Source organism: Ciconia boyciana, chromosome 5 (assembly GCF_034638445.1).
Source record: "Ciconia boyciana chromosome 5, ASM3463844v1, whole genome shotgun sequence".
Lineage (NCBI taxonomy): Eukaryota > Metazoa > Chordata > Aves > Ciconiiformes > Ciconiidae > Ciconia > Ciconia boyciana.
Genome location: NC_132938.1, coordinates 8869946 through 8940507, shown reverse-complemented (window position 1 = coordinate 8940507; position 70562 = coordinate 8869946). Strand labels below are relative to the sequence as shown.

At 41.5% G+C, this 70562-nt stretch overlaps 3 protein-coding genes across 10 annotated transcripts; 2 read left to right on the top strand and 1 right to left on the bottom strand.

Annotated features, from left to right (window-relative positions):
- Positions 1-15661: 15661 nt before the first annotated feature.
- On the bottom strand, positions 15662-35575 carry TACC3 (transforming acidic coiled-coil containing protein 3). Of its 2 annotated transcripts, XM_072862388.1 has the most exons (16): positions 35423-35575; positions 31610-31790; positions 31325-31470; positions 27789-28877; positions 26525-26624; positions 25890-26082; positions 24789-24841; positions 23789-23922; positions 23592-23703; positions 22723-22875; positions 20249-20325; positions 20118-20161; positions 18931-19091; positions 17473-17579; positions 17145-17265; positions 15662-15832 (listed from the first exon to the last, which is right to left on the bottom strand). In XM_072862388.1, exons 2-16 carry the CDS (start codon positions 31787-31789, stop codon positions 15767-15769), a joined length of 2736 nt encoding a protein of 911 aa, XP_072718489.1. In that variant the 5' UTR covers position 31790; positions 35423-35575; the 3' UTR covers positions 15662-15766. The 2 variants fall into 2 exon arrangements, with proteins under 2 accessions (XP_072718489.1, XP_072718490.1); XM_072862389.1 differs by lacking the exons at positions 31325-31470; positions 31610-31790; positions 35423-35575 and adding an exon at positions 29885-29969.
- Positions 35576-37790: 2215 nt separating this feature from the next.
- Positions 37791-49039, top strand: TMEM129 (transmembrane protein 129, E3 ubiquitin ligase). Of its 3 annotated transcripts, XM_072862396.1 has the most exons (5): positions 37791-38167; positions 38845-39319; positions 41773-41932; positions 44688-44947; positions 46837-49039. In XM_072862396.1, the coding sequence occupies exons 1-4, from the start codon at positions 37963-37965 to the stop codon at positions 44934-44936; spliced, it is 1089 nt and encodes a 362-aa protein (XP_072718497.1). In that variant the 5' UTR covers positions 37791-37962; the 3' UTR covers positions 44937-44947; positions 46837-49039. The 3 variants fall into 3 exon arrangements, with proteins under 3 accessions (XP_072718497.1, XP_072718498.1, XP_072718499.1); XM_072862397.1 differs by having other exon boundaries at positions 44688-49039; XM_072862398.1 differs by lacking the exons at positions 44688-44947; positions 46837-49039 and adding an exon at positions 43721-44634.
- Positions 49040-50058: 1019 nt separating this feature from the next.
- LOC140652086 (uncharacterized) lies at positions 50059-67473 on the top strand. Of its 5 annotated transcripts, none has more exons than XM_072862394.1 (12): positions 50059-50190; positions 51992-52108; positions 53908-54012; positions 54747-54878; positions 57370-57519; positions 58335-58469; positions 59141-59257; positions 60254-60439; positions 60874-60987; positions 61289-61402; positions 62167-62350; positions 64221-67473. In XM_072862394.1, exons 1-10 carry the CDS (start codon positions 50126-50128, stop codon positions 61392-61394), a joined length of 1227 nt encoding a protein of 408 aa, XP_072718495.1. In that variant the 5' UTR covers positions 50059-50125; the 3' UTR covers positions 61395-61402; positions 62167-62350; positions 64221-67473. The 5 variants fall into 5 exon arrangements, with proteins under 5 accessions (XP_072718495.1, XP_072718496.1, XP_072718492.1 ...); XM_072862395.1 differs by having other exon boundaries at positions 58332-58469; positions 60332-60439; XM_072862391.1 differs by having other exon boundaries at positions 58332-58469; positions 62184-62350.
- The last annotated feature ends 3089 nt before the right edge of the window (positions 67474-70562 follow it).

Genomic DNA, 70562 nt, shown 5'->3' with positions numbered 1-70562 from the left:
TGATGGTATTGCCTACAGTCACAGGCTGACTGCATCATTGCAGAGCCCTGGAGACCGACCTGCTCAACCACGGGGCTGGATCAGAGCTGGCCACCTCAGTCTGTGCCATGCCTCCTCTGGCTAATAAACCCCAAACCTCAGGAACACGGAGCGACCACACAGAGCCCCCTCCTTTTCTGTCCTGAACAGGATGAGACCAAATGCTGCATCATCAGAGTAAAAATACTGCTCCTAATACAGACAATAAGGAGGAAATTAACACAGGGGCTGTAGCAGGATATAGCAATGGTGACAAAATTTTATAGACCTACTTTTTAAGTTATGTCAAAAAGAGAGGCCAAGGGATGAAGCGTCAAGGAAATGGGTATAGGCAGAGGGAAAAGAAATGAGCTTTCCACCTCCACAGCTAGAAAAGACCACAAAACAGGATCAGGTCATTTTAGGGAGCCTAAGCTACAAAATTAAGGTAAAATCAGAGTGGAGTCTGTCCAGAAACAGAGAGATAAGTACAGCCATTCCCTATTTGCAATAACACAGGTTTATAAGAGTGACGAGCTGATGTGAGTGAGCTCTGCCCTGAGCAGCGTCCTTCCCACTGACTCCCATCTCCATGCTGCAGTGGGACCCCATCTCTTCACAGCTGGACCCCTGAAGCTTGCGCAAGGCTTAGTCCTAACCCACTGGCACCCCAGGGACAGTCCTTAACCTCTGCTTATCACAGAGTCACAGTGCAGCTGTGGTGGGAAGGGACCTCTGGAGACCATCTCGTCCAACCCGTTACTCAAGCTGGGTCAGCTGGAACAGGTTGCTCAGGACCTTGCTGGCACCCCAGTTCGTCTCACCAGCACAAGATGTCCACGTCTGGGGATGAGATCACTCCCTTGCTGTCAGCGGGGAGTTCATCACCCTCAGGGAAGCTCCTGGTGCAAGGACTGATCTGCAGCCCTACACAGAGTGGTCCTACTGGGCCTGGGACACTTGCAGAAAGGTGAAATATAACCCCAATTAAAATCCACATCTTCACTGCAGTTTTTACTCTCTTTCTTTGTGTTTAAAAAGAAAAATCCCCACTGTAAAGCACATAAGTTACATCAGCCTGTGTGTCTGTGAGACGTGTCGACAGAAGTTGAGCCAGAGATGCTCCGGAGCAGCGTGTTAGCAGGCAAACCACGTGGAAATGAAGCAAACCAGTGCCAGGGCTGCTGGGAGTGATGGATTTCTAGAGAAAAAAAAATATCTTCGGACCAATGTGGAAGCAAGCACAGTGTATATAACGGGCTGGTGATGGGATAAAGTGGAGGAAACAAAAACCCAACCAATTTTACTGTCTTACTGTGATGAAAAGCACGTGAATTGAGTGGGGCATTGGAGAATGAAGTCCAAAGGAACGCAAAGGCTGAGGAGTCATTTAATGAGCACTGAGACTCCAGCAACTGGAAGAATGAAAAGGAATACAATTGTTTGGGGGTTGGGTTTGTTTTTTTTTTTCACTTGAAACCAAGGAATGGAGGACAGAGTAGAGACTTCTGCTCCACAGCTGAGAACTTTGGCATCTCCATACAAACCAGGAAGCACAAACGCTTCCTGGCTTGACAGAAAGCCCTTCACGGGACCCAAGATTTTCAGGACGAATTACTGAGGACAGCAGAGCTAAACCTCCAAACAGTAAGGCCAGCAGAACTGTCCAGGGAGAGGATGTGATCAGCAACCACTCGAGCTGAGCAAGTACACAGCTTCAAGCGAAGGGAGGTTGGGAATCAGGAGAGAGAGACGAATGGAGAAATCATCTATCACAGGGCAGTGGAGTGATGTAGAAAAGAAAAAAGTACTTACATTCTGGACAACAGCTCGGGGGGAAAGAGGCTTACTTTGTGTCCCCTGCTAGTCCTTCCTTGCCAGAAGTTAGGCAAGAAAAAAGCAGTTTGGGTGACTGAGGCTTAGGGGCTCTGCAGTGTAATGGCAGGTGTCCAAGGAGGTCTCAAGGCTGGGTGGAATTAGATGGGATTAGAGGATTTCCCCCTCCAGTCCTCTCCCCTCCATGTAAAGATGTTTCTATTCCAGGACAAGTAAAGGGAGAGACAACCCTGAACTGTGGTTCTGAAGCTGTGCTGCCTTCCCCATGGAAGGGAGCAGAGCGGGACAGGCTGACCTGATGTCCCCAGGAACCTGGGCACTGAGGGAAGAGCCTGCACCCTAAAGAAAATGTAAATGTGAAGCATCTGAAGGCTGACAGCTCTCTGAACATATACTCAGAGATAACTCCCGAAGACGTGTCACGGAAACAGTCAGGAACCAGCAAAGGATGTCCTAAGCAAAAGACCAGCCCTAAGCTACTGCAACAGTGCAGAGCAACCAAGGACCAGAGTGGGGAAGAGGCATCAGGATAGCTCAGTGCACAGCCAGCAGCCCCCAGGGCCTCAGGCAAGGATGGGGAACGTCCCCATGAATGGGGCCAATCCGTTGCCTTCATGAACGTGGACCCATGTTAACTCTCCATGACGCCAAACGTGAGACATGAGCCTGGCTGACACAAATAGCCAAATGTCCCAGGCGCTGCTCCTCAGGTACCCACAGATAACCACCTAAGGAGCTGGTGGTGGTTCCCATTGCTCAGCTGGCTGCCTCCTCCCCTTCTCAGACATGCCTGCTCCAGGAGACCTCCCAAACCCCCATGTTTCACAGCACACAAGGGCAAAATAGCAGGTGCTAATTTCCCTAGCATCCCACACTAAATAGCATCACACTGCAGAGGAGCAGTATCATTACTGTGGTCATCCTAAAGCAAGGGTGTGACCATGCCGTTCGCCCATTTGCTCCTCATGGCACATCAGCTGCAGCACATCAGACCGAGGACCATGGTCCCTGGCATCGCTCAGCCACTTGCTGGCAAATCTAAGGCAGCCCCATCACTGGATGGCAGGAAGCATTTTAAAGCATATTCAGCTTTTTTATTTGGCAGTGGCTTGCTACGCATATTATGGTATAAAGCTTTTTATTTGTTCCTGTTGTTGCAATGTTTATTCCCCAAACTCCTTTAACAGTGGGCTTTTGACAAAGTGTTTCCCCAGCAGTGGGAACTACATATACAGCACAAAGCAAACACTTGCAAGATAAACATCCTTCACATCCCATGCTGGTCCTAACCCCTCGGAGCTCACCATTACCTCCCTTGGAGCAGTTCAGCACAACTTAATCAAAGTTAAAAATGATACTGTGTGATTTTATTTTTTGTACTTGCTCAGCGAGCTTTTATTGGCAGCTGCTGCCAGGATCTGGGACTCTGCCAAATTCCCTGGTTATATTGCTCCAGTGTGGACAAACAAAGAAAGCCTATTTCAAGTTTCTTGGATGCAAATAAGGTAAAAACATAACAAAATAAAAAACAATGTGTGGTTATTTGTTTCCTTTATGAAGGGCCTGCTTTGGAGTCCTTTGAAATTAGTTCTGGTTCCCACCTACGAAAGTCACCCAAGTGAATTGTTTAATATTAACAGGCATTCCTGAACCAGAATGTTACAACCAGAGGCACAAAATCCAGGGGAAAAAGGATATCTACCTTTGCCTTTCACATTACACTTCCTGAGCCAAAATAACAACTTTAGCTCCTTGCCTTTCTCAGAAACATTCGTTGCTTCTAATCACAACTCAAAACAATTTTGTATGTAAACTATTTAAGCGTAATAATATTAATTAAGAATTTTATATTAATTAAAGACTAAGGCCCCCGTCAACAATGCCTACCTTTAGGTGCATGCGTTGATCTCCTGACCTTTGGTGTTTCTGCATCAGGGCTGCCACCTTCTCATGCCATTTTGCAGGCAATCATTGCTCATGCGTGACTCTGAGGGCCTTGTCACCTTGTTAAGGTCACTGCCATTACACTGGGTCCTTCGATGGGTAAAAAGTCAGAAACACAAATGGCACTGATGAATGCACAGTCTGAAATTCATCCCTTTGCACAGAGCAGCCTCTCGCCCCATATCCTATATCAGAGGGAGAGAGGTGCAGAAAGGACAGGAGACAGGGAGAAGGAGAGGGAGAAGGGGGACAGAGAGAGATGAGAGAAGGAGAAGGGAAAGGGAGAGGAAAATCTCTCCCTGTTTGACAAGGCTATGTGGTAGTATTTTGGAGCCAAAGTGCCTCCTGTCAACAACACACACAATGTGCTTTTGAAAAAGCAGAAGTGTACATGCAGTTCCTTGGCAATTGGAAATCACAGTCAATATACAGACAAACAGGTTTTGGAGCATATGTTTTTTGAACTCCCAAGAAACTGCAGTTTTTCAGGTTTTTTTCAGGTCGCCTCCAATTTATTATGCAGAGTCAGTCGCTGGTGTGCACAGTCCCAAGTCACAAGAAGCATAAGAAAAAAAACCCACCCTCTGTCCCAGCAGAAAAGTCTGACAGCAAAAAAGAGCTAAAAAAAGGTTCTTGTTTCCTCACCAGTGGCTGCAAAAAGGAGATTAGGGCGGAAATAAAATCTCTCTTTTGCTTCTCCCTCTCACTCAGCAAGCTTTGGTCTGAGAGCACGTCTTAGAACTCATTTAAGAAGTTTGAAAGTTCCAAGTCTAAGTAAAATTCAGGTCATTTACAAGAATTTCTTGGGCTCGGGAAATGTCTGAATTCCCACCTGTAACAGAGAGCAGGAGCTAAGATGTCTGCCTTCCTTGCTAGACCACTTTCCCCACCTTTACTCCACCCTGGCTCAGCAAGTCCAGCTGCCTCAGGACTTGTGTCTGTTACCTGTGGGCAGCAGACATGGCTAGCCAGCCCGGGCTGGCAGCCACCTACCAGAAACTGCCTTTGCCCGTGGACACACCATGCGCTTTGGGCAGCCACAGGGACGTGGCGACACGGGCTGGAGACCACAGTGCCTCGGACCCTTACTGCTGCAATTTGGCTTCCTCCACCCTTGGAGACAAAGATACCCCAGTACCTGTGGTGTTTCTGCAAGGGACGTGCCCCAGGACACGCATGGCTCTGTGGAGCCTTCCTGTGGCTCATAAAGATTCTGTTATATTATTCTAGCAAGGTGGGTTTCTTAACTCCATTTATTTCTGTGCAAGGAGGTGTTGGCTCTTTGTTGTTTTTGTCAGGATGGATGTGACTTGGAATATGACGGAGGGAAAGAATTGGAACTTCACCCCATGGAGCTCACGGCTCACGTGTCAGACCATCAGTCAGGTAGACCATTTGGAGGGAAAAGTCCTGGGTGTGTTCTGCAGACCTTTAACATGGCCCCAGCCTGCCAGTCTTTGAAAGTCAGAGTCCTTAAAACCTACCAATTCCTTCCTGCAATTCATTCTCCCCTCCTGCCATGACCCATCAGCAGCTCTAATCCAAGAGGATTTCTCGTCCCCTCCCTAGTTCTCTTTGTAAAGGAGAGACCATCTCTCCACCGGCCTAGAAAGGAAGCTGAGAGTTGTAAGTTGTCTATCGATCCATCTGCAGAGCTGTGAAGAGGGAGATGAAAAGGAAAGGAAAGGCAATTTGCTGTGACACCAACCTCCCACCCTGGAGAACTGCATTTTGTACTGGGGGAAACAGCTGGGAGGCAGGTTAGCTCTTGGCCAGAGGAAATGCTTGATTCCACTGGAGTGACACCAGCTTGCTTCAGCCATATATTTTTTAAAGATACCTTCAGAATCATAAATTATATTAAAAGGCATTGCAGCAGAAGGAAATTGCAGCACAGTGCAGCTTAGTGGCAGGGGTTCATCACAAGTCTGCCATCTCCCCTTGGGCAAAACACAGTGTGTAGAGGAGGAATAGTGCTTAGGTCTTCGTCATGAGTAGGTGCCTCATTCCCATTGAAATCCATGAGAATGACATATCTAAAACGCTTTGAGGACGTGGCCTTATAGTACTAGGATATTTCTAGCTTCCTATGCATGAGAGTCATACTGAAACATGCCTTGGATCTATTTATCACTATTATTGAGATGATGCTGGTTTCTGCTGGTGCTAACCCAGTCCTGTAAGTTTTGCAGTGGGAATAAAGCAAGTTGAGAGCAGTTTTACAGTCAAGATGAAAACCTAACTCTTTCCTGCACCTTGCTGCAGATGGTGTGGATACACTGCCTTGCAGTTTCATCTGTCTTGTCTTGATTGTTCCAGGGGAGGAGGAAGAAGCAATCTTGGTTTCACCTTTTCTTATTTGCAGACCTCCACCAGCACCCCAAAGCAGGCATGAACTGGTAACTGGAGAATCCAAACCCACTTGCAGCATGTATTTACCTCTTACGGAGCTCCAACCTTTTGCAAACCACAGGCTGAAAATCATGCTGGCTCATTCTGCCCTGTGTCCAACAGACAGCATGCTGCCAATGGCCTTCCCTAAGTTCTGGGGTTTATCACCATCATCTACCATGAATTCATGGGTCAGACCCCTCTTGGCACGCTTGTATAGACCTGGAGGCAGGCTCACTGCTAACACAGGGACCCACAACCCCACCTGAGCCATACCAGAAGACCTGGAACTCAAATTGGCCTACCCAGTTAATTTCTCCTGCAGTCTCTGGGTTACAGCCCTTTCCTTTATATTTTACTCACTATTAATCAAAACTAAAACCCAAGCTGCAGTTCATTTTACTTGCAAGAATCCACAATGTAAATCCCTTTTATCCATTTCTTTAACATCCTCTGGATTTCACAGCCACAAATCACAGCAAAATCCAAGTGAATGAGGCATTCTGAAGTAATTACTTTGCTGGTTGCCAGGAGGATAAAGTTCCTGTAAATAATATTCCTTACAATGCTGAGAAACTGAATATCACTGTGAGCAAAGCGAATAATTAAGCGCACAGCAGTTTCACACCTGGACAGGCAGTAACAGGTAGCCTAATTCCTTGTCTACAGCAATCAAGCTGCTTTGCTCCCTGTCCATCCACACAAATCAGCTGAAAAACACCTGGCAGCCATGCAGAGTGCTTTCCTGCCAGTGGGTCAGGACTCTTGTTTAGCTACAGCAGGACTTCTCCGAGCTGGTAAGCCCCAGGGGGCCCGCAAAGGGCACTCCGCATCCCCAGCAGTGCAGGGCACTGGTAGCTGAGACCAGGCTGCATGACAGGACCACTCCTGTTTTGCAACGGGACCTCTGAGATAAACTGATCATCGCCTGCCTGTGAACTACTCTCTTCTCCACGGTACGTGGCTCAAGGCTGGTAGCTTTCAGCACACGAAGATTTCAGGATATCATCTCTAGGGTCAAGAAGCTTGGCCACCTGTATTGAGAAGACAGTTGGACCCTGACTCTAATTGCAAACCAATAAATGTTGCATGCCTATTTCTCACATATGGCTTTGAAGATCTCTCTTTTGAGTAAGTTATGCTTCTTGTGCAAGGGCAAATAGTCGGTTCTCTGCAGCCAGCCTCATCCTCATCGATTGCCTATAGAACAAGGATGCCAGGGACCACCACCAGCTCCAGCTCTGCATAACACTTGCTGCAACAGGCAGTAGCTTGCCCAGTGAGTGCTGGGATAAAAATGAATAGGTGGATATTAAAAATAATCCTTAGCTCTGCTTCCCAACAGACATATGCTGGCATCATCTATACTGCTGCTGATGTCCTAGGAAGCTTTGATCAGAAAGCAACAAGTGACAATTATAGAGATGTGCATATACATATGGACACATGTATACCTATATATATATAGGTATACATGTAAACAGAAAAAAACAAATATGCTGCCACCATTTCCAATTGCAGTTCTTTTCCTGCTCAGGTTAGTGTGGATGCTCAGATTAGACTTAATCTGGAAATTAGGATTAGGTAACCCTAACTCCAAATGGCACTGAGAGAGCTCATTTCCTTCCAGATGGGACTCCCTCCCTTTCAGGAGCCAGCCAAACACAACCAATGTTTACTCACGTATAGGCAGATACTTCCTAACTTTTTATGTGCAGTCTGGATGGACATAATAGTCTCAGTCACTACAGAAGCAGCCAAGGACATTTCATGGTACATTCACACCTGGTCCAGCTGTTGATCAGTCGCACACATTTCCCAGTCACCTCGTCTCACATCACCAGCTGGTGTCACCACCAGTATCCTCCTTTGGCCGCTGTGCTCTGTTGTCATCTAAGCCGAAAGCACAAGTGCTTTCCCAGGGCTTCTCTGATGGGCTTTATGGTAAAAGATGAGAGCAGCGCTTGGAGGAATGAACTACAGATCCCCGGCAGACAGACTCCAGGCTCCGCCTTGCATAATTGTCACTGGAAGGACCTCAGGCACCAGAAAGAGGTTAATGACACTCAGTGCTTGTGTTGAGCGACTCCAAGGATTGAAATATTGAAATGTCACGAGTTTCAGCAATGGATTTTTCAGTGCCAGCTAAATAAACGGCGTACAATAACACACCAGCTGCTGTGGGCTCTGCCACAGCCAGGCCTCCGGATGCCCACAAGATGCTTCTGCCTCGCTCCCAGCACTGACCGCTCAGGGTCCTAACAGCAGCTGCCACTTACAGACTCCTTAAAAGCCCTCTTTTTACAGAAAACATAGGGCTGTTTCCATTTTTATTTAGAAGCAGCACATTTTTCCTCATTATAAATGGGTGATGCTTACTGTGCTGTCCAGTTTAGAGGTACTATTGCGCTATGAACAGAGACAGCTCCTATATCACTTGTCATGGGTAATGCAAAGAGAGCCAGATCAGTTTTAATCGGGTTTCTGTTTGGAAGGGAAGTTCTTGTACATCACCCACCTTAAAGAGTTAAATCCACAGCAAATCCGCCGGCTCAGATATCCTGGATTCCAGTGAGACTAGATCTCAACTGGAAACTTCAGATTTGGGACCCAGATATAAGCTCCATTGTTTGGAAACAAGTCCTGATCAAAACATTGTTTTGGAAAGGATTTTATTTATTTACAGAAATCTCCATAGAAACTACAGCAGAGATTTTTTGACCAGATGTGATGCTTCATTGTTAATTAGTTCATTTATTGGCACAACAGCTTTTCTATCACGAGATCTGGGCAGCTAAAATTTGAACTACTAGCTCCAGGCTGCCCATCCGATGGAAAATATTAGTTGGCTCGAGTTCCACTCGGCTTTTGGAACTGAAAAATCTCCAAGTGTGTTGTGTAAAAGCAGCAGACATTGTTCATCTCTAGCCACCACTGTGGCAACAGAGGCACAGAGAAACCACCACCAAAGTGCTTTCTCCAAGAGCACGCTGCTACTCAGCACTCAGATCCCAGCACTCATATTCAGCTCCCACCACCTAGACCGTTATACCCTGCAACAGGCTAAACCCCGTCTTTACTGCAAGAGCCAATAAACAACATTATTGATTAATATTACGGATTATATCCAATGACTTTCCACATCTAGGGGGCCATGGTGAATAGCAGCAATAAAATCAGGGTAGCAGCAAATGATACCACAACTGGGAAAACAAAGCAGCTGTCGCACCTCTGTCTCCCTGGCTTTGCTGAGCACAGTTTAGGAGCTAGGCTGAGGATCTATTTTTAGACCAGCTTTTACCTCTCTTCCAACCCAAATATAGTTCTCCCTTGTAATACTGATGATGCTTTCAAATGGAATAGTGAATCATGCCGCCACAATTATAAATAAAATTATCAGCTGTTGGGCATGGGCTCCTGCACATCTCCTCAGTGCAAGCCGGGGTAACACTTGTCTCTTGCCTCCCAAACGCAGTCCTGTTGGGTTTGCTAATGGAAAGAAAGGCAGGGGATGGTGTTTTAAATGCCAAAAGACAGACAAGCAGTGGAACTTTTTGCATGATGAAATGTTGCATAACTAACTTCCCAAAAAGTGTTCAGTTCCTGGGTTTACCATCCAATGGTGGGGTTTTTTCCTTAATGGTACCTGTTCACTTAAACTAGGGACAAATCCCAGACAATAAATTAACGTAAAACATTTGTATTCTCTCACCACGGGGGCCTGACTGGCACCCTCCTGCCCTCTGGAACACACAGTCCATTCACACTGATTAATATATGCTGCTTGGTCCCCAAAGCCAGCATCACCTTTCTGTTAGCTTTGTTCTCTTTTTGGCTGGTGCATTCCCCAGGGTGAATAATAGAGAACCAGCTTGAAGAACTTGTACAAAAGGAAATGGCTTGATTGAATTTGAGAAGCACAACATTTACTTGTGTTGGGAGGGAGCGATGTAGGCTCTTGATTTGGAAAAAAAATAAAAATAAAAGAAATGACATGGCACTGCAGGGAAACTATTTCTTTGAGGATCAAGTTAAAACAAACAATAGAAAGCAATCTTATTTTTAAGACGTTAAAAGAAATGAAAAAGCAAAAAGTAAAGCAGTTAACTGGGCTCCCAGATGCAATCGTGCTCAGGAAGCTTGGTAAACAGAAAGAGAATAAAAAGTTTAAATGATTCATTAGATAGCTCCATGCCATCCTGCCACATTCCCTCCACAAGTGTCTGAAGTCAACCCTGGCATTGTACAAAAGGGCTAGGCAGCAGGTTTGGGACTAAGGCAATATAGAAGTGAGTATTGGAAGGCTCTGAAGATCTTCCCCCCAAGTCTTACGCTGCAAGTCTAAGTCGATTTAAAGAGATGCAGGGAGGAAGATTCACCACATGTTTGTGTCCCCAGTGGCTCTTTCCTCAAGCCTAACAAGCCATATGATACACATGAGCACACTTGGTGCTCTGCTGCAACCCATAACATGTGTTAGCCCCATTAAACTGTCACAGATGCTTCTGGGCCACTAAGACCTATCATACAAACATAGTCAGACAAGCTGGTCCTCAGCTCCATCAACTCCTGTAGTGCTCTGACAGGTGACACTAGCCAAGGGACTGTCCTCTCGCACACCAAGAGCCAGGAGAGACTCCGTGGAGATGGATAAAGTTACACCATAACCCTCTTAAGGAGGGCAGGACTTCACCGCTGGGAAACTATCCCAACAAAGAGAAAAATCAGGGTCTGACGCAGGTCCTGAGTCTACAAACTACTAAAGAGACTTTCAAAGAGCAAGACATCATTGGCAAAAACCCGGCAGCAAGCACTGAAAAGCAAATATCTGATGTAAACTGCAGTTAATTTTACTGGCACTATCATCAAAAATAGGGCAAAACTCGCAAGGAACTTCCTTCCCCTTCGCTCCTGCTTGTCTGCACTTTGGCATACTGGATTGTGCTTGTCTGCACTTTGGCATATTGGAAGGGAAGAGAAATCTGTAAGAAAGTAGATGCTGTGACTGATCTATTTGACAAAGTCAAAATCACACACATTTCAAAACCATAAAAAGATTAGTCATGTCATGATCTAATGACTTCTGAAAAGACTTCTGAAAGCTCCTCATACAGCCAAAGACAGCATGCTGGAGTCAAATGCTTTATAAGTTTGTTTTCTAATGCAAAAACAGTATTAATCTCCCTTTTCTGTTTTAAATGCTCTGTTGTTTTCTGGTTAAAGTAATAAATCCATTCTCCAAACTGAGGAAAAATAGGAGATTGTCCATTATTTTTCTGGTTTTCTTCTGTGCAATTTAAATTTTTACAAGAAGGGGAAAAAAGATGAGTTATACCTGCTTTGGAGGTATAAATTGCAAAAAAGATGTATGTTTAAATGTCCAGCTGCAGTCACAGAGTTTGATTCAGCCCGTGCCTGGTTCCAGTTTCACACCAAGATGACTCTGTTGAAATTCCCTCATGTCAAACTATGGCATTTAATTACTCTGTGCTGTCAGAGCAGTACAAAAGGACTAGAAAGTTGGTCAGAATCCAACTCACTGACTCTAGGATCAATCTGGAGACCTTCCCTGAATCCAGCAGGGTTTAAGCCATAGCTTCTGAACCAAAGTCTTTAACTATGCAAGAGACTACAGTCTGTGCTTGGATCATGACAAGTGTCCTGCTGAAAAGTGGTTTTGGTGGAACAAGAGTGGAAATGGCTGGAAAGAAGGTGACTTTGGACCATGTAGGCAAGGCTACGCAGTTATGTTTGCTTTGTAAGCCTAAGAGAAGAAAAAGGCCCATAACAAGAGAGATTGACCAACCTCAGTGCAGGTATATGGCACAGATTGCCTGCATGGTAGTATGGTCAAGAAGAGTCCAAGGGCAGGTGTGTAGCCTCAAGACTTCCTAGAGAACCCAAGAAATGCCATGGAAAGGTGTTAAAGTCACTGACCTGTGGAAGCCCTTGATATAAACACACCAGTGCTGTTAGTTCACACAAGCAGGTTCAGTACCTTTGATCCACCCCCATCAGCCTGGAAATAAAATACATCCTTCCCTATACTTGAACCAGGAACAGGCTGTCTGGAGCAAGAACCATCATCCTCTGTTTGTACAGCTCCTAGCAATTGTTCATATAAGTAATAAATGGAACCAAGCAAGCAGAGGCACCAAGCAGTATTAGTTTTCCCTCCTATTACCTGCTTGCAGAGAGGTCAATTCACATCAGATGAGGCTCAGTAAGTAAATGGCAATAAGGTAACAAACCAGCCAGCTTGATTCTTATCTCAGTAAGCATACACTAACTCATCCCACTGAAACACACATGTATGTTGCATACAGCTCACACAAGTTCATTAATATGTGCATCTGGCCACCTATATTGTATGCTGTCAAGGTAAATTCTTCTGAAGGGGACTGTCCAGCATTAGAAGGATAGTAACAAGAACGATTCTTTAAAATAAAGAAGGTAACATTTAAACAATACTTTTCAGCTAGGAATTACAAAATACTAAGTTCTTACAGATGGTGTGAGTGTTAAGTTGGAGGTACATACATATTGCACCTGCAGAGAAAAATAAGCCATCCCTTCTGAGCAGTTTAAAAATGCAGAGGGGCCCCCAACCTTTGGCAAGCAAAATATAGTTATCCGAGGTGAAAGCTAGGCAATGTTGAAGTTAAGCCTTGGGGACTCACACATTCAAAAATGGCTCACTCATCCTCTTCAGTGCCCAGGCATTTACAGCAATCTCTGTTCAAACATTGGTTTTCACATACTGTCAGTTTTCTTGTAAGCGCTGACACAATCAGGAAACAGGAGAGCCCCGGGCAGATTTCACAGGCGGTGGTCACCGATTGGTGTGGTGTGCTGTCTTTCCACGTTACACTGAAGTGCAATTTCCATTATCTAATATCAACAGGCATTAACTGGCCACACAAGGTGTGATTCTTAATAACATGGGTGATAACAGACCAAATAAGAATTGTCAAGTGCTGACACTACCACAGCACCTGTATCTGGTATGCTGGTCTCTCCTGCACTTCTTCTGTATCCACCTCCATCAGCAGACCAGGGACAGTGATGTCTGTAAGGCCACTATATTCAAGCAACAGAACAACTAGTTTGGAAGTCTCCCCTCCCATCTCTCCCAGCAGCTCTCCTCCCTTCATCCAGCAAGCTACTAGACCAGAGATATTCTGCATACATAACAGAAAGCCAGAGGGAATAGTAGAAAGCCATTTTACCCTGAAGGAATAAAGGAAGATCCCAGTGCTCCCTCATGCAGCAGTTGGCTAAAGGCACACACAGGGGTATAATACTACTTTGGTAGTCGTAGCACAAAAACTCCAGATCGCATTGTCACTATTTACATGCAGTCCACTGGCATACAATCACTTAGCAGCTCTTCATCCTTTCCAACAGGAGTTTATCAGAACAATTGTCTTATCAGCATTAAGCACAACTAGGGAAAAGAGGGATAATCTCCACCTCCGTGATGTGCTGAAGCACAGCACAGTCCAGTACAGCCAGTATTTCAAAGAGCAGCAGCTACATCTTGTGGAAAGATTTAGCATTGCAGGCTTATTCCTAATAATGAGTTTATGAAGTGAATAATGCAAGTTCAGCTTTATATTAATCTAGCCAGGGATTCTGCTGAAATGCTCTGCCTTTTTCTACCCCTCTTTTTTGTGTAAGACATACCAAGTGAACCTGCACAGCACACTGATCCGTTGCAAAACAGCAGTTTCATCCAGTCAACACCCTTTCCGCTAGACCAGTTTGTCTGGCTCATCACACCACTGAAAAGATCCAACACCAGGGAGGAAAAAGCAGGCCTACCCTTTGTGGCTGTATGCTTAACCTCATCTAACCATAGGCTACATCAGCCTATAACCTCAATATTCACTGAGGACTTTAAGAGAAATCAGTTTCCATAATTAAACACACATGGGCAAGACAGTTCACAAATTAGACCAAGTACACATACAGTTAAGTCTATTACAAATGAACATTCCAAGACACAGCCTTGAGTAATCCCTGCTATCTGAAGTTGAGGCAGGGAGTAAACTTTGTTTTTGTACACTCTGTTTTATGACTAATTTTTTATCTGCTACCATCTGGCACTTTCCTAAGCAATAAGTCAAGGAAAACACACAGCAGAGCAACTTCTGCAGGAGCTAGGTATTCAGTATGAAGTCAGTAGCAACAATATTGACACTCTCAGGTTAGTGCAGAAATCAAAGAAAACATCACATACCCATGAACTTGAAGTGTGTGAATTAACTGTGGACCTGCTCTGCTCTATAGGGTGTTCCTGCTACATATAGTTGCCAATAAACATAACAATACTTATCAGTAGCTACCTAACCAAACAGTAGACCCCAGATCTCCTAAGCACTGCTACTTGTTTTTCCACCTGCCCTAGCAGACTACCCTTATATATAAGGGAAGGGCTCCAAGTAGAGCTAAGAGCACACCCAGCAGCAACAGCCCTTCTGAGAGGAAAATGCAGCTACTAGTCAGACAAGTGAGGGAATGACCTCCCAGTAATACTAGAAATAAAAAGCTGTAGCTTACGATAAGACAATCCTGTTAAGATCTGGTAGGTAATAACAGCTTATCTGAGATGTCTGCTATTGCCCTAATTAAAGCTGATTTCTTCATAACCTGTGACCCACAGCCTACATCTCTCAAGGCTTTCCATTACAGGCAAGTGGCAGGGAGCTCTTGACAGGTGCCTGGAAAGTCAATAGCATCAGACTAATAACATTAAAAAACCACAGAGACGAGAGTATCAAGCAATCTGTCCTGCTATTCAGTACTCTGCTTAGCTTGTCTGCAAAAACAATCACTCCAGCTCCTCTTTAAAAAAAACCCACAAACCTGAAGTTCAATTTTTTTACATCACTAAATTTAAAAATCATCATCCCACCCCTCCCCCCATACTGTTTGCAAATAAAGTACAAGACAACTATGTAAGATATTTTGCTTATTATTCACTTTCAAGATTTATAATTGGCTTGGTTTACTGCAGACATTTAGCAAGTCCTCTGAAGGTTCACACCAATAAGCAAATGTCTCTTACAAAGAGGGACTACAAAGTGGCTGTTGACAGTACATGACATCTAGTCTGCTTAAACTTTCCGTTTTTATTTTATAGCATTTGTAACAGGTCACATTTTATTACAATCTTGTAACTCTGGAATGTTTTGATTTAAGTGAGACAGCAGGAAGGGCAAAATAGAGACATGGCTGATGCTGACCCTCACCAGCAAACCCAGGTCATGAGTACGGAACCTTGGTGTTCTTACACAGGGAAAAGACTGAGGGTGAGACGATTAAAAGTTTTTCCTTTGAGTAACATGTGAAAAATGTTACACAAGACATCATTACCTACTGGAAGCAGCAACTGAACTTAAGTATTCATGAACTTGTCAGTTTATTGACATCTCCTACAAAAGATACAGCCAATAATATGCAAGACAAGTGCAAATCAAGAGTTTTATTTTCCCCACATACATAATTAAAAAAGCAAGTGAACACACAAGACAGGAAGTCAGAGACTAGACATATTTACAAGACAGTTAAGCTATCAAATTTTTTCCATCTTCAAGATCAAGTCATCACAGATTTTTGTTAGTTCATCATTTTCTTTAGCCTGTTGAAGATAAAAACCAGAAGTGAGTCTCAGTTATGCCTAAGCTATGTTACATCCATGTAGTGAGCTAACTTGCAACAAGTAGTGTTTGCCAACACATGGAATACAAAGTCCATTCACATGCTAGTGACTCATGCAAATTTACTCTAAAGGACAGTCTACTTTGTAGAAGATCATATGGCAACCTTAAGAGCCTCAGGAAGCTAGTCAGAATCCACTATACTGTCTCTAGTTCTTCTACAGACTTTCCCATAATATGTGAAGACCAATTGATCTAGGGAAATAAGACTTTTTGGTCTCAAAGTCTTTTTGTTAGATACACTGAAATTCAAGAAAGTAACAGTTTAGATTTTAATCTTCACAAGACAGACAACTCTGTAGGATGATGCTTCAATACTTTTACTGACACGTGGCAGTAATTTCCAGTTTGTAGAATTCCTTATATGGTCAAACTGTTTTAATAAGAGTTCTTAACATAAAATGTTACTGTATTTTAACAGGAACAAAACTAGTTTGTGTTAAATGCCTTGTCTCATCTCTTGAGTTACAAGCCTACTGTTTCCCCAGCTATGCAAACCTTAGCCATAAGCCTGAAGACTACCATAAATATGGGACTTTTCCCTAACAGGAATGTGTCAGCATTATCTATTTTTGAGTCTTCAATGCTAGCAAAGATACAACCATGGTGAAGTAAAACTAATAGCATGCATTTCCAGCAATATGACTTTTAACCCTCAGAAAGCTTTTTCCTTTGAAGGGTTCTAACAAAAGGAAAGTGATGTGCCTTTACAAAACATTAAGACTATCTTGCAATATGAAACACTGCAATCAAATACTAGGATTAATGGCCGAAACATTATTGAAAGAGTTCAGTCAATACAAGAGTCTGTATTAGTGCTAATAGCTTACAAATCTTGTTTATGAACAAGCTGAACCAGACAGTTATTCAAGACTCATCCCCAGATTCTGCTCCGAGACATTTAAGTTTTAGATCACCATCTCCTTCAGTAGTTCAGGTAACCTCAACAGAGTAACCTGGATTGATCACTTCAGTGATCATGGTATCAGAGAACCTACGACCACATGACCTACAGGAACAAACCTTTTGCTCCAGAAAATCTAAACATACAGGTAACTCTTGACATAGTAGAGTTGTGCCTTCAGTTTCAATGCCTATTTCCCAAAGCCTGCCAGTACAGTACATCAAAACCAGCACAGTTAGCCTGACTATTCCTAGCACTGGTACAAGGCAGTTCTTGACCTAGTCTAAGGCAATAGCTTGAAGAGACTCACTCATGGCATTTTGACTAACCTTTTGTTCAAGGCTCCTCTCTAAAGACTGGATCCTCATTTGTTCTTTGCGGAGACTGGCTTGTAATGCTGCAGTCTCTGATTTAGCTTTGCTTCGTACCTGGGCAATTTCCTCATTTGCTCTGAAACGGAAGCAAGATGGTGTTTACATCCCCTTCAGACAGCACAGCAAACTGTTCATAGAATCAGAATAGATACTTGTACTTTGGATTATAATCAAACTAAAAATGTTTTAAGCCAAGTTTTGGCATTAATGAACTACATTTTGCAGCAACTGTGAAAAGTATATATTTCACTCCCAGTACTTAGCTTCTTGACATGCTACTTACTGATGCAGCTTTTCTTCAGCATGTGCCTTCAGTGCCCGATATCTCTGCTCCTCTTTTTTAATTCTAGCCAGGTATTCTTCAGCACATTTTTTCAGAGCTTCTTCATTCTGTCCCAAGAACAAGAAACTTAGTTTACATGCTAGTAGATGGAAGAAGAGTCTCTCCACTTCACAAAGGGGCTATTTGACCACACAGAAGTGGCAGTATTTGCTCATCAGAATAACAGGAACAACTATGAAGTCCCACCAACCTACATAAGGACTAAAACTTCAACTCTCTTAACTTTGCAAACTACTATTTATTGATCCCATTTCCCTCCCAACATACTATGTTTATTTAGTAGCAAACTTTAATAAAAGGGGAAATGTCATTGAAACTAAGGTCACTAATTGGTTTTGTGTTTTGCTGGTTTTTTTAAATCAGCTTTGTCTTAGCTTACAACTGTCCTAAGAACAGCTAGAAATTCAATTACTTCAGAGAATCGATGGAAAGATTCAGGCTTTGGACCCTGATGTAAACAAATCGAACATTAACAACAAGAAAGTTACCTTGGTAGACACAGACAGTATGACACATTTTATTAGCTATTACAGCAAGTTGGAACTGTTTGAAACAAGTGCTAAGACTCCCTACTAATTCCAGCTCTTGAATTTAGCAACTCTGTTTCCACGTGACACTTTAACTCTGTGCTAAGGAAAGGGCTTCTGAATTTAGGGTGGAGAGGTGGAAAGGACACAAGATGAAAAAAGTTTGACATGTGTTAGTAAAGCAGAAACTTAAGTCTAACACTGACATTATGCCTGTTTCTCAAACCTAGACTACCATCAACCTTATAACAGGCCAGTTCTAAGCTTGAGTAAATAGGGGACATTAAAGAATAACCAAAGGAAAAAAATCTGAAGGCACTTTTTTAAACACCAACTGAATCAATTTTTATGCGTTTCATGCAATAAGAAACCATAGCTTATGCTCCTCATTAGCTTCATTCCTCCAGTCTCCAAAGCTGCTGCAGAATGAAGGCCTAACTTTACCAAGTTGGTTCTTTTTAAGCTAAAGAACACCCAATAAAGTATTATCATTTTGACTTGTAATAGCAAATCCTCTTCAGCATCCATTCAACATGACGTAGGGGAAACAAGCTGCCCTTATGCAGCAGTTGCTACGTGAGAGTGTCTCTGATTAACAGAAAAATGATACGCATGCAGCAAGAGACAGTGCATTCTTCCATTTGAAGAAACTTTAGCTTCTAACAGAGAGATTGTTATCATACTTTAAGCCAGCCACTAAATACAATAAACCAGTAATTTTTTAAATCTTTAAATAAACAACAACTTAGCACCTGGTTTTACAGGTAGTGCCTATACTAGCTAATTAATGACTGCTCTAGAAATTAATCTTTTCCTCTCCACTATGTCTCATTTATCTTGGAAGGATAGTATTTGCATTATAGCATCTTACTTTGCGGTAACCCTCCAGCACTTCTTTCTGCTTTTCAAATCGTTTGAAGAGTTCAGAGAAAGATTTCTCCATAGAGTTCAGATCTGAAATAACTTGTTGCTTCTCTTCCACCATCCTCTGCATTTCTTTCTTTGAAAATTCCTTCTGCTTCTGAGCATCCTCTAAAGAAAGTGGAGTTAAACAGGGTTACACTCATGATAGTTTTTGCATTAGCATAAAACTAGTTCCATAGTATGGACAGATAACCCCTACACCTTCAATTCTTCCTCTTAAGCAAAAAAGCGTTTCATAATGTAGCCTCTCCTCTGAAGAGTCACCGTATCTTTGCTTTTAAGGAAGCAGTCATATTCTCTATTTGTTACATACTACCTCACACCAACCCTAACGCTGATTATAAGGTGCTTGCCCAAAGCATTGTTTCTCCTGCAATGTAGGCAATATACTATACCCGAGTTTACCATAACAGGAGCCTCAAATGTTGTGATAGAAGCAAGGAATCAAAAAGTACTTGTTTTCATTAAATATACACAATAGCTGGGAGATCTGGAGTAGACTGGGATAACAAGCCAAACTAGCATAGTGAACTTTCAGGACAAGTTTGTTAGTACACCTGAGCTATGTTTCCCATAGGCTTAAAGAAGCACAAAAAAAGCTGACATAATATTCAGTCTCCTTAAAGAACTAAATTTAAGCAAGGCACAGATTTGGCTATTCAGCTTTGAACTAGGAGAATGTACCTATACAACAGGAGTTTCATTTAATATCTGACTAGCTTTGAAGCCACAAACTTGACTGAAGCAAAGGCCAGGTCTGTCCAGCAAGAACCTCTATTGACATCTTATCATTTAAATGAGGTCAGATAATAAACAGTTAAACACAAGGTGCAGACAAGTGGATCTGCCAGTTTTAATAAACCAACAGCTCACACTCCACTGGAGAACAAGAAAAAGTTGGATGTGTTCACACCTGATTCAGGAAGTCATCATTACCTACCAAGTGATATCACATCTGTATGCATATGCATAAAAGTGTTACTCCAGCTACCTTGTCTGGAACCTTACACTCACCCTGGAAGCACTTGACATATTAATGCCATCAGAAGTGAAAGTACTAACTGAAGTTAGTAACCTTAGGCTAAGCATGCCCCACCCCTCCCAAGCCATTCAAAGTATAAATATGGAACTTACCCATCATCTGTGTTATTGTACCTTCAAACTCAGCAACTATTTTTCTAAAAAACATGAAAAACAATGTTGAACATAAGTTAGAAAAAGCAGCTGGAGTAAATAAATAGATATAAAAATCAAGACATTCATACCCCATTTCCTTGTATTCCATATGAAGCTTATCATACTTCTTTTTCAATTCCTGTGTCTCCAACTCTTTCTCTTGAACCTTTGAGGGAAAAGGTAAACCTTTATTTCTTGCACAGGAAGAGATACAAGATTTGATACTCAGAACAGTCTAAAGGGCAGCTTAGGTATACTCATGACTTGATATGGAGAAAAGTAAGTTCTAGCTGCTTAACAGATTCAAAATTAAGTGTTTCATTACAAAGTTGAGTCAAATAAGATGTAGATTGATATGTAGATTTTGCATACATGGTTTCCAATGTTACCAATAACTCTCAAATGGCAAGATCAGAGCCAACTCAGCCAACCTCCTGGCTACTCTTATATTCATCCTATATGTAGATCATTGTTCCTTGGCCAGTAATGTTCTCTCAAGAAGTAATATTCTCTCAAGTGACATATATTTCCCTTTTATTTACAAGGCAGACAAAATAAGCCACACAAATCTGCTGATCTTAACACAGGAAAGAGCAAATACCAGAAGGCTCTTCTAGCCAAGATCAAGTTGTTGTTGGGAGTCATTTGTATTCAACATTCAATCTTCCTCCTACCATGTTTCCAAATTTAAAGACACCTCAGATTATTTAAGAATAACCATACCTATTTCACATCAGCTGAATTAAAGCAGAACTCACATTAACAGTATTGAGCAGTATAAGCACTCTTTGCTAAATGCTTTGTGAAAACTCCATGAACTTAATTTTGTACTGGGGTTTCTATTAAGAACTGTAACACTGACAGTTGACTGCAGCGTGGGAGGCCTTCAATGACAACAGAGGCCCAAAATACATAGGATAACCTGGAATCTTAAACAAGAGAAAGTGAGAGCACATGATTACCGCTTATTTCCCCTCAAAGTTGCATGATACACTGTAGTACGCTGATTTTCACTATTTGTTTTAGAATAAACTCATTTTAAATTTATTGTAATATCTCAGATGACAAGAAGTGGGTACAAGTGAAAAAATAATGTATCAAAATATAAAGAGAAAGAATTAACAATAGTTAGGCTAAAAACAAATGTTACAAAAGCAAAAGCGTGTGAAGATGGAAACTGGTTAGAAACTTTCATTTGCAAACTCAACAGAAATGGTTCAGTAGACCCAAAAGAGCATGCTTTCACAAAGTGCTGTATTTGCCCTGAAGGAAAACAGGTTTTTTTCCTCTCCTCCCACTCTTGAGTTTTTTTCCAAAAAAAGTACCAAACCAATTACCAAAAAAGTAATATTAAAATTTAGTCTGTCTTCCTTTCAAATTAATATAGTAATTCCAAGCATTTTTATTTAAGTGATACACAGCTGGAGTCATCCAGTCACACCTGTCTTGCTACAACTATGTTTGCATGTTTAAAATAGTTCTTTGAAACAAGAGGTTAGAGCACCAATTTTAAGATATTAAAGCTTTACCCCCTGTTATTATACAAATTCTTCATTTTAGATCAATGCACTAGGAGCCATGCCCTGTCAAAGCTGCACCTGTTTTCCTGTGCTAGACAATATGCTGGGTAAAAGTATCCTCCTAAATGACAGAAAGCAAAAGTTGCTCCTAGAAAAGCTAGTATCTTTGTAGTCTAAAGGGAAAGAATAACTTAAGCAGCAAATAGTCACAGGTCATCTTCGTTTGGTGTCCTTAGTGTCACTGCCTGCAGTATAGCTAGTCAGGAATTTTCAAATGCTCCATTTTGTTCTGAAGTTAATTTTGAAGTGATATGACTAGCTTTAAGGACACTTATGCTTAAGTACTCATCTCACGTTATTTAGTATTTGTAAGGTTACATAACCCAAAAGCCATAACGAATCAAGTACTCAGATTTTTGAAGTGAACTGATACATTTCTTGCATCAGTAAGATGAGGGTTCAAAAGCAATTTCTGTAGTGATATAGTTACAGAATATGCTTGAAAACCCACTGACTACTACTTCCCTCCTCCACTAATGTTATTCTCCAGACTGAGCTCCAGATCTCACTTTTATTAGCTGAAAAATTATTTTTATACTGTTGTGCCTCCCCATCCCACAAAATTGATCACTGCACTGAACTGGCATTACAGTTTTATCTTGTTTTAAAGAAATAATTATATCAGAAGAAGCCTCTCCTTCCCATTGGCAAGAACAGGTATTTCCTGCCTAGTTCAATAAAGAGTATTCAGATCACTGATATTAAGCCTAACCATTCCATCTGATAACAGATGCTTTTTAATACCGACCAGTTCTAAGGCAGAACCTGACTAATAGTGAAGTTTACCATATTTCCTTAGATATTAGTTCTGTAGAGTTCTATACCTGCTGCTCCTATCAAGTGCACAGCAAGCTTTTCAGAACGAGATGCTTATGTCAAGTACAATGGAAAGAATTATCAAGTATAGAGATTCATACCAGATGATCTAAACAAAAAGGGCTTTCAAGGCTATGCAAAGTTCTGCTTTGGAAGGGTCACCATACCTCTCTCTTAACCAGTTCAACAGCCGCATCCATGTCTTTTTGGCTATATTTTAGCACATCTATAATAGCATCGACTGCAGTGCTTGTGGAAGTAGCAAAAGGGAGTGGAGCCACATCACTAGTCAGGGCGTCTGGAATTAGGGGACCTGTGTCCTGTGAGGAGAAAAAAGTAGAGTTTCAACAGATTCTTATTTTCATGCCATTGATTACCTGTATGCAGATTATTCAATGCTAAGTCAACATATTTTACTTAAACACCCAAAATACCTCCATAACTTTGTTACCATAACTTTCCTAGTAGATATCTTTTAGAACTATGTAGTTATCTTTAAGGTGTAACAGAAACTGCTATCCACCAATTATAGCTATCAGAAACAAAGCAGATGACACCACGCTGTTCCCCACCAGTAAAAAAGGCACCATCTCAGGATGATCTGCTGTGTGCAGATCTGTTCATAAAAGGCTATTAAAACTATAAGCCTTAGAGTATCAAGTTTAATCAAAGAAGTGCTTTTCATCCCAGCAGTGCAATTAAAATACAAGCTTGTCTTATTTTTGTGGCTTCAGCTCCTTGAAAGAGTGCTTGATTAAAGCATTCTTAAAAACAACTCAAATTTTTCTCCTAGACCATGTGCACTGCCACCAGTTTCCACAAAAAAGATTTTTAATGCTTAAGAAAATTAAGTCCATCCAGAAGTTTAACTTTGATATAAGTAAGTATCCAACCTGGTTTTTAAGCTAACAGTTTACATAAGTATTAAGTACTCCACAATCCTTAGAATATCTGCATAAGCCTTAAGTCCAGAACCTAGCCCATCCCTTTCCCAAAATATCAACATGAAATCTGATATCATTCCGGACACCCTTACAGAAGTTGTAAATGTTCCCAGAAGATCTAGTCCTTTTGGTTTTTCTTCATTTTGAAGACTTGCTGCAGGCTTTTCAGCTTCTTCAAGCAATTTACTCAAGTCAGCAACAGGACTAAAAATGAACAAACATACACCATTATATTCAAGTGCTGCCTTTCTTTGTAAGGCTATGTACTACAGCCTAAGTCAATACCTACCCACACTGAAGTGGAGCTGTCATGATATTCATATTTGTTTCAACAGTACCAGAAACTGGTTTTCTCGGACTGTCTCTCAATAGAGGGTCAAACTTCAAATACAGCGACTGTTTCCTTAAGGCAGACTCTTTGAACTGAGGGGAAAGAGGCATAAACTGGCAGATATGCTGCTTTCATAGCATAACACACACACACACAAATAATCCTCTGGAGAGAGGGTGAGCCTATTCTTCAGTGGCCAGAGCATTGTTCTCAGGAGAAAAATTACGTAAGAGAATTCAGTGCCCACATGCTTAATTCCTTATGTAATATCAAGTGAACTCAATCTGCTCGCAGAACCAAAAGGGCAAACATTTATGAACTATTAAAAACCAGCAGAAGACACTGAAAGGGAAAGATAGTGTTGTAAGCTGAATGAGCAGTGTATGTCATTCTGTCTTTGCTCCTACAATAAGGACAAATGCAGCGTGATCAAAAAACAGTTTCAATTCAGTGTACTCACTGTATGTTCAGAGCCATTCCTACTCTGGACCAAAGTAGGAGAAGGAATAACTAAGCTGGACTGAAATATGACATGCCCAATTTAGAGGCAGATTTCCTGAAACTGCCCACAAAACAAAAGAGCTTAGGAAAAAAAACCAAACTTTTCAAAACAATGATCCTGCACTTTCAAAGCATTATGTTCTTCAAGTTTTGGCAACCAGAGAGGTGAAACATCATCCGTCTCAGTTTCACCACTATTAAAGAAAAATAGCACCTTTGAAAACTGAAAGCAAAAAGACCTCTGATCCATAGCAGAATTGCTTATAACTACATTTCTTTCCACCAACACCCCCTTCCCAGCCTTGTTGACACATTCCTTTGTAATAGAACCTATATTTCTGTGGACAAGTTCAAAATGAAGTTATTTCACAAAAACATTTAAGGCTAGACCATTTCATTTTCCTTTCTTCTCCCCTCTGCCAGGGAGGCAAACAAAACATTTCCATGTCACACTTACTGATGAAGTTCCAAACTGTTCCAGGTAGTCTATTTCTATGCCCATTCCTAGAACTGGAAAAGAAGGAAATGATACCATGAAGATGCAATATTGTCTTACAGTGAAGCACCCATAGACAGAAACAAATAGGTATGTCTATAAAGCAAATAAATCCCTGCTCCCATCTCATGAGCTCTAGTTTTTCATTTGCTAAAAATATTGTATTTCTATCTGGACCTGAAAAAATAAAATTAAAAAAAACAACAGGCAAAGATTGCTAAGCTAAGCAAACTTACAGCTTCCATTTTTCCCCAAATACCTGTAAGAATATGTAGAATTTAACACACAGTTGAAGAACTTCTGTTATTCTACAGTTAAAGTGGCAAGCACACTCAGATATTCTACTCTTTTATACAGTGCCTCATAAAAGAGTAAGACTGGCAATCTCACTGTTAAAATTAGCACACAGCTCAGATTTGAACAATGAAGTTATAGTCATTTCTCAATACACTGATTCCACTCAAATATTAAGATAAGTGACAGACTGCACTGCAGTCAAATAATTTACTCATCCTTCCACACAATGCTCCTACAAGCAATAACCCTTCCAGGTGGTTAAGTCACAGCTATGTAGTAAGCTTTCAAAACAGGCATGCAAGTGCAGAAAGACCATCCACATTGCAATATGAAATCAGTATTCAAGTAGTGCTAAGGCCTGCAGTAATCTACAAGACTCACAAATACAGGCAGTTGCATAGATCTAGTGCTCTCAATTTAGAAAGTCCTTAATATCAGAAGTGATTTTAAGGGAGCATTTTTTTCAGCACAGAAAGCTGCCACTGAAATTCTAAAAAGATTGTTTCTGTACCAGCCTAAATTTCATCCTTCCAGGCAGCAGAATGCTAACAGTCAGCTTTTTGAATTTAGCTTAATCCAGAGAAAGTTAAAAATACTCTTAGGTGCATTTCCCACCCCTGCTAGTCATTGTAGGTTTTACAGTCCTTTCAGAAGAGGAAAATGAGAGACAAAAACTAGAATCAATGCCAAAACTGAATTAGAGAAATACACACAGAGATTACTGTAACAATATCTTTTCAGTCTGTTCTAAAGAAATGCCCTTACCTTCTGATGACGGTCTGAAGAGCTCTTCAGGTTCAGTGTTAGCTGTCTGCTCATCTGCTGTTATTTCAGTTCTGTGGGAACTAGGTTTAATTTCTTCTGCAGACATTGACTTTTTTGCACTGTCAGCAGAAACCAAATTATCTTGAGAGGGGACATTAGCTGGAGACATTTTAGATGGGCTCATTTGCTTCTCCTGATGAGAAAAAACACAATCCTTTTTACTGTTAAAATAATGATTTAAATGCAATGAAAATCACAATAATGATCAAATTGTTTTGTCATAAACTAGCTGGGCAGCCAGCATAATAAATCAAGAGTTCACAGGCATAGAAACTAAACCACCAGCACTGAGTACAACTCATATTATACAGGAGTCACCTTTTTTAGAGTCCACACCCTTACGTTTGTCCTTATATGTGACTGCTGATCAAAAAAGATACTAAATACCAAGGTACCAATTTGGCTGTCTCTGATATTACCTTCAAAAGACAAGTCTGCACAGTTGATATTCATTCTAGAGCTGCTGAAGTTGCATAAAAACACTAATTCTTAGACAATGTATCAAACATGGGTTTGTCAAAGAACTGTTTCATGGAACAACTTGGTAAGAACTGGCTATCTTTCCTATACCTTACCAGGGCTATCTCTTCTGGAAGTTCAGCTTCTGCTTGAATTCCTGGCTTGTCTTCTTGAGTTCTTGGCTTGTCTTCTACCACAGTCTGTTTGCTGATTTCCCTAAAGAAAAAATAAAAAATCAAAATCCAAGTCACACAGACAGTTCCGAATTCTATATTACCAGATATAACGAAGCACTGAACAAAGTAAGCTGCTTTGAGAGTTTCTACTGCCACAGTACAGGAAGCTTTACAGAGGGTGGGGATGTAAATTAACTGTCTTGCCTGGTGACAACATAAATGACAGAAAGCTCTCCCTCTGTCAGAAGCAGTGTTATCTGGGAAGCAGAAAGTCACAGCAGTATCACTTATTCCTATTAACTTCACACTGTTCTCTTATTTCCATTTGTTATGCTCATTATTATTTTTTTAATTAAAGATAGGGTTTTTGTTTAACTAAGAACAGAATTACAAGCGGCCTGCTACTCTTTGCAAAGTAATGCAGTGATTATTGGTGTAAAGCACAGAACTTCATTAGAGAAGTCCAATACTTGAGTTACTGCTGACAGCACAAACTTAGCTTTTCACCTTAGTAAAGAGTAGCTGATCATGTGACACAGGAATCAAGAGAGCAAACGTTTCTGTCAAATTAACATCTTGTGCCAGTCTAGTTCTGGTAAGCACCTGGCTATATATAGTAATGCTGACATTTTAGTAGTTAGACTTTCTAGGAAAGGCAACACAACATCTCCCATTCTCAAATAAAAAGCTTTATGTGGTGCCAAAAAATGCAACTTTAGTGACAGCCCTTTTTCTTGGAGATAGCATTCAGATACCAAGAACATGCAAGGAAGAAACAGCACCTCAGAGTTCAGCCAGGACACTAAGCGGAGAATAGAATTGCCTAGTCCCTTCACATGCTGCATGATGTGCAACACCACTGCCTACTTAGCTGTTTTTTTGAAAGACAGCAGCAGTCACCTGATTCTCCACATCTTACTCTAATCTTGGAGCAGTGAGGAAAGAGCCACTTGACCAAGGTACTAATGCTCTTTCCCCCCAGTTCCTCCAGATTCAAGAACACCTTTTGCCCAGAGCTAGCCATCTCAGGATAGTTTGCTGTTGCAACGTATTATGTTAAAGGTTACAATGTGCAACAGACTCAGCCAACCTTGGGGGGGAGAAAGTCAAGGAGGTAGGAATCAACTAGTTAGATATAACATCTAACTGTCTTTTCCTCACATGAGTTCAAGGTTCTTCTACATTCAGCTACAGATTTACTTACAGACTTTTGGGTTCTCTTTTCTCAAGAGTTTCACAGATACTTGGTCTGTTATCCTGCTCCACTGGAAGAGGCTCCCTTCTTGATGCCATACCATCCTGCTCCTCTTGCAGGTGAACTTTCTGAGGGCTAGGTTTAGAACACTTGGGTGAGCTGGAAATTTTAGAGCCTCCTCCAAATGGATTAAAGTTTGGATCATCAAGTTTGTCCCAGTCAAACTTGTAAGATGCTTTGGGAACAGGGATTTCATCTTCCACATTACTTTTATTTTGCACTTCAGTATTCTCTGTTTTCGGTTTGGTCATAGGAGTTTTTTTGGAAGGTGGCTTAATTCCAGGTCTTTTACCTAGTTTCTTAGGAGGTGGCTTTCTAGCAGTGGTATTATCAAAGTCAAATTCCAGTTTTACTGGTCCAGCCTTTGTGACAGGCTTTTCCACAGTTTCCCCTTTGGAGATAGCCAGTTCTTCTGCAAGCTTTAACTCTTCTGCAGAGGCTTTTTCTGCTAATGAAACATTCTGAAGCTTTGATTCCCCAGTTTTAGAAGAATTAGTTACGTCAGAAATACTGGGACCTAAGTTACCAGATAACAGTACAGAAGATGTAGGTGCTTCTGCTAATCCCACTGAATTATCAATTTGGCTCACATCTGTGGAAGCAGACTTCACATCCTGCACAGAGTCACTGATTGCTTGCTCAGGGGACGGCTTGGATTTGTTAGACTCCAGCTCTCTCAATACAGATTCTTTTCCAGAGAAAGGAGTCTTCTCTTCACTTGAGTGCTCTGTACTTGCTGTGGTTGAAGCAAAAGAAGCTGTGTCATCCGGAAGAGAATCATTACTTTTTTCAGAAGTTCTCTCAAGGCTGCTAGATGCTCTTACAGGAGACTTCTGCAGATTTCCAGGAGAATGCTGCAACTGCACTGAACTTTGAAAGGGATTGATGTCATCTAAGTTATCAAAATCAAGATTGTAGGAACCTCGACTCTTCACTGGCATCTCATCATCTGGGTAAGGAGCCGCACTGACCTTCTCTGGCATTTGTGTATTTATCACTGTATTATTTGCTTCAGCTTCAGTCTTTTGTTGACATGTGCTGTATTTAAAAAAAAGTCAGATCACACATGCTATAGCTATTGTTTAGACATCACGTGAAATCATCTTTAGAAAGATATTTGCACAAGTAGCTTTTATGCTCAGAGTAATCTGATTTTTTCTGACATAAGGCAGCTGACAGCAAGAGAATATCATAACAGCAAGAATTCAGTTGCCACCTAAACAGTCAGAAGTTACGAGCTCTGGTGCACATGAACTATAGGGAGATCAATCCTTGAAACTAGTCAGTATTCTTAAGCTATCTATTCTGCACAGCTACATTACCTTATGCTAGTCATCACTGGAGACTCACTACAGCATATGGACATTTCCATTTCACTAGACAGTGAAATACACATTGCTTAGGAGGAGATATTAACAGTAAGCAGCTCAAACACAGGCACAACTAGTAGTATATCTTCATGTACATTCATCTATGAGTCATGACAGACTCAGAAGTCTAGGACCAAACTGAGTAATGATTCAGGTTCTCCTGTTCTAGTCATTACTTTGTCTGGTCATTCTGGCAGATATTTTTCCCCTGGAAGTATGCACCAGCATTTCATCTATAAGGGCCTACGTATCAAAACAGAACCTGGACTTCAGGCACTCTAAACTCTGTACAACAGCAGATCTGAAGAGCAAAGCAGTACACAAGAAAAGACTTCTCCAGTAAGAGAAAGATAAGATTATCTAGCAGAAGAAACAGGTTAAAGAAAGAGTTTGTGTACTCACTACTGCTGGGTATTCTACAAGTTACTGCTCTCCACTTTATTTCCCCAAACTCTACTCAACTTTTGAGGCTTAGCCTCAGACTACAGAGAGTTAAGCCATTACTTCCTGAAACAGGATTTCCTCCCATTGTTTTGTCCCTTCGTAAAGTTATTATTTCTATGTGCCGTCCATATCTGCTGTAGAACAGAACATGATTAAAAGCCACTCACTAAAAACACTTTGATAAACCTGAAAGCAAAGGCAGGAGATAGGAGTTCAGGAAGTCCTTCTCACCCGGTTTGAGCGCCTCTTCCCTGCAATAGTTCAGCCCCAGGCTCGTTCAACTACTCAGGCCCCTCCCATCCTCCTTCAGTGTTTAACCTAATAAATGCCAGTCAAGAGCGAGACACCTGCTTGAAACTTGAATCACTTGAGACTAGTCAAAAGTGACAGCCTTCAGCAACAGCCAGTCCTTCAGTTTAGTTGCTACAAACATATCCTTACATTTTAAAAGTAGAAAGGACATGTACAGTAAAAGCAATGTCTTAGCACATAATTATGCCCTAACTAAAACCAATTCGGTGCTAGCTCTTTTAACTCACTTGAACCTTATACATACTAAATCTTCATTTATTGGTGTGAGCAATAATTGCATTTATGCCCCAAACTTAAATCATTTAATTGTGGTGCCTAGCTCAGAAGTACTTTTCTAAACTGGAGTATACACGAAAGTTAACAGTTGAAGCAAATCTATACATGTAAAGAACATTTAGGTGTTCCTATCTTTCTCCCTTCTCCCCTTCCCAAAAAATAAGAATGGGGTCAAATGAAAGTATTGGGTAGTTAAAAAAGCAAAAGAATGTATTTCCTCGCATAAAACAAAGATAAGATCTGAGATTTCTTGCCACTGGGAATTACAGATGTTAGATGTTTATACAAGTTTAAAAAGGGGCTAAAAAAAGTCAGTAACAAAGATATGCATTGAGGCCTGTTAAAAAATATTGTCATAACATTGTATTATTATATCATTATAAGAATATTTCTAGTAAGGAGAGTTGCAAAACCCCAAATTGGATCACTGCTGACTTTATGCTCTTCTCTAGACAGCTACCATAAGCCACTTTGAGACCCAGGCTGCTGGACTATAAAGGCACACTAACTTGTTCATACTGGGGATTGATGTTATATTCACTTTGTGTTGCTAGATTTTCTTTAATCTTAATAGTCGTTAACTCGAGGTGTCAATTCAAGCTAACCCTTCAGAAGACATCTTAAAAAAAATATAAAGAGATAAAACTGTACTTAACATACAAGAGAAGAAATTTTAAGGCTTAGCTTTAAGGGTTAGCTTCAGAATAGTTGTAGTCTCACAAGAAAACCTTACTGTAGGAAACAGTTTTGTATTCTCTGCCTAATGTGTCTCTTTTCTCTTAAAGTATTTATCCATATCATAAGTCATCTCTATGAAATCGGTTACTGAGGAGTTAGTAGAACTCTAGAAATAGAGTTCAGTATTCAATATTACAACCAAGATAATTGTCATTACTTTTAAGAAAATGTTATCTTTGAAAAAGAGTTCGTGCAAAGTCAGCATTAATTTTGGTCCTTTTGCGCAGTGTACATCTTGTTATAAAACAGAAAATCACATTGTAACTATACAGGCTTGTAATGGGGAAAATTAAGTTAAATGTGTCCCACATTGCTAATACTACTAGCAGTGAACACATTACTTACTCAGCATTGACAGGTGCAGATAAAAGATCATCCGCCAAGGCTTCACTGCAATCGTCAAGTGTGAAAGTAGTCTCAAGTTTGTCCGTCATAGTAGGACTTAAGATTTTTCGAGTCTGAGGATCTCTTAGAGGAGTTTGAAAGGTTACCTTTAAGAAAGGGGTGGGGGGGAGGAAAAAGAAAGAACATGAACACCAGTCTATTTTCAAGCTCCAAATAGCATATGCATTCAGTAGCAGAGATCATAAAAGGCAAAAGAATATAATCGACACAAAAGCAAAAGTTTACCTTCATAGCTTTTGCCACACTTTTTGGTGGCAAGTTTTCTTTCTGGGACAGACGTAGAATGGAAGGTCTCCCTGTAGGTTCCGGTGGTGCAAAGAAAAAGCCACAGTCTTCCGCTGTTAGGTCATCATTGATGTTTCCTCCGTTTTCTCCATTTTCTGCATTTAAAATCTGCAGACTCATTCTAGAACATCAACACATACAACATCACAGCATGAATGAGAGGGTGTGGTCAGCCAGATGCACTTTCAGATAATCGAAGAAGTTGGAAGCCTGGCACTGGCTAGCAAAGATTAACAGCTTCAAAAGAAGTTTTAAAAGTCTTGAAAATCTTCATATGAAAAGTCAGATGTCAGAAGACTCTGAAAGCATCTAAATGCAGCACTGCACAGACCCTCTGCTTTTGTTAGGGGTCTAGGAAGTTAATAGTTGATATTACGCTCTTCTCAGTTAACATTATAACCTTACTAATTAAGCCGCCCATCCTTTAAAGGGAGCTCTGTCATTTGCAAGTTTCTTCATTCCCAACCCCTTAAAGCCAGTGGTGACATACAGTCATGTCTCTTGTAATAGGGCATCTAGCTAAGCAAAATTACAGCTTTTGCAAAGGACTGATGACAATCATTTCTCTATTTTATTCACGTGGTCTCATTACTACATTGTACATCAGCAAACAGCAAAAACAAATTTGGTTAGTTAGGATGTGTTTAGGATCAGAGTCCTGAATAAAATTATTTGGCTTTTTCCTGCACTGTCTGAGCACGTGCTGCTTTTGTAAGACACATAGTACTTAAGAGTCCTTTGCAGCATAGACATTGTTGGTATGCAAATCTGAAAAAACCTGTAATTAAAAAGGTAGTTCTTAAATATTGTTCTGACATTGGACATGCACAAGCTTTAGTAGATTATATAGGCTAATCTAATCTTACTAGCATTTCAAGTGTGAAGGACTTGAAACTAAAGCTTGCATCACATCTAAGATTAAGGATGAAAATAAGTTAGAAATGGAGCAAGAACACATTTCAAGTATCCCAGGCAAGCCAGAACATTATAGGTACTTGAACTCCGTCTATCTTTTATTCCCATTGGAGCCTCTGCTGTTCTTAAAGGTTTAACATTAATACTCAGTGATTCTACTGCTATTTCTTTAAAACAGAAACAGATATAAACCAAAAAAGGACCAGAGCACAGAAGGCACATGAAGCAAGATCTAGGCGTAATCAGTGTCCATGAAGGATAACCCCTGAGAAACACAGTTAGTTATCTGTCAAACTGCTAACAAAACAATTTCTTTCATAAGAACTGCTGTGTTATCTTGTACCACCTATGCAAGATAATCAGTATCATGAAGTGGAGGAGATGTTGGCTTTCTGCAATGGATAACCATTCCAAATGATCTCAAATTCTTGATTTGACCAAACAGCTAATCCTTAGCTTATTTTCCCCATCCTCCATCATGCAGTCAAGACTAATCCAGAAAATCAGCTGAGGAAGACTCCAAATGATTGTCTTCATTGTCATAAAGAGATAACAAGAACACTCCCACTGAAAATTTGAAGTCATATTTTCAATCTCATTGCCCTTATGTATTCAAATTTCTGTATTTAAGTCTCTGCACACATTTCATACTCTCCACTGAACTCAGCTGCTTTGTCTGCAAGCCCGACAACAACAATTTTAATCAGCAATGGAATGCAAACAGTGGCTACAGAAGCCATGGCAAGCAAAGCACGTCTGTATTAGCTATTTCTTCATTCCTTCTTTATTCATACTTTAGGCCAAGTTATTTTATACATAAAGTATTTTTACATCAGCAACTTGTAGAACTTGAAGTGAACATCATTGCTTTCCTTCATTCCAAACTAAAACTGAGACAACAGATCAAGTGGATCTTTACAGACTGTAGTCATTTACTGTAATTACTTTAGAAACAAAGCCTAGGACATGAAAAAGTTGGCAACACCTTCTAAAACAAGCTCCATAAGCAGGGGAGGTTTGTTTGGAGTCTTCCTCAGGTTTGACATGGAGCTACTTGTGCACCATTGCTAAACCAGATTCAGCTCATCAAAATACCCAATAAATTGACACCATATACATACACCACATTTGCCCAGCATTTTAGATATTAAATCTAAAAATCAAAGTCATTTCTAGGATTAAATAATTAAAAGTAATTCAGCATTTATTTAAAATATTTGCAACCAAGATTTGGTCTCAACTCTATTTCACAAGTTCATTAGCTAGTAGCTGTGATAAAGTGAAAGGGGAAGGGAGGCTTTATATTAAACACTTCTTTTTGTTTAAAGTGGTCAGTGTCCAGTGCATGCAAGCAAGTATTGCAGAAGGCAGCAAGTTTTCCCACTACAGCCAATCAAATTTCACAAAAATGAAACTGCTCCACATTTTATAAGAATCTTTACCCAGGCACAAGCAGCAGTCTGTCATTCTGTATTTGAGAACGAACTAAATTCAGTGACCTCAGATAATTAAACCTCAGGCACCTATCATTTGTAAATTGAGGGCTTCACAGCAACTACTTGTTATTTAGTGATCACTGGGGCACAACATCCAAAACACCAATGTGATCTCAAATGCCTAAAAAAGCCCCTGCACATGCAGGGCAAAGATGGAATTTTTCTACTTAATTATCCTTCTGAAATCCTCCAGCAGCTAAGGTGCAGAGCGCTTGCTCACAGAGTAACTTAGTATGTGCTGTGAATATTTCCATACAAACTGACACAGAGCTGACTGCTATGTATTTTTTTTTAGTGCAAACATCTCAATTCAGAACAAATAAACACTCTTCTGGTTAACCGACTCCTTCATAATCACGACCTTCCCCTGAGTACAGCAGTCACCCGACTCTCAACAGACCATTTGAGGAAGGGGAATTCGCAGCAGGTTTAGCCAAAAAACCAAGCTCGGGAGGCAGCGGATGCAGAGCCCCAGCCCAGCCGGCCGCGTTAACCCCCGGAGCAGGCACTCGGGGCCCGCAGCTGGCTGCAGGGGAACAAAAGATGGCCTTGGCCTTCAGCGGCTGAGTCAGAGGCAGCCGCCCGGGGCGGGAGCCGGCGATGAAGGGGCTCCTCCGCCCCGGGCTGGGGAGAGAAGGAGCAGCAAGGCCCGGGAAGCACCGTCCCTGCCCGTCATTGCACCTAGCCATGCTTTAAGTAAAAAAAAAAAACCAAACAAAAAAACCCAACCCTCCCCTCCCCCAGCGCCCAATTCACCAGGGTGCCCCCAACGCTCCCGAGTCACCCTAGGCCACAAGAGCCCCACATCACCCACCTCGAAACGCAGCGGGGTGCCCTCAACAACGCCCGGCCCCCCAGGCCGCCAGAGCCTCCCTCAGCCCCATAGAACCCCCAGGCTCACAGAAGTGCCCACTTATACGCCCCCCCGCATACTCAGAGGCGACCCCGAGTCCCCATCAGCCCCATATCACCCTCAAAACGCATAGAGATGCTCCCAAGATCCTCCTGAGCCCCACCTCACCCCCGAATTCATAGGGAAGCCCCTGAGCTCCACCCCCAAGCTCCCAGCTCCGCTTCATCCCCAAACTCTCAGAAGTTCCCCAAGTCTCCTAGTACCGAGCGCACAAAAGCGCCCCTGAGACCCCTCGACAGGAGCTCCCCCCAGCCCCGCACGACCCCCAAGCTCACAGAGGGGTCCCCGAGCCTGTCATCCCCCCCACCACCACCACCACCAGCCCCACACCACCCCCAAGCTCAGAGAAGGGGTCCCCGAGCCCCTCCGCAGCGGGGCAACGCGTAGCTCCGTAGAGAATCGGAGCCGCTCCCTCCCCAGCACCCCTACCTGCCGGCGGGGACGGGTGCAAGCCCGCAGGGCGCTCGGCTGAGGCGATGCTCGGGACCCGGCAGGCGCAAGCTCCCCGCCGCCGCAACCACCAGCGGGCAGCGCCCCCTCCGCCACAGGATTTCAAATTTCAACGGCAGCCCCGGCCCGCGAATGAGGAAGCGGCATTCGGAACGCGTCCGCCAATCAGAAAAGCGCCCTGCAGGGGGCCGGGGACCGCCTCAACCCTTGGCCCATGAGCCCCCGCGAGAGGGCGCTCCCGCGCGAGGCATATTGGGAAGTGTAGTGCGCAGGGGTTCGTCATGGCGCCGCGCTGACGTGAACAGCGATAGAACGGCTCCGCTCGGCAGCAAAGGCCCGCTTCAGACCCGCGCTCGGGGAAGCGCATACGGGCTCTGGAGGAAAACCTGCGTGTTTGGTGTTCTTCGGGAAGAACCGTGTGAAGTGTCTGTGGTGTCACTGCTAGTCCAGGATCGGGCCCCGCAGGGCTTAATTGTCTGTGGCGGCAGGGACTTGTGTCTGCAAATCCTGAGGTAAATAATTCCACTCTTTGGCATGGAATTTTAGAAAAGCAGATTCTCAATACCCAAAACCTGGGCTGAAGGCCCAGAGGGATTTTTATGGACCCCGGTGTACCTCCTGGGCATCAGCCTCTCCATCACATTGCGTTGTGGCCAGGGGAGGGCCAGGCAGGCCCTTGCCCATTCACGCTGCTCTGTGCTACATGCACTTATGATTTTCATGCAAAGCAAAATTGGGCAAGATTTTGAGATGTAGACTCCAGTATTCTTGTAGGTGCCTGCTATGGAGGAATTGGGTCTGGGCCTACACACGCTTCGTAAAAGAGGTCAATATAAGTCAACTTGGAGTGTCTCCTGGGACCCAGTCCTGTGGTGAGTTGACACTGAAATACTGTTTATACCATTAGGACTCTTCAAAGGAAATGAAAGTTGCTGATACAGAAATTAATGCAGGATCAGCTCAGAAGCTGGAAAGCTTCTGGAAGAAGAAGGTCCACATTTAAATTTTGGTTCCATTCAGAGATCCATAATGATAAATAAATCCACGTGAACTTCCATCATCTTCAGGACTTTTGCACAACTGTCCCATATAGCTGTTAGAGTGTTTTGCCTCTCTTCCTCCCTCACAACATAAATCCATCAGCCCTGAGTACATCCACATCTCAGTTATTCTGCTTCAACAATCTGTTGAATAAAACCACAGAAAGAAAACTTGCAGCTTCACAACCTGATTTTTATTATTGAACTTCATAGCCCATTCCACAAATTAAAACAGTCCTTACTGTTGAGTCATTAGACAGCAACAATGAAATTATTTTTAGAACAATAAACTTGACAACAATTATGTCTTTTAGAATGAAATAAATTGCCCGTAATCCAAGCATAATTTTACTGATGCAACTGTTTTATTCGAGAGTCACTGATCCACCCTGAATTCCCGATCTCCATCAACAACAGTAACACATCAGCCATCTGCCAGCATAAGATTTCACATTCTGGGGGCGGCTGTTCCTTTGACTTCGTTCCCCATCAGTAGTAGTGTATAACATTGCACGTTGCTTTCTCTGCCGTGCTTCTCCAATTATGCAATTTCCCCTTTGTCTAAAAGAGACAAATATTGCAGTTTATGGTTGGTACAGGGTGCAAGCAGGGGTTTTGTTGCATTCTAAGAGAAACAGCGATTCTTGTGGCTATTATTTATTATTTGCACTTCAACAGCAACCAGAGATCCCAGTCAGGCCTCTCCCTTTACTGTGGTCAGGAGCGTACAAAGGTATCTTAAAATCTGTCTCCCTTTAAGGCCTTTTAAGATTTTACGTCCTTTTTAAGATTTTACATCCCTTTTAAAATTTTAAGGCCTTTTAAGATTTTATGTCCCTTTTAAGATTTTACCCCAAGACAGGGGTCTTGATCATTCTCCGAAGAAAATACTGCATACAATTCACCAGGAACAAGAAGTTTTTTCAGACCCTGAAGTAAAACCTGCCATTTGCCTGCTCCAGAAGGATGCTACCCTCATCCAGCAGAGCTCTTTTAAGTTTAGAGCTGGGATTAGCTTATTTTGCCAGGCCCGTGAAGCATAACCTTAATAAGGCGTGAGGCCACGGGGAGGGCTGACTACCGGGAGATTTGAGTCCTGGCCGGCTCTGGGCAGCCGGGGTGAGTGAGACGGTCGGTACCAGCAGCTGGAGCGGGGCCGCGCCCTCGGAGGCCCGCCACCGGGCAGGCTGGGATGGAGGGGCTCCGCGCCTCAGCCCACCACCGGCAGGCACCCGCCTCGCACCGGTGCTCCCGGGGCCGTGCGCCCACCCGCGCACCGCCCCAGCGGAACTGCCAGCCCGGCCGCGCTCACGCCGGGCCGGCCCCTCCCGCGGCCACGCCGCGCATCCGGGGCTGCGGCGGGAACTACCGCTCCCAGGGAGCCGCGGGGCGGCGGTGGTCGGCGGGTTGAGTCGGGCCGGGCCGGGCCGGGCCGGGTGGCGTGGCGGCGGGAGCGGGCCGTGCCCGGCGGGGCGCAGCATGGAGAGCCCGGCGGTGACCTTCACGCTGGCCTACCTGGTGTTCGCCGTCTGCTTCGTCTTCCCGCCCGACGAGGTGCGCTCGGCGGGGCTGACGGTGCAGAGCCTGCTGGCCGCCTGGCTGGGCAGCGAGGACGCGGCCTTCGTGCAGTACCACCTGCGGCGCAGCACCGGCACGCTGCTGGCGCACTCCCTCCTGCCCCTGGGTGAGCCCCGGCCGGCGGCGGGCGAGGGCCCGGGGGGGGGGTCCCCACGGGCAAGTCACCGGGGGGAGGCCGTAGCCCTCAGCCCGGCGGGCGTGAAAGGCAAACCCGCTGCCGGGGCGAGGCTCCACGCTGGAACGTGTCGTGCCCGGTGTGACCCCCCGGCCAGGCGGGAGGGAGCGAGGGGGTTCCTCACCAGTGTGGGCATGTCGGGTGCACTCAGGTGCCGGTGAATCAGGTTACACTATACATCTTGGAAATACAGTATTTTAGTATCTCTCAAGCTTATTTGTAATGTATGCCCTAAACTTCATGACTAGTTGGCTGCATCAGAGTACATGCAGTTACAAAGGAATAGTGTTTTATTTAACCAGCGAATTCAGATCAGCTTCCTTTAGCCATATAATTCTGCTAAAAGTAAATGTCATCTTACAGGTAATTTTATTTAACCTGCAAAGTGAAATCAGCTTCATTTAGCTACATAATTCTGGTAAAAATCAGTGACAGGTAAGAATTTACCTCAGGTTGCTTAGGACAAGAGGCTTGAATTTGAGTTACCATCCAGAAGTACGATAGCTCTCCTGGAGGTAAGCTCACTGGTTAGATAACTATATGAGTCAGGGGTATGTGTTTCTGCATGTACTTAATTGCTTTCTGAAAGTAAGTCTTTCTCCTTGCAGGTTATTACCTTGGTATGTGCTTTGCTGCACCTGAAAAACATCTTTGTTTTTTCTACCTGGCTTCGAAAGGATGGAAAACTTTCTTCTTCTTCGCTGTTCTCTTTCCAGCAATCACCAGTGCCCTGGCATATTACTGGTCGCGGAAAGGTTGGAATAATCATCCGTTAGCCCGAACACTCGCTGTTCATGCTCTCCCGCAGTCAGGTTGGAGGGCAGTAGCTTCTTCTATCAATACAGAATTTAGGAGAATCGACAAATTTGCTACCGGAACCCCAGGAGCGAGGGTTATTGTTACGGACACATGGGTGATTAAAGTGACCACCTACTGCTTACACGTTGCCCAGCAGCAGGACATTCATTTGACGGTGACAGACTCCAGACAGCATGAACTCACCCCAGACTCAAATATGCCTGTGCAGTTCCTCACCATCCGTGTTGCCAGTATTAATCCCTATGTGAAGGCATTTGATATCCGGTAAAACAACTACCCTGTTATGTTATATATATGCTATTTGGTAGTGCTAATGGAGTGCTTTTTGTGGCAGAGCTGAAGACTCCTTGGGTCTCGTCCCTTCCTTTTTGCTCCCTGCGTGGTCTTCAGAGATGCTGTATGCACAGTTCTGCCACGCAGTGCAGTGAAGAAAGGTTGTTTAGAAAGATTCATACACCTACGGTATTGAATGCACAATGGTTAAAGAGAGGGACCTGCTCTGTTTCATCCATTCTTAGGAAGAGGCTTGTGCTGCATGCAGGAAGAAGTAACTGGAAAAACTTAGAGGAAAGATGGAGAACAGGAATGAAAGGGAGAATCTTTAGTCTCCCAAATTTTGGTGGAGGAGAAATCGTTATTTGTCTAAAACTGGCTGTTGTTCACCCATGACTTTTTTTTGCTTTCCTCCTTCTGCTCAAGGCTCATAATTTTGTCGCTGCTCAGAAGAGTTCTCGCTGAGCTACTGCAAGCTAACTGCCCTTAAAGCAAGGAAGTAATTTTGGTCCATTTCCGATTTACGTGTTCTCGTAGCAGTAAATCATACTAAATGTGGTGTGAACTGTTAGGGCTTGTTTTTCAAGGGCCCATGCTATTTTTTTCAGCAGTCTCTCTTGTGTAGCTAGGCAAAAGTACAAGTTTTCCAGAAACCTGTAACACTGATTAGAATGTTGCTGAAGTCTTTGTTGTCATTGTGTCATTAAAAGGAGTACACAGAGCCATGCTGATGCTCCTCCTACAACTATATATTTGAAAAGGCATTTGGGTGTCTCTTTGCTGTAAAGTTGTATGTCAACAGCATTTATTTACTAGGTAATTAAAAGTAGGCAGATCACCAGGCTTGTAAGTGAGCAGAGGGGTCCTGGCAAGTATGAGGAAGGGACAGAGGTGATCATGTTAGAAATCCAGGTGAACAGAGCTCAGAACGAAAGGTTAGTTAAGGTAAGCGTGACAATCCTAAGAAAAGAGGAGACTTTTATAGACCTGTGAAAGTGGTGACCAAATAAGTATTAAACAACTAATGATTTTCTGCTGTAAGTGCTTCAGTGCCAGAGTGATAAAACTATGTCCCCAGCTGAGAAAATCATGGCTTCTTTGGCAATTCCTTTTAGGGAAAAAAAATCTAAACCCCAAAATTTTATTTTGTGGCTAAACAGAACAGCACTGAGAAGAGTGTTTAAAAGTTCTTGTAATAAGATGTGTCAGAAATAGCAAATCTCTGCTAGAATGCAGTCATACAGGATTTAAGAAAAGTGCCATAGGACAAAATTCCCCTATTAAGGATATAGGATCATTGTATATATTCAGAATTAGATACAGTGGGATGTTTCTGGAAGAAAAATGCTTTTGTGTAGGCAGATCACATTTCCCTGCGTGTTCAAGGTGAATTTTTCCTCTGGATACAAAGGTCTCTGTTATTTGCACAGATAGTATCTGTTAACAAACAACGTTATCCTATAATAGTTAAAACAATGGAGACCACCGGGAGCTAAAGCTAAGCCAGCATTGATTGTACTGGGCTCGGGGAACTCAGTGAGTGGTAGGAAGAATGAGGAATTTTGGTGTGATGTTCCCAGGGCTTCTCCATGAAAGCTGTTTAATGAGTGGAAACATCGAGCTGGGGAGTTCTGAATCTACAGTTCAGAACTGTTACATTAGAAAGGGGTAACAACAGTAATGTGTCACTACAGGATCTGCACAAGGTCTCATGTGCCACTTGGGGTCTGTGGGCCTCGCTTACGAGAGACTTTAGCGGAGGCAACCTAGCGTGAACCCAGCTTGTTACAGCCTTAAAGTGCTAAGTCACATTCAGCAGCTGTTTGTAACTTTTGTGAAATTTCAGGTTTTATCTAAAATTGTATCATAAAATCACAGAAACTGATCTTGACTGACATTCTTTTGATATTTATATCTACTATATCACCATGTGACACATGCCACTGTTATAACTCTTAATTATTCTGTCCTCAGGAGTTTATAAACTAGAATTTAGATATGGTATAAGTATTTACTTATAAATAAATAGATTTACTTATAAATAAATGGGCATTAAAAAGGTGGACAGAAATTGTGCATGCAGTACTTTACAGTTAATGCATGATTTATGTAGTTATATTGCTCTTGTTCATGCTGATTACTTCAAAAGCCTTCCTTTATTTTTGTATGATGTTTTAGCTCCTCTCTGGCATATCCTGTCGGCAACCTGACACAGATATGAAGGAATACAGCGTGTTCTGTTGTCTAAGTTGTGTAAAAAAACAACAACAACTAAACAGCAAAAGAAAACAAAATACTCACTGTGTATTTATTCTGACTAGTATGTACCAACCTAAAGAAATTTTCTGTGGATTTACCTCTCTGATGTTAACCTCTGCAATGTACTATCAGGGTATTTGAATAGATAATCAAGGTAATATTTTGTTCCGTCTTTTCTTCTTCAGGTTGAACTCCACAGAGTATGGGGAGCTCCGAGAAAAGCTCCGTGCTCCCATCAGCAATGCAGCTAATGTTGTGATCCATCAAAGCCTTAGTGATTTATTTCTAGAAACCTTTACATCTCTGGTGGAAATTAACCAGACATATCCTGTTCCAAGCACTCAGGTGAGACTTTCTATCCACTGTAATAATTACACTTTTCAATATAGGTGAGCCTGTGATTAATGTGTAATTGATAACTGTTTAATTAGGGCTGTCGCAGGAGAATTATTAAGAGAAGTCATCATTGTGGGGTTAACCAAAAGGTTTTATTAAACACTGATTAAACAATGACTGAATGATGATTAAATGATAATTATTAAATGGTAATTAAACAGTAATCAAACAGTAATTAAAAGGTAACTAATCGATAATTAAATGGCAGTCAAACACTCTACTACTTACTGCACTTCTAATGATTAAGCTAGCTTGTATACAGTGTGCTATAGGTCTAATATAAAATGTCGCTTACCTCGCTGTAGATAACAGATGCCAGGTAAGGGATCTCTCGACCTCAAGGAGTAACCTTGACGGCGTCCTACCCCAGGGGAGATCACTGCCGTGCAGCCCGCTGCCGTTCAGGAGAGCTCAATGGGCTCAGGGGGCTACAGATATTTATAGCATAAAGTGATTTACTCATAGTCAAAATCCCTTTTGGTGTACGTGCAGAAGTGCAGCCATAGCAGTTTTAGTTTTGTCTAGTTCCAGCTCAGGCTGGCACCATTAGGTCCTGGTAAGACAAGCCCTAGATTCCTTAGTTCCTGAGAAGAAATGGCCTAGCACAGTTTCTCAAGGTCTGCACTGCAGGGCTGACTCCGATCAGGCCTACTTGTCGGTGATGCCTGAACCAAAGTGCTGTTCACTCAGTCAGGGTGGGTGCATCCATCACAAGGGCTCACCTTCCATTTCAGTCAACACGTAATAAATGTAGTTCTGGCTGCTTCTTCTACGAGGAGATGAACTGTATTGTAAACATTAAATTTTTGAGACATGAGAAATAGCAGAGTAGAAGAAAGTCCCCTATAATAATTTCCATGAAAATTTTACTTGAAAACATTTGGAAATGATGAGGTTACATTTCCAGAAAGTTTATGGGGAGCTAGAATCACAGCTGCTGTTACTGTTCTTTAGGCAGTTTGCTCCATTACAGATTGCTTTTCTAGACAGCCAGGTTTTGCTGGATCTTCTGCTGAAATAAATTAATGATTCTTAATTGGGGCTTGCTTTGATTGTAAATAACACTATGGAGTCCTTCCTTCAGTAATATTTGCAGAGACCTGGTCATTATTATACTTGTGCTGCAAGTGGAAGTGTGACTAGAGCACTGTTTAATGTACCAGAGGTAACTAATTAAACTAGTTCTGGTGACCTTGCAGCGAGTCTGTGTCAGATGTTCCAGCCAACAGAGTGAGTACTTGGTATCTTTGGTAGTGTCATGCAGCTTATATGGTGTCTTCACTGTATGGTTACGTGAACTACCTAAAATAAAAATGGATCAGATATGTCTGCACATAATGTGATTGTGTGTTGTGATTGCAGTGCCAGCCTATAGTGAAAAGAGATGTTAAAAATAAAGAGAAGTTACTGTTCATTTGAGAGAGTTGCTTTCTTGCAGGGCTTTTAATTTGTGACACATTTAAGTGTCAGCTGAGCTACCGAATTTTGGGTTGACATTGAGTGATAAATAACATCAGAAATTATGATACGGACATTAAAATACAACAAGGGATTTTTCCCTATTCTGAAGCTCCATGAATAAGTTGAAAAAGTTAGTTAACCTTTCTATGCTAGAGTGCCTAAAAACTAAGGTAAGCCCTAATTTCACAAGCTAAAAGCTGATACAGCTTCTGAAAGAAGCAGTCCCGCTTCCTGTACTCTCCTCATCTCCATGTTGACGTAAGACTTTGTCTGCAGTGAACCTGGTTGAGGGAAATGATCGAGGTGAAAAGAGGCAAAGAACGATGATCCGCTCCACAGTCAAGCTGCCAGTGTGGTTGAACAGACACTTGAGCTGACAAGGGAAGAGACACTGGAGGTGGGAACTAGAGACCACAAAGCAGAGCTGCTTTCTGTTACGCCAATAGCAGTATGAATAGAATTCAGGTCTCCATGCCTGTTCGGTGTGTTGTCTTTTGAACTTTGTCAAGTTCTTGGAGAGCTTTGGCTGGAAGACACATGGGAAATGCTAATTATTGTTTGTTAATTGTAAAACACTTCATAGCAAGATGATCTCCCTATATGCAACTGCAAGTTCATGTTGCATAATTAATGGTGGGGAAATATCAATTATTCCAATATTATCCAAGAAAAATTAAGTAAATTTCTGGTCCTTCAAGTTGAGTGCCCATTGTGTTCAGTAGATTCCCGATTTCCTCTGTTATTTATGTCTGTTATTTACAAAGAGGGAAGATAGGAACAGCCATTTGCTGTAATAAATGGTAAGAACTGTTTGCTTTGTTTATTTTCCTGACTTTATATTGGTATGTTTTTTGAAAAATAGCATGTTTGAATGATAAAAGGTGGCTGCTTGCTTACCTTGCTCTGGCTGCTGTGCTCTGGAAACAGGTGGAGCTCTTCAGAGAGAGAGAAAGAACAGCCATTTATTTTGTCATTTTTGTTTAATCAGTCTCATGCAGCAGTTCTGGGTTTTCTGTTTAAAGAGGTACTTTGTTCTCATTCATTAGAGGGTGTTCTGATAAAACACGGCTCTGGAGATTGAAACCATTTGGTATCTTCTGGTGGGGCAGTTCTGCCTTGAGGCTCTGCCCAACTCAGGTTCCTGCTACACTTGTGCGCAGATAATTTTATAAAAGTCTTTGAAGAGCAATAACAGAAACCATTCTGTGCAGTTCATATTTCTGATGTTTTTCTCCTCCTTTAGGAACTGGAGCCATGCATAGGGTGTATGCAGACTATCGCTAATATTAAGCTCATCAAGAACTGCCAGGAGCCAAACGAAGGGGAATGCCAGCAATGCTACTGTCGTCCCATGTGGTGCCTCACCTGCATGGGCAAATGGTTTGCCAGCCGACAGGATCAGCAGCACCCAGAGACCTGGCTGTCGAGCCAAGTGCCTTGTCCGACTTGCCGAGCCAAATTTTGCATTTTAGATGTTTGCATAATACGATGAATAATACTTGGGTATGTTTTAACTTTTTAAATTTGAATGTATTTCATAGTGGGTTTGGTTAAAAGGCCTGTTAGATTTGTTTCTGAGACTTCATGTTCTACAGGGGTGCAAACTCCAAAGCTTTCTTTTACCGTGTTGAAAACAGATGTAAATCTTTTCAGTTCCCCTCCACTTTTACCTGTACCTTTGGTTTTATTCACCAGATGTCAGTTTCTGGATTTTTTTTTTTAAACCCATATTTTGCTTTCTTCTGTCTTGGATAGAATAAGGGTATCCCTCCATATTTGCACTACTGTTCTCTTTTCCAGTTTTAATGTAGGTTAAATTCTTTAAATTTTTAAATTTAACGTGCGTTTTAGTAAAGGGCTAACTGAGAAAATTATTTTGGTTAGACTTCATTGATACTTTTGTTCTTCTTTAATCCATTTGTGAAGTTCTTACTAATCTTTGCAAGTGTTCACCGAAAAGTATACCAGTTGTGTTCCTTCTGCTGGTCCCCTCCACTTATAAAGGGGATCAGTTTCTGTAGGCTAAGGGATTTAATCCCTGAAGATGTACAACTCCCATAGGGACCTCTTATTCCATTAATCTGCCTCTAGCTTATTTTTTGATTGATGTATTTATTTCAAACAACAGAAGGATTCAGAAACATACCCCATTTACCTGTACTGCTAATGCTATGCATCGTTAAATCTGTTGGTTTCCAGGAGCTACCTTGCTTAGGGTTTTGATGCTCTTTAGGTGATTGACTTTTTTTTATACATTTGAAGGGAGTGCAGCAAACATCTGAACTGTCTAAATACTCTGAAAGAATGCTCGGCTATTTCAAAGCCTGTAAGCTTTTTCTGAGGGGTAACCTTTCCCTTGAAAGAGATGCCAGGATTGCAAAGGTGTAAGTTGCCATGCTAGATGCCCGAAGAATGACCATCATTAACAAAAGTTTTTCAGGCTTGCAATTCAAAGACTGATCATAAGCAGTAGTCACTGTTTTAATATTCATAGGGTACTGATGCACACTTCTTGATCTGATCTGCATCAAAGTAATCTGTAAATTAAAATCAAAGCATTTTCCATACATGTAAGAGAGCCCTACTCCTAGACCTAAATGCAGTGCTTAGTGTTCTAGCTGTCCATCACCTCCTTCAATGAACAATTATTTGGCATACTGCTTGGTGGAAAGCCTCAAGCTGCTGGAGAATGTGCGAGTTCTTACACTGCCCTGTGCACTGCAGGGGCTGAGATGCAGGTATTTGCTTGCTTGGGTTGTCCATCTTAGAGTAACCTCAGGCAGACAGGTGGGTCAAATAGCGAGAGAAAGGAATATTTTAATGCTTTGGTCTAGGAGAATAAAAGCCCTAATACCTCCCACCTGTATAATCAGAAGGATCTTATCAGTAAATCACTAGCATAGATGACATGCCAGCGGTTAACTGAAAACATCTTGATGACCATGACAGGGAATACTGCTTTGAGCAGGAATAGGTGGCAGGATGTTAGAAACGGTACAAGTACTGGAAGCACAACCATGAAAGATTTCATTAGAGTCTCAGCCTACCTACAGGTTATGTGGTGGATGCCCCAAACTGCACTTAGAGCCAGCCTGCCAGGAAATGGTTACGAATGTGGCTGCAAGCCATATTTTGGAGAGGGATGAGGAATTGAGAACAGATTTGACAGCATCATTTGAGAACTAACATATATGTTATATTGTTGGTGTTGGTTTTTTTGTTTGTTTTTTTTTTAATAACATGCACTTATAAAAGTCCAAACTGCTTGGGTTTAAGGACACTAATTGCTCGAGCATATCTCAGTTGTTACATATACAACATTTACTATGCAATTATCTGTACTACCTATTAACAAGGGTGATTTTTCTGTTTTTTATTACCTGTTGTTTTAGGTTATATAGAGCGACAATTTGACAGACTGGATTAGCTCTCTTTCCCAAAGAGATCTTAAGTGACATGTCCCTCTTCACCTGAATAGGATTGAGTTCCTGAGTTTCAGACAGATTTGTGGACAAGTCTGAAAATTAATAAAAAATCAAGGAGCTGATCAGTGATCGAATTTAAAATATTTTCCAGTACTTCTGTGGGAAAGTTATTTGGAAGTTTGAAATGATCTCTGCAGGATTTTTTAACCTTTGGAAGATTCTTACAGGGCCAGGTGGTGTCATCTGACATGCACCTCTTCACTACACAGCAGCCTTTACAAATAAGCATTTTGTATCATTTACTTCTGGAAAGTTTACATAATGTTGCACAGATACAAGGGATGTGGTCCTTGAAATAGTTGCAGAAGAGAGGGTAGGATTTTGGAGTTGTGGTTTTGCCACTGACAGTCATTCAATTCCTACAGCTCTTTTCCTGTTTGGCATAAAAATATTTATTGTAAAGATGTGTGAAGTTAACATCGTAAAGGCCTTGAGAAACTTAAGTAACAGATATATGTAGTTGCAGATGGTTTTATACAAGAAAAATAGGTCAGTTGCCAATAGTATCTCATCTAATAAGAGCTTTAGTCTCCTAATTGCTTGTGCAGTGGAGTTGTTCTTTACAGAAATCTGCTTTGAATTAATTGGAAGTTTTCATTTCAGTGGAACTTTGCTTTTATTCATCTTACTTCTTTTGCCAATATAACAGTACGACAAAGTAACAGTCATAAATGTATAATACTCTTGCATCTTTTAATGGTAGTGCTCTATCCACAGAAGTGCCTCTTAGAAACCTTAGTAATAATTACCAAAATAAAATTATGATTTATGTTAATAATAGTGCCTGGCTTAAATTCCTTAAAACAAGCATTTTTTTTTCCAAGTTTAAATTCTCAGAGTAATCTGGCATGCCTCCAAAGTTTGTAAGCTTCTTAAAGGCTGTGTTAGAGAACCAACTTGTTAAAAATCCATATGATGTATTCTTCCTAGAGTAGAATCCTAGAGTAGAGTATCCTTCCAGTAGAAGGAGAAACCATGACCTCTCCCTGCACAGTCATGTGATATCTTATTTGTCTTGAATAAATCACTGAACACGATAATAGAGTATAAAAATAGGCATTTGTCTTTGTGATAGCTTCAGGTCATCATACGAAGAACCACATGCATGTATGGGGCTGTTTCTAGAGAAGATCTCTGCAGTAAAAAGAAATACATTGCCTCCCACCCAATCTTCATATGTTTCTTAAACATAAGGATAGGGTTTAGAATCAGTCTTTTTACAGCGCTTTTCTAAGAAAAAAATGAACCAAGTAATGGGATGGGCTAAAATATTTACTTAAAGAATTTTCTTGAATGATTAGTGACTTAGCATTGCTTTTTCAGCTGTGTGTGTGCTTTTCCACATCACTGACTTGGGGGTAGGTAATGTTAGTAAACTGAAGTATGTTATATAAATGTAATGTCATGACAGTAAGACAGTCTATATGTGGGTGCACAGTGTCAGTATAAATACCCCATATGTATGTATACATGTATAGCCCAAATTTCCATATGTGCTGCAGCTGAACAAGTGTTTCTGAAAACATGGGCTGTGCCTATATCATTAATTTCCACAGTTGTGTTATTTCTGTAATTATAGCATTCCAGAAGATATTGGCAAAATATGTTATCAGTTAATTTTTAGGTTAACGTAGTTTGCTAACCCAAAAAAGGCATTTTGTCCAAGTAGGATATATTTTGAATCCATGATATGAATGCAGTTGTTTACCATGAGGCTTGCCATAACTTGAAACCAAAATACCAGGTTATTATGTGTTCTCTTCAGTATGAGTATTTTTATTGTGTTGAAACTTGGTAGACTGCAGCTATGTACCATTCCAGTCAGGCTAAACCTCAGTAAGACATAACTGACTAAAGTTCTGAGTGCCATTTCTTAAGATATTTGAGATATTTAAGGAGTCGAGATGTAAATGTTCAAGCTCTTACGTGCATTACAAGACATTGTCTTCCAAAGATATACCACAGGGTTTGTTATTTGTGGTTGGTTTTTTTAGCCTAGATCGTTTACCTATTTTAAAATGGACAGTATTATTTGGATAGCCTTTAAGGAAAAGGCTTAATGAATACGTGTAGTTAATCTTAAAACTCTCTGAAGAGCTGAATAAAAATACAATTGATTTTATGTAAGACTTCTGGTTTTCATTTTAAAGTTATGTTTACCACGTAAACTTTATATGGGTGGAAATCAGTCTGACTTACCTGTATACAATGTTTTAGCTGAGAACATGTGAATACAAAGAGGGCTTAAATTCTGAAGGTGCACCTGGTAATTCCTTCGATGAATTTTCCTACTATAAACTGAATGCAGAGGGTTGCATAAATGAAAGAAGGTGTGTAAAATCTATGTATGTATCTCAGGAAAAAAACAAAACAAAACAACAACTTTCCATAACCAGCAGGGGGGAAGGGATGACACTGCATGTCATGAAATCAGCAGGGGTGATGACTAGAAATTTGTCTTTCCAGGGGAGCACTGGCATATAGCAATGATGTGTCCTGTATAAAACACATTTTTTATGGTGGCATTGCTTAGATATGTGAACAAGTGCAGGCAATAGAAGAAATGTAGTGCATTCCACTCATGGTATGAAATGCGGGACACGTTTCTCCGGAGTGTACGTTGTGATGCCTATCAACCCCCTTTGCTGAGCCGATTTCTCTCACCGCATCTAGCTTAAGACTAACGTGGCCAAAGCCGACGCCTTGGCTAACGAGCGAGCTAACGCTCAGCTGTCGGAGCTGGGTTTTCGCCAATTAGCGAGCGGAGCGGGCTGGGGGTCCAGCCGCCCCCCGCGCTGGCTGGGAGCGAGGGAGAGGCCGTGGGAGAGAGAAATGGTGCCCTTGGCGCGAGGGAAACTGCGCTCTGCCGCCTCACAGCAGCGTGGGCAGCAGGACGCGACGCCTTCCTCCCACCCTCCCTTATCGGCTTTTCAGCAGGAGCAACAAATTTTCCCTCCACCCTTCCCAAGGCTACGGCCTTTCCCCACCTCCGGGGCCGCAGGACGGTGACACCACCTAAAGGGAGCTTGTGCGCATGCGCATGGCCTCCCCGCCACCCCAGCTCGGCAGGAATGCCGCGCCTGCGCGCTACCCACAGCGGCCTCCTCTCGGGAGGAAGGGCGGCGCCTGCGCACTGCCTCGCGCCGCGCGGGGGGCGCAGCCATGTTCCGCGGCGGCGGCGCCGCTCGTCTCAGCCATGTCCCGCGGGCAGAGGGGCTTGCCGCGCCACGCCGGCGGCGGGGAGCTGGGCGGGCTGCGCAGGTGGGAGCTGCCGCGGAGGGCTGGGGGGGCTGGGGCGTGGGGGGTATTTCTCCCTCAGGGCGTCTGTAGAGCTCCCGGGTGTGTGGGCGGGGCGGGGGTGTGGTGCTCCCTGTGCCAGAACGCCTGTTGGGGGGGTGGGCGGTGGGGAGGTCGCAGGGTGGGCTTCGTCCACCCTCCCCGCCTTCAGCCTCGTCCTCCTCGGTACCCGCGAGGGGTAGCGGGGAGAGGCAGCTGCTGGCAGGTTGCCGCCCTCCACCAGCGTCTCCTCCTCCTCCGCCCCGCGGGTAGGCGGCCTCGCACCCGCGGCCTCGCTGAGGGAGTCTCCTTGCAGAGGTTGTTTTGGTCTCTTCTGGCAGTGGGGGGAGAGTTGGGCTCGGAGTGGAAGATGCGCCGCAGCCCGGGGAGAAGCGTGTGGGCTCGGCTGAGATGCCGTGAGTCCGGCTGGGAGTCACCGGGGCTTGCCTTAAGGCTGACACTGAAGTGGGCGGGGAGTGCAAAGCACTGGAGATACAGAAATACGGGCATATTTCTAAAAAGCATAATTTTCAGTTAGTATTTTTTCCTGGATTTTCAAATAGTCTTGTACTTAAGGCATGCTAGGTGTTGTGCTTTTTCTTTTCTTTTTTTTTTTTCTGTTTCTTTCAAGTCTTTAAAGTGAGTAATTGGTGTTGAGGGTGGCTAGAGAAAGGTTTTATCCATTCATTGCCTTTGCAAAAACCGAATGTGTTGAAAGTGTCCTTCTGCCTAGATCCATAGTTAGGAGTAAGCTATTTGTGCTCTGCGTTAGTAACTTTGAGCCTTCTGGGAGCAGGAAACTCCCAAAGCCAGTCAGGGTGGAGGAGAAAGAAAACATAGAGTCTTAATCCAGGATTAAAATAACAAAAACCTTCCTTCCCTCTCGCTTGTTGACTTAAAAAGTGCAGAGATCTCACACATACAGAACAGTATGTTTACTGTTTACTCGCACATACAGAACAACAGTATGTTTACTGTGTGGAGTCTGCAATGTAGGGTCATTCTCAGGCAAGCGGTGGCTGAACTGCAGGTGTGGTCCTTAGCCCAGAAGCCAGGTCTGGTGCTAGTAGATGCTTGTTTAGCAACCTATCATTTAAGATGTCATAGCTGCCAGAACTGAGGAGGAAAACGTAGATAATGCTTAATCCTTAAGCAATCCGTGGCTGTCCTTCCAGCATGTTGCAACCACCCCACTCTAGCTCCTTGGCTCATGCGTACTTGTGAGGACTTCGTGGCAACGTCTGGTAAAGAGTTTCCTGGGTAAAATTGTTTCCACATAAACGTTTGACCTAATTCTCCTTAGACATGCTGTTTTCCTGTGTTGAAGTGATGTTTCTGTATTTGCCTCTTCCACGAGTTTAGTGCAGGATAGAATGGTATATAAATGTCAAATAATGCGTTGCTGACAGAGGACAGTCTATGAATGTTGGCACATGTCAGCAGTTCCATAAACACTGGTGACGGTCCTCAGTTGTGGGGTTTCTTCCCCCTTTTTGTTTGCAAATAGAGAAACGATATACTTTTGGTTATCTAAATATTAACGGTTTATTTTAAAGTACTAATGTCTTAATTGCATTAGTCAAAGACCTTTTCTGAGCAACTGCATTTTCTGACACCTTTGTTAAGTTAGAGTTGCCTGAATGAGTTGATGCAAATCACATATCTATGCCAGAACAGCATTTGTAACTATAAATGATGATACTTAGATTGTCTGGATTTGTTTTGTATAGGCAATGTTCAGGGACTACCAGTGACTTGATGTGTGATGAAAATTCTTATTTTCTAGTTCTGTGCAACATCCACACTGCTGGCATCAAGAACAGGAATGCAGAAGCTGGAATGATTCAGATTCTTTGGTGTTTGATGAATATCAATGTAGACATTTAGACCAATGGCTGGAGAGGTAAGGAATAAATGTGAAGTTTGTTTATATCTTCACTTTGCTGCATGCTTTTCTTTAGGAATCCAACAAAACCTTGGATGTGATTAAATTAAATGTTTTCTAATAATACAGTAGCACAGAGTTAGCAAATAATCTCTACATTATGCAAGAGTAGACCATTCAGTGTGGCTAATTGAAAGACATGCCATAATATTAGCAAGTATTTCATATGAAAGAGAGAAATGGTATATACTGAGGCAGTAGTTTAAGGTCTTTATTGCTGAAATCTTCAATATTAGTATAAAACTCCCATTGAAGCAATATGCTGTTACTTTTTATATTTTGCTTAACACATCTTTATGTGTAAGTGTGGACAAACCATGACGTTTGTCTCTTCACATGACAGTGCACTCAGTATATTCAGCTGTACTACAGCTTTTAGTAAATACTTTTTTTTTTTTGGTAGTCTAATACCAAGGACAATTTGAGATGAGATCAAATTTTATAGGTAGGTAGTTCTAGGAATATTTTGCTTTGCTTTTGGATATTCTAGACTAAAGACCTCAGGTGGAAGAAGTGGTTGAGATTGGTATCTTAATGTCTGACAGGAAGTATGAAAAGTGGTGAGTGCTTGGATATGTTCAGAAAACTGAGTAGAAGGTAAGTTAGAAGAGATGAAATATTTTACTGAGAGCACACAAAAACTTTTTATATAATTTATACATCTCTGAGTATTACATTATATGAAGTTGATTGTCATTTCTGATGGTGTGTTTAATATTGCTTCAGTTAAATGAATCTCTTGAAGAGCTTAGGAAAGACCTTGTATTCAGGAGTGTTTTCTATGTCTTTGATGCTATCATAAAAAATATTAACAGTATGTTATGATTGTGAGTCAAACTGGATGTGCTAGCAGCATTTTGCATTTCTCTCTTGCTGAGTAGATATGTTCCTCCTTAGCATGGAATCTTTATGTCGTGTTAAAATGACATTGGCAGATGTTAATCTCATCTGTTGATGTGAAACCATTTAGGGAAAGTAAGACTAAGCTAAATTTACTTCTGTATTACTTATGTTGAATGTTGAGGCATTAACATTGAAAGAAGTGGACAGACTGAAAGGAGAAGTTTTCAGTGTTTCAGAATATTACAGCATTATACAGTTTTCATTTATTATATTTTTTAAGTTAATGAGGAACCTGGTAAGTGTTTCTTCACGCGGAGAACATCAGTGATCCAACTGATTACTTAAATAAGAGCTTCCTGACTCCCTTTTTGGCTTTACACAGCAGAGTTCACATTCTTGAAATGATATGTTGGGATATGATGGTGTCTGACAAAATGTTTGTTCTGCTGATGTGATGGGCATTTTTCTGTTTCTTAAGCATCTCTGTCCTTTACAAAGTCCTTAGCTGACAACAGAGAGCAGTGACTAGACTGATGATTTTGACCTCAAGTAATTTCATGAATTGTGCTCTTTGATGGAATGGCAGCATTGAGAAGGTCCTCAAGTAGTAGAGAGAAGCATTTGCATTGGCTGATCTGGGAGTATTTTAAGAGGTGGTCAGGCCTATGTTCTGACATGAAATTCACTTCACGACCATTTTCTTTCCCTGCAAAGTAAAACTGATAATCTTACATCACTGCTGAAGGTGACTTGAGCTGAAATGTTTTAATTTGTTTGACTTTGAACTGAAATGGAGTAGGGGCATGCCCATGGTGTTACAGTTGTGGAGCTGTTTTTGTCCACTATTGAAGTTTCTGTTCATTAAATATGTTATGAGCAACAAATGGTCATATTGAGTTCTCATTATTTTCCAGCTCTTCAACACCAGAAGATTCTAGGCCTCTTTCTAGTTGCCCTGACTGGGAAGGTAGAATTGAAGAAGGCAAAACAATGAGGACATCAAATAAAAAAAAGACAAAGTAGGTATTGCATAACTATTAACTATTGTTGTGTTGGTTTTAGCCATAGCTATCTAATGCTCTCCGACTACTTTACATGCATTAATGAAGGTTTGAAATACAGCCAGGCTGTTTCATATCAAGCCTGAAGGAAGCCTTAAGGAGAGAGTAGCACTGAGAAGTCTTATCTCAAAAGCTACTTGTATGATCATTTCAGATTCTCTTCCTTTTTCAGCTTAAACTGCATATTCATTACAACTTGCCATAAGAGAAAATACTGGAATAATGAAAGGAAAAATGAAAACCAGCCATAGAGCCTTGGAGAGAGAAATGGCTATTAGATTGTTGAAGCTAGCCTCCTTTATATTATCCATCTTTGTTTTATTGAGTTTAAGCTTTTTCATATTTATGTTAGGAGGTTGTTACACATATATGCAATAATTGTGTATCATTTGATTTCCTTGTCGTGGGACTACCTATAACCTTCTAGTAAGGCAGCTCTAGCACCAGTACCCTCAGATATCGTTTTATGTGTTACAAACCTGAGCAATTGCATGAACTTGCAAAACCTACTCTTTTTGTTGTAATGATTCATTTGGCTAGCACAACTTTCACTCTTGTAGACTGGTGAGGTAAGAGTTGTGCTTACTGTCTATCAGAGTAAGAATACATATAGTTCTAGAGTATGTGTTTATATAACATGTTGTAAAGCTATTAAGGTTCTTTTCAACTTAATTCTAATTTTTATTTTTAAGTTCTGTTTCAAGTGATTCTGCTAATCCAGCTGAAAGGGAGACAGATGAAGTGGTTCTGAGGAGAAGACAAAAACAGATCAATTTTGGAAAGAATACCCTTGCATATGACAGATATATTAAAGAAGTTCCAAAGTAAGTTGCACTATGTTGCACATTTCCAAATAAACTCTTACTTGTTCCTGATGTGTGTGTAGATCAGCACACAGCTTTAGTTCTCTTAAATTTATATGAACAGTAAGTGAAGAAAACTTGACTCGATTTTTGTTAAAGAGAAAATTGCATACGAGCAAATTTAGTTAGGGAAAATTTAAAGCTAGATGTTCCCTTTGTTTATTGCTGTTGCTAGTAGCAAACATACTTTAAATAAATTCTGTATTAATCAGCTCCCTGTGACACTTCAGGTGACTGTGTTGCTAGGCCAGTGTGAAGTTAATTGATACCAGGAAATGACAGCTTTGAATGAGGACTGAATAAAGCCTTGCATTTAAGTATTGGTAAGGGAAACCAGTCTTCAGTGATTCATCAGTAACTAACAAATCAAAACCTGGATTTCTTGCTTTCTCTGTCATTCCACTTTGGGCTTCAGAGTCCGTGATTTGTGGCACTTAAATCAAGATTTCTTAGCCAGCCCGTTCTGCTTACTGCAGAGCTATTCAGATTCAGAATCTAGTCTACTAATGTATAGATGTGCATCTGTGTTCTTGTTTTGAGGGTTATTTTTTAGAGGTGTTTTTGTCAATATGGCTTGCTACTTATAGTTGCTAGCTTTCTATGGATTCTATCTGTAAAAGCCTGTTGTGAAAATTGCCAGCCAAGTGCAGTGGATGCTGTGAGCTCGTTGAGCAAAACTTGAAAGATTAGACTAGATTACTAAAAATCAACAACAGATACCATAAATGGTCACAGATATCACACAATATCATGATCACATCTTCGGTAACACTTTTTTCTTCAAAGAGTCTTGGATTGCTTTGTGAATTGTAGGTTTTTTTGTCACTTTGTCATCAGTGGTAGGACTGCAGCCAGTCTTACGCTGATGCCTGGCACTTGCATAGCTGTGCTGTGATCAGTTAAATCATAGGTGGAGAATAGGAAAGGGTGAGAACAATGTTCAGAAAAAACATGAGATAAACTTAAAAAAAAAAGTGTTCTGGGTGGCATTTTAATGGGATAGTTTATAATACTGTTCCTTAGCAGGGATCTGTTTATCTTACAGAAAGTCTTATGGCTAAGTACATTGATCTGTGAAGCTGGTAGGGGGAACCACTTGAGACCAAGGTACTTTGTGTGATTTAAAACATTATTATAGTATGCTTTTTTCCACCCCCAGGCTTAAAGCTGACTCCAGTATGGTAGGACTGTAAACAGGATTATTTTGTACTGATGATACAGTTTGAGTGAGCTCTTCAGTAATCTGTGGTGGACAGGATCTGGGTTTGGGATACTGTCTGAGAAATAGCATTTCCAGCCATTGGGTGATCCCAGACAGCATTGTTACAGTGTCTGTCCAGTGTAGATTCAGTGGAAGGGCATATATATAATTTACATTTTACCCAGAGAGCATGGGTACTTTGTTTTCTATACTCCCAAAAGACAAATGCTGTTTAGAATTACAGCAGTCCCCAATGTAATAATGCATGGACAGTGGTAGAATAAAAGTTCACTGAAGATACTTGTGCGTTGACACCTGCCAGCAGCCAGCTACCCACACAGCTGCTTTCTCCCTCCCTTTCCCCAGTGGGATGGGGAAAGAATAGAAAGAGAAAAAGCGGGAAAGCTGATGGATTGAGATAAGGGCAGTTTAACAGGTGAAGGAAAGAAAGGGGGGAAAAAGCAAGTGATGCAAATGCAATCACTCACTACCTCCCACAAGCAGAGTGGTGCCCTGACAGTCTCTGAGCAGTGGCCACTTTGGAAGACACCTCCCCTTCTTCCTCTGCCCTGATTTTTATTGCTGATCATGACATTATAAGGTATGGAGTATCTCTTTGGGTAATTCGAGTCAGCTGTCCCAGTGGTTTCCCCTCTCAACTTCTTTTTCATCCTCAATTTAGTGGCTGTGGGAGGGGGCAGGGCAGAGTGGGGGAAAAGAGGCAGCCTTGAAGCTGTGCAAGCACTGTTCAGCAATAGCCAAAAATTAGTGTGTTATCAGCACTGTTTTAAATGCAAAATAAATGCAAAACACAGCACTACAGGGACTACTGTGAAGGAAGTTAACTCCATCCCAGCCAGACTCGGTACAACACTAAATACAAAGAAACTGCACCTGACTTAGGAAAACTGAGATAAAAGTAGCTGGAGGCTAGGATACTATTGAAGGGGTATGAGTTATGCTGCTTCCGTTTCATATTTGTCCATGGGCAGTAGGGATCCGCTTTTGGCAGCTGTCACAGTTCTGGGCTGGATGAACCTCTGGTCTGACTCAGCATGTTATTGTTAGTTGTTGCTTGTGTGGTCTGTTTTTGACAATGTTTTAGGATATACCCATTTCAGTTAAGTGTTTAAAAATATGAAAATTCTGTTTATTAGGCTATTGATGCTTGCATGATCTGATGGACTGAGGATTTTTTTTTTAAGAATGAAAATCATGTCCTGAAATAGAAATGTTACTGTGTATTTACAGGAATCAGCGAATACCAGGAGTTCATCCTAGAACTCCCAACAAATTTAAGAAGTACAGCCGTAGATCCTGGGACCAGCAGATCAGGCTGTGGAAGATAGCACTGCATGCCTGGGATCCTCCTACTGAAGAAACCTGGGATCTGCAGCCAGTGTGTGTATGGGTGAATTAAGGCAGCACCTGTCTCTTGCTTCACAGGAGGACTCTATTTACAGCATTCCTAACTGGGAGCAAGAGATCAGGTTCAGAAGTTGGAGTCTCCTTGAACGCCTTGTTTTCCTTTTGAATTCTGTTAGTCTTCAAGATCCTCCCGTTATTTAGTCTAAATTCATCTCCAGTAAGGCACTTTGGGGAGGAAGGCTTTTGGTCTGTCTCCACTAGTACACTCCCTTCCCCTGCATGTTTACACTGGTAAAATTACACAAGGTAAAAATATTTTTCTAGAAAGGGATAGACATATGCAGAAGTTCAGTGATTACTGTTCCTTGACAACCTTTTCATCTTTCCTTCTTCTGATGTCAGTGGAACCACCTTTCTCCTACAATAACAATATGTTAGAGGATTTGAGAAGTATAAGAAGATTAGAGAGAGATTTCTGTGCTCTCTGCAGGAGAGTGGCAACTGTGTTCAGGATGGAATTTTTTTTATATCTTTTCAGAACTTTGAATTTCTGTAACCAGGCTAGCTCCGCTAACTGACACCACCTAATACTTTACAAGGTTGGGACTAGTAAATTGGGAGAAAAAGAGTGGAAATCCATTAGCTCTGTAACTGCATTGTGTAAATAGTTTTAGTTGTGTTGTAATTTACCTACGGTGGAAGTTGCAGTTGTTTGCACCATTTGGATGTCATGAGACGAACTGTTAATTATTACTGCAGCTTAACTGTCTTCTGCTTGGAGTGGTGAGCTAGATGGGTAGTATTTTAAATTGCCTTTTTTTTTTTTTTTACTTTTCTGTTTTTAGTAGTACAGAACCCTCAGGCAGTTCCCAGGAATGGTTCTGCAAAGACCAGGATGCTTCTGGCTCCCTTGTATTTGACGAAAAGCAGAAGAGAAGTGAATGTGAAGATGAATGCAGACAGACTGACTACACACTGGAGAGGTATGAGATAAAACTTCTGTGGTTAACTTATTGAAATAATTCAATATATGTTGATGCTATCAGGTTTTTTGGGAAATGTTTAACAAGGGAGGGCAGTTAATGCTCAGATTCAGAGTTTGGCACTTTTGCTGTTGAATGTAATCCATCATTGGTACAGAGCATTGAAAGTGGAAAAATTACCAGCATTACAGAATTGCATGCTTAACAGCAGCAAAGGCAGTGTTTTTTCAGCTTCTCTGTTTATACAGTGGAGTACTGAGGTTTCTTTAACCACTGTTGGCAAGTGGTGAAAGTAGGGTACCTTTTTCAGAAGCAAGCGTTCAATTAAGTGTTACGCCTGTCTGCAGAACAGCAGGGAGACTAACAGTGAAGCACCTCATGCATTTCCCTGTTTACTGAGATATCTTGATCTGGGGGCACGTGTGTGGAGCTGAAAATGGTTCTGCTTCCAAGTTTGTTGTGCGATTGTGACTGGGTTCACTTTCCAAAATACAGTGGAGTGGTTACCAAAATTTGAGCCATTTTCTCTGTGTTCCTCTGTTGTGACTAAAGAATCATACCTCAACAAAAGTCTTCCTGTGTAGCATGTGCCATTATTTTGCAGAACTCTGATAAGTGTTTAAAGAGATGAAAAATGTTATGTGTGTAAAATCTATGTCTTATTTTTGTAGTTCCTGTTCTCCTGATTCTTCTCCAGTATGGAAACGCAGAAAAAGAAACAATTCTGACTCCTCTGTGGTTTCAAAGAGCAAAAACCATTACATGCATATGTACCACACACTGGAAAGGTATGAAATTATTCTCCATATGGAGACTCATTGATATTATGAACCGACTTTTGGAATATGACTGGTGTTTATCCCTCCTTTACTAGCTTTAGTTTTCTCTAAATGTTGTGCAGTTTAATGAGGAAAGGAAATCATGCCAGAATGATTGTGTTGTATAATAGCAAATATTTACAGTGGTCCACTGCAAAGGTGAAGAAACTTCACCATCAGAAGACACAACAGGTTATTTTTTGTGTGTAGATTTAGGCAACACTAATGTGGTGTTCTTGATTTCTCGTGGAACCTGGTTTCTGCTTCAGAGGTTGTCATTCTGAAATTGTTATGTGCCTGTCATAGTTATTTCCCATAACTCTTACATGCACTGCATTCTGCTTTTTGGCATAGAGAGTGTGTACAAGTTGATGAATGTTATGGTTAAGGAATGGAGCCCAATGTGCAGTCGTAAGTCTGTCAGCGAATACTGGACCTCACTCCCTGTTTAATTATTGCTATGTTATGTTTGCTACAGGTATACAGGTTTGCTACAGGTATACATGAAGGGATGTGAAAGAAGCTTTGTGTATTTTGATTAAGCTTATCCCTGTCTTCTGAAAGATGGTATGGAAGAAAATGCTTGTTGGAACAACAAGGAATTGGTCACCCAGCCTGGGACTGGGACAGTGTGAAGTTAATGTTCAAAAACAGATAACAGAAGGGTAGAGTTGTTGAGGCTAACACCTTCTTTATTCTAAGTTGTTCAGGAATTAAACTACTCCTCTAGCAATTGGTCTTAATCATATTTCCTTTTTTCCCCCTTCCTAGCTGCTGCATAAGAAGTCTTCCTATAAATGAGAAATGATAGGCTATGTAGAGGAGAGCATGGTTTAACTCTACAAAGTTTTGTCAGAACCACAAGAAAACTGGAACAATGATTTAAGTTTTTGGGGGTTTAGTAGACTTTTCACACTGATCTTAGTAAAAATGCTTATACAGGTGTGGTTTTTTCTCTCTACTTAGCCCCCTTATCTTCAGAAGAATTAAGAGGAGCTGTGATACAAAGGTCCATGGTTTCAGACCTTTTCACTTTCTTTTTAGTCTTACTGAATCAGGACATCAGGAGGCTTTTTCAAAGTGCTCAGAGTGGGAAGCCTTTGGTGAAAATGACGAAGTAATGACAGTACAACATGGTATAGAAATAACAAGGTAGATACCATAATGATTATTATGTTCTTTCTGTTTATTGCTTGTGCTGTGAAGGTGTCCCTGTTCGTTTTTTTTAATCTTCCTTTCCCTTCACTATTTAATATAACTTTTTTTTTTCTCCCTCCTTACACTTCCTCCAGCGTGTGGTATGTTTGGTTGTTCTTTTTGTTCTTTGAGTTTACTTGACTTTTCCCAGTCTGACTCTCCATCTACTACTTTCTGCTGCTTCTGCCATAAAGTAATGCTGGAAGATGCTGAGCCCCTTTCACCCTCTTTGTCTTACGGAAAGTGATGGCATTTTACAGAATTGATCCCTGTGGTTGTTCCTAGCTTCTCGCTTGCTAAGCCTAGGAGCTGAAAGTTTTGTCTCTGTCTCCTGTGAGATTACGTTGTTTTGTAGCTGACAACAATGATAATTATTTGTTTTTATGCAGTGACCCAGTTCCAGCCAGTTGTTCTTCAGGATGGAACAATCAGAAACAGAAAAACACCAGCTTCTTTCTGCCTGACAGCAAGACTTGCAGAGACACAGACTGCAGGCTGGAGAGGTATAAATTGCAGCTCGTCAATCAGGGACCTTTTTTGCGTATTAAGTTAGAAGCATAGTTGCCTTATTTTGTTGTATTTCAATCCAAGCTTTTATTATAAACATGGATTTATTTTTTCCCCCTACTATTCTTAGGGATGTGTTGGCCAATATTTATATGTTGCATGGTAAAATTCCGTCCTTATGTTCTCGTGTTATAGTCTGTATTAGAGTAAATAGCAGGTTGTAGCTGTATTTAGTATAAAAAGGTTACCATAATAAAGCCACTTAGTCTTTGGCTTTTTTTTAATTATTATTTGTAGGCTTAAGCTTTGTAGCAGTTTATTGGAAGGACATCAGTCAGAATACCCTGAAAGGGGATGGGGAAGTGCAAGTGCTGAAGATAGAATAATGAGGAAAAAAATTTAAATATCAAGGTGAGTTCATGCTGACTACTTACTTAACTTACTCTTCAGTAGCCCATATGCAGTATTGTTCTACAGAATCCAACTGTTCAGTTTGAGCAGATCAGTTTCTCTTTTTATTCCTTTATTATATTAGTATTTTATCCCATCCTCTTGTATTTAATGCAGCACCTTAATTAAAAGATCTAATACTTCAGACTTAGTAAATTGTTGAAATATTTACCTGTTCAGCCAGAAAACCTGTGTTTTATCTTAATCGCCCAAATGAAAAGTGCCATTTTTAAAAATTATTTCAGTAGCAGCTTTTCTGCCTCTTAGTATTTCCTGATGAAGTCACAGCTTTGCATTTGCAGCAGTAGGTGTCAATGAAAATTTTCTCTTGGACTTTAGATTCCTGTGGTGCATTAATAGGATGGGTGCTATCTTGAGGCAAACAGCTTTTATTAGCAGATAGTCTTTTGTGTAATTTGATTCTTTGATCTACATTTAATGCAGGCTCTGAAATATTATGGACTAGGATAAAATGTTTGTTTAACAGTGATCTTGGAATATTTTGCCTAATAACTCATTAAGAATATGGCACACAGTTTTACAATACTAAAGATCTGAATTCTAGCAATATGAGGAAAAGGCAGGTAGAGGTTTTAAAAATTGTGTTAATGGTGTTTTTTCTATTGACTTGATTTTTTTTTTTAATTTAAAATCTTTGAGCATGAATAAGACTTAATATGGATTCACTTTTCTTAAATGCTAATTCAATATTTGAAAATATCTAGTCTCTCTTTGTATATAGAAGTATCGAAGAAGGAGGACTTTCTCCTGTGACAGAAAATGATTTGAAGAATAGGGATATAGTCTGAGATCATCCTTGGAAAACTGGTGCAGTCGCATAAGATCTGCACTGAAAGGAAGAGATTTACAGTCAGCATATGTGCAATCAACATAAGGTGAAATGTGCAGGTAAAAGAAGCATGCCTCTCTACGTCACAGTTGAGAGCATTTCTCATTATACTGGCTCAGTATTGGGGCCAGTTCTGTTTAATATCTTTATCAATGATCTGGATGAGGGGATCGAGTGCACCCTCATAAGTTTGTAGACAACAACACCAAGCTGGGTGGGAGTGTTGATCTGCTTGAGGGTAGGAAGGCTCTACAGAGGGATCTGGACAGGCTGGGTCAATGGGCTGGGACCAACTGTATGAGGTTCAACAAGGCTAAGTGCTGGGTCCTGCACTTGGGTCACAACAACCCCATGCAACGCTACAGGCTTGGGGAAGAGTGGCTGGAAAGCTGCCCAGCAGAGAAGGATCTGGGGGTGTTGGTCACCAGCTGGCTGAATATGAGCCAGCAGTGTGCCCAGTTGGCCAAGAAGGCCAATGGCATCCTGGCTTGTACCAGAAATAGCATGGCCAGCAGGAGTAGGGAAGTGATCGTGCCCCTGTACTCAGCACTGGTGAGGCCGCACCTCGAATGCTGTGTTCAGTTTTGGGCCCCTCACTGCAAGAGAGACATTGAGGTGCTGGAGCGTGTCCAGAGAAGGGCAACGAAGCTGGTGAAGGGTCTAGAGCAGAAGTCTGATGAGGAGCGGCTGAGGGAACTGGGGTTGTTCAGCCTGGAGAAGAGGAGGCTGAGGGGAGACCTTCTTGCTCCCTACAACTACCTGAAAGGAGGGTGTAGTGAGGTGGGCATCAGTCTCTTTTGTCCCAAGTAACAAGTGATAGGACAAGAGGAAATGGCCTCAAGTTGCACCAGGGGAGGTTTAGATTGGATATTAGGAAAAATTCTTCACTGAAAGGGTTGTCAAGTATTGGAACAAGCTGCCCAGGGAAGTGGTTGAGTCACCATCCCTGGAGGCAGAAGTGGTACTTAGGGACATGGTTTAGTGGTGGGCTTGGCAGTGCTAGGTTAACGGTTGGACTTGATCTTCAAGGTGTTTTCCAACCTAAATGATTCTATTCTATTCTGGTCTTCTAGATAGTCCGTTGATATTAGGTGCTTTAAGTTGTCTGTGTTGTAAATAAGTTTCTGATAAGGAGTGTATATACTCAGTGGGTTCACAGCTTTTCAGTTAGAATGAGTGATTATCTTTGTGACATGTCACTTGTAGAAGGTGAATTAAATAGCTTCTCTGTGGAGCAGAACATTGGTTTCCTGGGATGCAAAGATAATATTGGAGAGAGACACTGCCTTTAATCATGATTTTTAGGTGTGATGAACTCAAACTCTCAAATGGGAAGAACTTTATCTATGGAAAGTGAATGTAGCTTGAAAACCAGATCATGGGTTACATGGTAGAATTCTGTGCCACCCGCCTTTTTGCTAAAATAAAATTTCTGTCTTAAACAAGCAAAATAAATGTGGCTGTTTAGAGCCCAGTTAAATGTCTATAATTTTGGATGTATCTGGTTGCTTTTTAAAAGAAAAAAAACTTAGTGGGACATTTAAGATATGCAGATTAATTCATAAAATACATTTTTCTCTACGTTCTAATTAATTACAACATTTAGGTGAAAATGCTGTGAGGGGCTAGGAAAGATAGGCTCAGCTACTTCATTTTCTTTTTAACAAATACTTTAGCAATATAGAGTATGTAGTATTCTCCCCCCCCCCCCCCCCCAATAACTTATGTTCTCAAAGTGTTATGCTGTCTGTAACACTTTCCTTAGTATGGACAGTATGGCTTTGTCTTTTATACTGTGCTTTAAGCTCATCGTATGCAGTACTGTGTTCCATTTACTGCTACTGTAATACTATAGCTTAAGAGAGTAAATGTTTTGCTGTTAATGACTAGATATATTTATAAAATGCTGTTGTGTACCTTTTTGTTTAGGTTTCTCCAGATCTTTAAGGATAGATTGTTTTCTGCAAGCTCTGCCTCAAGTCTAAAACTTCAGATTTCATTAAGTCTGTGCCACAATGATGATGGATGTTCCTTAAAGCTTTTGTGAGAATGTTTCTGCTTTACCTGCATTGGCTGATGCCACGTACGTCATATTGTAAAGGCTACTTCAGTTGATGGATCCTGCTGTTGCCATTTGGAGATCATGCTACTTAGAGTGCGCTAATGTTATGCTGGTGAATTAGTCCAATATCAAAGAATGCCACGACTGAAGAATGCCACCCCTTAAACCAAGGAGTTAAACCCTCTTTCCTCTACTGGACCAGAATTGTACATCCAATATGAAGAACTGCTTCAAAATAGTGTAGATAATTCCAACCTTTCTCCAGTTGTTAAAGACAAACTGTTCTTAGCTTTTGAATTGGGTGATCATCCATTTGGCTTATTTACCGTTCTCTGAGATAAGATGTATTAAGCTAGCATTTGCCTAAGCCTAGTGAGAGAGGAGAAAGGAAAGGTAGACGGTTTATCAAAATCAGCTCCCTCCCTTTAAGGGGATGAGTGACTGTTTGAACAGCAACACAGCCTAAATACGTGGATTTTACTTCTATGTATGTTACAGCCTGACCCAAAGAGCCAATCTACTGCTGAGAGTATAAGGGGATGAGTTCAGTGCCTGCTGTTCCTACAGGAATTGGAGGTGAGCAGCACTATTTGCAGGTTTGGAGCTGCTCTTGGGCATGGGGTGTCCAGGCTTAAGGGTTGTGATGGTGTTTTGAGATAAGCTCTCCTTTGTTTTACTCTCTCTTGCTGTGCTCAGAAGGTCAAAGTGAGGGCTGAGGCTACAGTGGAGTTCAGACCAGATTCATGTGCCAGTTACAAGATTTTTATTTTATTTTTTTTTTTACAGTCCTTGTGGCATTTTATGTAGTACTGGGATACAAATGTCTGTCAGAGCTGGGAATTGTCTCTTTGCTGTAGTTCAGTTTGGCTCTTTGCAAGGCCACTGCGGAACTGTGGCAGTGCTAGGGATGACACATAGCAGCCTTGCTGTGGGGCTGGCAGTGTAACCAAGGGCCAAAAGCCCATTGTGCTACTGACCTGGAAACAAGCGGCTTCCTTAGAAACTACTCCCAGTCCCTTCCAAAACATTATTTCCAGGCATGCTCAGGCATGGGGTTCGGTAGTGTCCCAGCACAAGGGTGGCTCAGTCACACATCACAGAGCATGGAGTGTGTGTATACAAGGAACACATCTGTACAGAACTTTTTTAAGAAGTAATATTTAGAACCTTGTTGTTCCAGTGTGCATGCTTCCATGTGATTTATGATGATTGTAAATAAGGGAATGTGTTAATTTTTGGCACTTTGTCTTTATGCAGAAGTAAAGACTAACTTCAAAAATCCCTGTTGGTCTGCTTTTGCTGTTATGTTGTCAGCGTTTCATTATAAAAGGGCTGTGTGGATTCAGTAGTCCTCTTTTTGTTTGTTTTAGGGTGTTTTGTTTATTGGGAGGGCGTAGCCCTTGTTAAAAGGAGGGAGGACTCTTTGGAGATTAAATCAAACTCTTGTAGGGAGTTTCCAGTACAACGTGGGTTGTGTTCAGCTGCTCAGTTTGTTTTCTGACATCTTGTTGTGAGCTTTTATTTAATGCATTGTAACCTAGTGGAAGGGAGCAGCTGAAGCCCCAGTGCCCATTCAGGCATGGTAAAGGTGTCCTCCTGGAGAGGATGGAGCTGTTAGGTGAGAGTAATAGGCTGTCATTAAATACTTAAGCTCAGCTGTCAGAGCCCTTAAGCTTTTGCCTACAATGGACGGGGCCTGCAGTGGATTTATGGACACAGATCCATAGGATTTGTAATTCAGCAGTCCTTAAAAGATCTTGTGTTTCTCTGCTGAAGATACTTAGACTAGAAATAGGAAACAGAATAACCAATCTGCCTGATCTGTTCCCTAATCTAGGTTTTGTATGCTTGGACAAGCTGTGCTAGCACAAGGAAAGGAATGATACAGAGCAGATGAGGTTTGAGGTCTGCTAAAGGTATTTCATGCAGTGCTGCCACTGGATGTAGAACCACTGTAATGTCTCTTAATTAGTAACCGTACCCTCATCAGTCTAAACAGAGCAGATAAAACTGGAATGCAATCCATTCACTTGTTTATCTATCCAAGGCTATTTGACATGAGAGTTTACAACGGAGGTAAGCAAAGCTGAAGTCTGGCACTCCACCCCCAGTTTGTATTTGATAGCCTTCCATGAATTTTACCTATTTTAATTAAATCCAGTTTGCATAAATCTGTGCTCAGTTTGTAATTAAGCCAAAATAAACTCTGAACTTCACCAGGTTTAAATTTCTTCCAAGAAGTGACATGTATCTTCTATTGGCATGCTTCCACTGGGAGAATCTCCTTACAGATCATCTGTGCTTGTAGAAACAGTCCTTCACTAGCAGTTCTGAAATGCCATTGATTATGTGTACTTTGTTTTTAAAACTGCTCCTTTGAGGTGACAGTGATGAGGATACCTCCTCCCCTTAAAATTCCCACTGTGGTCCGAAAGTGCTTTTCTGAAGGATTTTATTTGCTGTCAAGGACAGAAAGATGCAAGGCAGCTGTAATCCCTAAGCTGCGTTACAGCAGATAGTTCTGCTTGATAAACTGAATTTAACTTGTACGTAGTGTTATGCTAAAAGTACTGCGTGGCTTCCAGCGTGGCTTATGACATCATATGGTATGGAATAGCCCTTTGGTCAGCTGGGGTCAGCTGTCCCAGCCGTGTCCCCTCCCAGCTTCTTGTGCACCCCCAGCCTCCTCGCTGGTGGGGTGGGGTGAGGAGCAGAAAAGGCCTTGACTCTGTGTAAGCACTGCTCAGCAGTAACTAAAACATCCCTGTGTTATCAACACTGTTTTCAGCACAAATCCAAAACATAGCCCCATACCAGCTACTGTGAAGACAGTTAACTCTATCCCAGCCCAAACCAGCACACCTGTGTACAACCTTTGAGGAAAAAACAAGAACTTGACAGAAAGTGACAGTTCTCCCTTACTTCTTCTCAAAATACTACTGATTTCAACCAGGAGTGCTAGGTATGTAGACATTCCACCCAAAACGCATTATTAAAGAGCTAAAACACCATTTCCAAATACATACTTAGCAGGAGTCTTTGAGATACGTATAATGAGAATGCAGATGCAATTTGTTAGAAGTGAAACATTTTAATTCAGTGCACTCACAAATGGGGAAAAAAGTGTAAAACCATTGAAAAGTTGAGCAAAATAATACAAAAAAATCAAAAGAAAGCCAGCTGCTGAGATTTCAAACTGTTTAATTTCTAAAAACCATTGCCAATTATTGTCTGAAGACTCTTGGTCTGGCCTGATGCAGTTCCAAGGCAGGCTGGCAGGGAGCAGTCTTCACTCCTGAAGCTGTTTGTTTTGCTGGGAAGTTAGTGTGAATGTCTGTGTGTATTCATCTGTCTGTTGTCTGGCATGGCTCTGAAAAAAAAAAAAATCAGCCAAGTGTTTGACTGGTATTTGTGTCTTTTTGGAAGAACTACCATGAATTTCTCCCACTTTTAGCAAGGCAATGTGCAATGAGCTTTGTGAATTCACCATGAAGAGGATCTTCAATACATCTGAGCAATCCTGAGCTTCACTGAGCAGGTGCTTCCTCTTGGCCTTCAAGGCCACATACATAATACTGCAGTGATCTCTGGTAGAAGAAAATTCAGCAGTTTTTACTGTGCTGATGTGGGACCCTTCGCTGACCTCTGCCTTCTTACCCTTGCTCTTATGCCCAGTTAAAAGCAGCTGTAGATACTGTGCTGTATGGTTTTGCACAGCCTTGAAGAAAGCCCCTTTTTCTATCTGCAAACTGAAAAAGGGGTAAGAAGGGCTGCCTGGTTATTTACCAGACTTCAGCTGGGATGTTCCTGTAGGCCATTCTATTCAACTCTCCAAAAAAGATTAATCAGGAAACGGGAAGAAACAAATGTGTTCCTGGAACTACTCAAGATTTGAGTCTAGACACCTGGAATTAATGGGAGCATGTGGTGAAGAAGAGGCAGAAAGACTAAGATATGTATTGCATATTCTGTATCTCTGATGACTGTCTTAATTACTTTAGATAATATGGATCTAAAGCAACATACTTGTTTCAGCTGCAATTATGCTGTTTAGGCAATTCCTTCTTCCTAGGACATGAAGGTGTGTACTGCCACCCACTGCGCCTGGTGACTATGTCCTTTCTACTCAACTTGTGAAGAGCTCCAATTCCATGTAAATGATAACTGGAAATACAAGCCAGAGTAGCAGGCACCTTTCACTTTCATTTCTGTAAATAATTACATGAGAAAGTTGTAGTTTGTGAAACCATGCTTCATTTCTACAGAAGAGATGCAAATTTTCCCTCTCAACATCCACTTCAACCTTGCTATGCATGAAGTATCTTCTTAAAAAAAACAACGAAACAAAACACCACCTGTCAATATGTACTCAGAAAGTCTCTCCAAAAAACACTGCTGGGCTTTGGTAGTTGCTTTTGTGTTAGGCTGCTCAAAATAAAAACAAACAAAAAAAAAACAACCCCAACTTTTGTTTGCTACTTCTGCCATCCATCAAACACACTTCATTGCTGATCTTGCAAGTGTTACTCAAATATAGCCTGTCATAGTAATGAATGTTAGGTTATTGGAAGACATGTTTATGCTCTTCAATCTGTCAAATACCTACTCCAGGGCTGCTTTGTACCTGCTCAGCTGACAGTTAAATTTTCCCTTACTGCTGTTTAAGTGTCCGGTCTTTGGATGAGCCAAAGAGCAGAGATTCTTGAGAACTGCAGTGGTTGTTGCAACCTTACTAAACAAATATGCAAGTTAAAGGAAAAAAAAACAAACAACTAATTGCAGCTTTTGAAATAGTCTCATATCCCTAAATATCATTAGAAGCATTTTGGACTAAGGCCACATCTGCACTAGAAAGCTTTCCTGGTGAAACCTGGAGAATTTTTGTATTGTTTTCAGAGCTCAGTAACTAATTTATACTGACTCCATGCAATTACCTTGCATGAGCTAGATTAGGTATGAATGTATAACTGTGTTTCTGTCAAGTAATGAGAGCCAACGTTTGCTGGCTTTCTGCTACCTAGGAAAGATGAGACTGATCCAGTAAAAATGTAGACTGACATGCAAACCATGTATGATCCAGAAGAAAGGTTGTTAAAACTAAATGTAAAATCCTATTTTCTGTATCCTGATACCATGACTATAATTCTGCTCTGTTTTTTTGAACTTTTATTATCATAACTGTTGTACAGTGGTAATTTATTTTTTAAGAAGCAGCAATGAAGATGTGGATAGTGACAAGAAGTTAATTGTATGCCTCAGGCAGTACCCAAATGCCAATAATAGAGAGGCCAGCTGGGCCAGGGCAACAGATGATTCAGTTCGTGACACACAGGTGAGATGTGGTTAGAAAAAAATGCATTCTTAGAATTAATGCAGAATTATGCCAGCTTCTATGGCAAGCAAGAGCTACTGTGGCCATAGGTGACGATAGCTCTTACAAAGCCTGTAATTCTGACAGCAGAAAACTTATGACTAGAAAGTCTAGGATGAATGAGTATTACCTAAGGGTGCTGGGAAGAAATGGATTCAATGAAATAGGCCGGGGCTCTTGTTAGAGAAAAAAAGGATTAATATCCTGACTGTGTGCTTTCCCCTCTCACGTGTTGCTCCTGTGAACTGAAGCAGGAGGCACTTTTTCATAATTTTTAAGGTTTCAGTTGAGGCATCGTGATGGATTTTTTTGTAGTATACTGAAAACAGACTATCTCCTGTAAAGCTGAGTCAGAATATGCAAAGACTGCATCTGAACAAGCAGAAAAATAACACATAATTAAACATTCTCAGGGGTAACTGCATACCTTCGAAACCGAATTCTAGAACAAAACAAAAGTTTACTTTGAGAACAGTGTTATTTCCTTTGCTTTATATCTTACTAATGTCAATAAATTTTATTAAATTAAGAATATTATATCTCTCTGCTGATTGTTTTAACCTTAATCTGACCACAGTTGATATGTTTGCTGGTCTGAGAAGCAAGAAAAATACCTCTTGAAAAAAGGAAGAAAACTCTAATCTGGTTCCAGAACAAGAGAAACATCCCATTCTCATTGCTGCCGTATCACATTCTGAATACCAAACCTGCAGAAATCTGACAGTTATATTACATGCCCAAAATAACCTAATGCCTTTTTAAATATGAATTCTTGCTTGCTCGTGGTGAGAGATAAAAATCACTTTACCTAGAGATAACTTTACTACGTGTGCCATTG

Excerpts from the sequence above, each read along its gene's own strand:
- TACC3 (XM_072862388.1), bottom strand. The coding sequence starts at position 31,789 with ATGAGTCTGCAGATTTTAAATGCAGAAAATGGAGAAAACGGAGGAAAC. Across the intron at positions 28,878-31,324 it reads TCTGCACCTGTCAATGCTGA|CACATGTCAACAAAAGACTG; the intron begins GTAAGTAATGTG and ends TTTTAAATACAG. Across the intron at positions 24,842-25,889 it reads CTTCAGACCGTCATCAGAAG|TTCTAGGAATGGGCATAGAA; the intron begins GTAAGGGCATTT and ends CTTCTTTTCCAG.
- TMEM129 (XM_072862396.1), top strand. The coding sequence starts at position 37,963 with ATGGAGAGCCCGGCGGTGACCTTCACGCTGGCCTACCTGGTGTTCGCC. Across the intron at positions 38,168-38,844 it reads GCACTCCCTCCTGCCCCTGG|GTTATTACCTTGGTATGTGC; the intron begins GTGAGCCCCGGC and ends TTCTCCTTGCAG. Across the intron at positions 39,320-41,772 it reads GTGAAGGCATTTGATATCCG|GTTGAACTCCACAGAGTATG; the intron begins GTAAAACAACTA and ends TTTCTTCTTCAG.
- LOC140652086 (XM_072862392.1), top strand. The coding sequence starts at position 50,126 with ATGTCCCGCGGGCAGAGGGGCTTGCCGCGCCACGCCGGCGGCGGGGAG. Across the intron at positions 54,013-54,746 it reads TCAAATAAAAAAAAGACAAA|TTCTGTTTCAAGTGATTCTG; the intron begins GTAGGTATTGCA and ends TTTATTTTTAAG. Across the intron at positions 57,520-58,331 it reads ACCTGGGATCTGCAGCCAGT|TAGTACAGAACCCTCAGGCA; the intron begins GTGTGTATGGGT and ends TTCTGTTTTTAG.